Source organism: Photinus pyralis, unplaced genomic scaffold (assembly GCF_008802855.1).
Source record: "Photinus pyralis isolate 1611_PpyrPB1 unplaced genomic scaffold, Ppyr1.3 Ppyr1.4_LG9, whole genome shotgun sequence".
Classification (NCBI taxonomy): Eukaryota; Metazoa; Arthropoda; class Insecta; order Coleoptera; family Lampyridae; genus Photinus; species Photinus pyralis.
This window is the reverse complement of record NW_022170878.1, coordinates 21,433,061-21,497,833: the sequence shown is the minus strand read 5'-3', so window position 1 is coordinate 21,497,833 and position 64,773 is coordinate 21,433,061. Positions and strand designations below refer to the sequence as shown.

Here is a 64,773-nt window from a genome sequence, read left to right as displayed (position 1 = left end):
TAATTATATTCGTTCAATTTTTTTTATTAAGTCAAACTAAATACTTGTAATACAAAAGAAAGCACAATTACCCGCCAATATGAAAATTACAATTTTCAAACTTTCCCGAAAATGTAATATTTTTGTTAGAAAGGCCAGGGACGTTTATATTTTTATCCGATATGGATGGATGACGACAGTTCCAAGTGATCATCTGAATATGATGTAAGGTTAACATTATTCGAGGTTTCGCCTCCAGATGAACCACCGCGCTTGCAATAATGCTAGATATCCGATTTTTAGAAATTAGGCTATCTTCTACGTAACTCTGCGCAACCGTGTTACTCTTCCACTTGCCGTGCATTTTCAGGGTTTCAAAACTTGCTCCTGCTTCAACCAAAAGAGTGGCTGACGTTCGTTTCAAGCAGTGACCGGTAAATTGATGAGGGTTATCTAACTTTAAGTATTTGGCAATTATATTTGGGACACTTCCTATGGTGTTTTTTCCGACAGGTTGCAATGTGCAACAACCTTTCCTATATGTGAGGAAAAATCGGCGTTCTTTCGTATGCTTTGGTCTTAGTGCTAGGTATAATTGTCGAACTAACTTAAGAGCATTTATTTCTTCTTCCTCCACGATTGTAAAACCTTTAGACGTGCCTGTTTTAGTCTCTGGCACGTTTACAATTACAACAGATCCTTTATCGGTGATATCGTCAATACACATTTTGACCATTTCATCCCTTCGTAATCCACCAAAAACACCCATCACCAAAACTACTTTATGCAAAAGATAAATAACGTTAGGGGCACGTTTGATAAACTCAAAAACTTGATCTCCTGTTAAAACCTGTGATTTTTTTGGTTTATATCCCTTCGATTTGACTTTTAAAAAGTAAATTAGTTGATTATAATTTGAAATGTCAGTTTTCTTTTTAACTATGAAAGTTGATTTCAAAAGAGAGTATTTGGTCCATAGCGACGTAGGAGTGTATTTCTCAGACTAAAACAAAATGTATTATCAATAATTTTGCATATTTAGGTAGGTATATGTAAAACTTACCAGTTCCTGAAAGTACGACAATAGCACGGTCTCATTTATAGTAAATATTTTATGTTTTGATTGCCAAGCTGTAAATGTTTCGAATTCTTTTTCGTACTTCTCCTTTGATTTAAGCGGTAGCAAAGTTTCTGTTGCCTTTTGCGCATTTTCTTGAACAAATTTTGGTAGCGTATTCATCTTTATTGCAATTGGAAAGCAAACTTGACGTTTCTAAGTAAACAGTTTATTTTGTTTCATAGACTACCATATTATTGTATTGTATTTACGGAAAGAACGCGTTTGCCTCAGCGAAAGCAAGTAACTAATTTTGGATTGTTTTTTAAGAATAAAGTGAAAAATAAACAAATAAAAGTGATTCATGCAGTTTTTTCAATTTTTCAGATTTATTTCCAATAATTGCACATATTCTGGAAAATGTATCAGCAACAGTATTGTATTTGCCTGGACGATATACAATATCATAATCATAACAAGAGAGTTCTAGCCTCCATGCCCTCCATCTCATAATTTTTTCATTTTTTCATTTTTCCAGATAAATTATTATCAAACATAAACGAGACTGATGTCTGATCAGTAATAAGAAGAAAATGCCTACCCATTAAATAGTGTCTCCACTTTCTGTCAGCTTCAAAAATTGCTAGAGCCTCTTTTTCAATAGCTGGATATTTTCGTTCAGTATTACTTAATGTTCTGGAAAAGAAAGCCACTGGACGACCTGATTGAGATAGAGTTGCAGCTAATGCAATATCCGAAGCATCTGTTTCTACCGAAAACTTGGATTCACTATCAATAGAAGAAACACTAGCATTTTCAATGTCCTTCTTTAGATTTTCAAAAGATCTTTGAGCTTCTTCCGAAAGTGGAACTGAACATTGAGTCAATGGTTGGATTTTATCTGAAAATCTTGGTATGTCTGGAATAATGTGAGAACATTCCAATAGCTCTACGTAAAGAAGAGACATCTGAAGGTAATGGTAAGCTTCTAAGAGGCTTTAGGCGTTCCGGATCAGGTTTTATAGTTTTGTTGCTAATAGAATATCCCAACAAATTTATCGATCGCAATGAAAAGGAACTTTTCTCTTGATTTAAAGTGAGATTATACTTATTAGCAGCATCTAAGAAATTTTTAAGATTCCTATGATGATCTTCCTGATTTAGTCCGCATACAGTTACATCATCGAGATACGCATATGTATTTTTCAAACCTTTAACACAAATTATTTCGTCTATTACTCGCTGAAAAGCTGCTACTCCGTTAGTAACACCAAAAGGAATCTTTTGAATTGAAACAATTGACCACATGCTTCAAAAGCTGTATACTGCCTTTCAGTAACAACAATAGGAATTAAATGATAAGCACTACGAAGGTCTATAGTGCTAAATACTTCATATTTGGCTACCTTATTAACTATATCTTCTATTCGAGGAAGAGGGTAAGCATCTAATCGGGTGAAACGATTAATAGTACGCGAATAATCTATTACCATTCTATTTTTACGATTCTCATTATTAATAACGAGAACTTGAGCTCTCCGTGGTGATACACTTGGCTCTATTATATCCTCTTTGAGGAGACGTTGAACCTCCATTTCTATGAACTTGTTGTCACTATCACAATGTCGACGAGATTTTATCGATATTGGTCGGCAGTCGGGAGAAAGATCAAAAAAGAGTGATGCTGATGGTTTAACCTTAGCAGCAATCAAACCACAAATTATAAGAGGGTCTTGGTTCCCTCTGAAAGTTATTTGTACACTGGAATGGCATTTTAAAAAATCACGACCTAGAATAATACCAGCACATAGATCTGGAAGAATATTGAGATTAATATTTTTGTAGTGCCTGTCAGATATTTCCAGATCGTCCATATATTTTATGACGTTAACGTAGCAGAAACCATAGCTACTTTTCCGCGAGACGGAATAATACTTAGCTTTAACTTTTCAGCAACTCCTTGATTAATAAAGCTTAGTGTACTTCCAGTGTCGATTAAAGCAAATAATGTTACATTATTAAGCTTAGTGGGAACGGTGGCTACCTCTAAAGATGTTGGTGTAGAATAATGAACGTAGATATTAAATAAAAGCGTATTAAGAGTGAATTAAATATGTAATGTGTGAAATACATACGTTAATCAAAACTATCTGTCAATCTACATAAACATTCTAATTCTAGTAGTCGCTTACGTCACATCTCCTCTTCCCGGGTTTCCCTTTTCATCACAATCACAAGTTTAGTCTTTGTGGTGCTTTGATAGCGCGTCTAGAGCAAATTGTTGATGTAGGGTTATCCGTAGAAGAAAGTGGTCTCAACATAGTTTTATTTCGACGATATAATCCTTCCTTTGTAGCTACGGTATAGGATCTCGGAGCTACGTTCTCTACAATTGTTCCCTCTTCTTGCCTATCAGGGATGAATACTGAGGAACCAATCTCAAGAGGGACTTCTTCTTTCGATCGATGACGTTGGTCGAAGTATTCTGCCTGTTCACTACGATAGCACTTGTCCCACTCACGAAATTGTTTATGGTTCACGTTTTTTGGAATAAGTTCTTTGGTCAGGAGAGGAATCCGAGTGCGCAACTTCCTTCCCATCAGGAGTTCTGCTGGGCTGTATCCAGAAAGCCCGGGAGTGGCCCTATATTCTAGCAAGGCGAGAGTGGGATCCTTATTCTTGCAAAGAATCTTCTTGAGAGTTTGGACTGATCGCTCCGCTTCTCCATTCGACTGATGATATAAGGGGCTGCTCGTCACAATCTTGAAATCGTAATTTTTTGCAAATGTTTTCCATTCTTCGCTTGTAAATTGGGATCCAGAGTCGGAGACTACGACTTCTGGAATCCCAAAGCGGGCAAAACAACTCTTCATTTTTTTTATTAGTTCTGTCACAGACATAGTTGTGACATTGATAATATCCAAATACCTCGAATAGTAGTCCACCACAGCCAGATAAGTACATTTTTGGAATTCGAAATAATGTACAGCTATTTTTTGCCATGGGTACAAAGGAGTAGGGGAAGGGATCATCTTCTCGGTATATTGGCGTCTATGCTTGGCGCAAATGTTACAATTTTCTACCACATTACTTAATTCTTCAGTGATACCTGGCCAAAAAACAGATTGTTTAGCCCTCAGGAGTGTACGGTTTATCCCGAAATGACCGTCATGCAGTTTTTCCTTTATTTCTTCACGTAGCTCTGCTGGTATAATCATTCTTTCATTGTAGCAGACTAGACCATCAATAATTGTGATACCATTACGGAATGCGAACCATCGCTTCATCAACTCCTGTACATCTTTTTGTGATCTGGCCAACCGTTCTCAACATACTCGACTAACAGTTGACATTCACGATTCTGACTTTGGGCGTTTTTAATTTCCTCGAGTCTGGATGGAGTTGTTGGGAATCCCGAAGAAACCACCTTGATATGAGCTTCGACTTTTGCAGTGAAATCATCCTCCGAATCAGAAAGAGGTGCTCGGCTCAAAGTATCTGCTGTAAACATTTCTTTTCCTGGAATGTGCTCAATGGTGTAATCGAATTTCATTAGCCTCATCTTAAATCGTTGAATTCGTATAGGTATGCTATCCAGGTCTTTACTGCCTAATAATGGAACAAGGGGTTTATGGTCGGTTAGAATTGTGAACTTCTTCCCCATTAGAAATTTAGAGAATTTTTCCGCTGCCCAAGCGATTGCAAGAGCTTCTTTTTCTATTTGGGCATACCTTTTTTCAGCTGATTGAAGTGATCTAGATGCGCACATTACAATTCGCAGTTTATCATGTTCATTCTGTAGTAAAATTGCGCCCAGTCCGTAAGCTGATGCATCAGCCATAACAGTTGCTTTTGCTGTTACATCATACCGTGTCAAACAAATTGATTTCTTAACTAATTCAATTATTTCTGAAAGAATTTTCTGATGATCTTGGGTCCAACAAAACTTTCTATTTTTCTTTCACGAAAAGCCTCCGTTTTCCCTGCAAGGTTTGGAACGAACTTGTTGAGTTGATTTAGCATGCCATTCAGACGACGAATTCCTGATATGTCTTTTGGAGTAGGTAAATCTTCTAAGGCTCGCACACGATCAGGATCAACCCTTATTCCTTGAGAATCAATTATATTACCCAGAAATTTCACTGATGTTTGTGAAAAAGAGCATTTTTCTTTGTTTAAAACTACATTAGCATCTTTCAGTCTATTCAAAACTTGAGTTAATCGATAATCATGTTCTTCTGGCGTCTTCCCATGAATAAGTAGGTCATCCATATGACATAAGACTCCCTCTAGTCCCTCCAATAGTTTAGATATTTGAGCAGAAAAAAATTCTGGGGCTGATGTGATTCCAAAAGGTAGACGTTTAAAGAAAAATCTTCCAAATGGTGTAATAAATGTTGTTAATTTAGCAGTATCAGGTGACATTTTTATCTGCCAAAACCCAGATTGCGCATCCAATTTTGAAAATATTCTAGAGCTTCCAATCTGGCCCAAGGTTTCTTCAACATCTGGTAATATGATTTTTGGGCGTTTCACATTCTTATTCAAATCTGTATAGTCTACACATAGTCGTAAACTACCGTTTTGCTTAATGACTGGGACAATAGGTGCACACCAATCAGTAGGCTCTTCGATTTTTTCTATTACTCCCATCTTTAACATTCTTTGCAACTCTGCTGCTACTTTAGGACGGAGAGGAATTGAAATATTCCGAGGGGCTCTAACTGAATATGGTTTAGCATCATCAATTAGTTCAATTTTGTATTCTCCTGGAATGTTACCTAATCCCATAAAAAGCTGGGGATACTCTTGTACAACTTTATCTAAGGCGATTGATTGAATATTGCCTGATTCATACGATTTTCGAACTGTGATTAGGTTAAGAGATTTTATGGCTGTAATTCCGAGCAAAGGTTCACTTAAAGTAGGAATTACATATATTTTTTCTTTCACTTTCTGACCATTAAATTCTAAATCTGCCGTAAACATGCCATCCACCACCATGATATTTTGGTCGGCATTTTTTAGAGTTTTGTCTGACTTGAAAAGATTTGGAATTTGCTTTAGAATATTAGATGGTATGGCTGTAACTTCTGCCCTAGAGTCAAGTTTAGCTTTAACCTTTTGATTATTAATAAAAATGTCAACGTACCAAGCATTGGAAACTCCACCAATGGTATTCAACGCTCCAAGGTACGTTGCGTCATCCTCTTGCTCGCTGACTGAAATTTGCGAGGATTCGCGCAATTCCCCAATTTTCTTTGTGAATTTACCCACAATGGTATTTGATTTGCACATTTTTTTAAAATGGCCAACTTTTCCACACTTACAGGTATAGTCCTTAGCTGGACAAGAATTTCGTGGGTGTCTAGGACCCCCACAATTCCAGCACCCACCTTCCATAATATCAGTTGTGGACTCCTTTAGTGGAAATTTGCTAGACGAACTGGAATGGATACGATCAACTTCTGATGAAGGTTTTGATTGAATCTCCTCCAGTTCATAAGTTTGTTTTTTTATGGATTCTCTCTGTTTTGCCTTTTGTATAGCTTTCTCCAAAGTTAGGTCAGCATCCTCTTGTAGTTGTGAGGATAAAGTCTTATCTAAAATACCGACAACTATACGGTCACGAACAAGTTCATCTCTAAGATCCCGGAAAGCACAACGTTCGGCCATCAAGCTGATATCAGTGAGAAACTGTTCAAAGATCTCCCCTTTTTTCTGGTTTCGAGAATTAAATTTAGCACGCTCATAAAGTATATTCCGCTTCCCTATAAAAGCTTCGTCAAATGCGGCCTTTACAGTTTTATAGGAGTTAAGTTTTTCTTCAGGAAGTTGGGAGCGAGTCAATATATCTTCAGCATTCTCCCCCATACAATAAATTAAAGAAGTCACTTGTTTTTCTTCTGGTTCCTGATCAAGCCCCGACGCCATCCGGTATCTTTCGAATCTTTTAAACCATTTTTCCCATTTTTCTGGGCACTGGAAGTCAAATTGAGCCGGTGGTTGAAACGTGATGTGTCGACGGCCGACCGATGAATTATCTTGCAATTCACCAAATGATTCATCAATATTCTTCTTATTTTTCTTTCGACTCATGCTGCCACCATGTAGAATAATGAACGTAGATATTAAATAAAAGCGTATTAAGAGTTAAATATGTAATGTGTGAAATACATACGTTAATCAAAATTATCTGTCAATCTACATAAACATTCTAATTCTAGTAGTCGCTTACGTCACAGTTGGGATGGTGGCTTAAGTAGTTTATCGAACTGTCATCTAGAACTGATGCAACTTGATCAGAATTTTAGGTCGTATTTCTTTGACGGGCTGAAAAATGACAAACTGTCCTCTTTTTGAACATCGATTACAAATTGCATTCCTAGCTGGACAGCGATTTCGAGTATGTGAATTAAATCCACAATAAAAACATAATGTTGCTGCAATTACAGATGGTTCTGACGAGGAAACATTTTCTGATGAGTGAGAATATGTTTGAGATTGAGTTTTTGAAACTTTGTTTGCCATCGGAGTTTTGTTAGCATCAGATTGTTGTTGAGCTAATTCTAAGAAACGCGCTTGTGCATAAGCTTCATCAAGAGTAAGAGAAGCATTCTCTAATAAATAATCTCTGTCTAATATGAGGAGATTGTAAACCTCCAATAAATGAGTCTATGATATAATCGTTTCTACTTACTTCTTGCTACGGGGGTTCCTTCTGGATTTGAAGATTACCATCGGTTCCGCCCGGCAAGGCAAACCGTCTTCTTCTCAGGCTGCTCAAACGATAAAAATAAATGCTCCGGCTAACTCAAATCGGTGGGCTTTTAACTCTTTTGAAACTGCGTAACAAACCTTAAACTGCCGCCTACCAGTCTCCTGCCTCAACTCCTACTCCTCTCTTTCCTTCCCCTCGTTCTTCGTTAAAGACAGGCACATTGAAACCAAATAGATAATATATTGAAATGAGATTAGCGATACAAACAATTTACAGGGATCTAGCAGTTCTTCTCTTCTCCTTGTAAAAACACTAGCTTAACAATGTCAACTAAACTAAATAAAAAATCCTAACAGGTGAGACTAATTTACTCAAGGGGTGGCCATCCTCTACAGTTTGAAAATTGCAACAACAGGTAATCGTTTTTTAATCCAGCGTGGGCTGGGACTTATTTAAATAAACACAAAAATTTATCCTACTCTTTGGTAATCGTTCATTGGACTTTAATAAACAATCAAATCAAAAAATTTTTTTTTACTATAGCTTAATTACCAAAAAGTGGAATTTTACAGAATGTTACAAATTTAATTAGACTAACCTTTACAACATTTGTACAGCCGATCTTGTGAACTGCTCTTTCCTCTGGTACAGGGTGGATGTGATGAAACCTGGCACTTAGGTCTCTGTGACTTCCTAGGGGGTGGCTTGAATTTAACACACGGAAACAAAAATCCACGGTGCCTATCCTTCCTCGGAACGAAAGCAAAGTTTAGTGTTTGAACGGAAACTTAGTCCAGGAAATCCTTCGCGTGGCGAGTGGGAGACGGCTAGTTGCCAAAGTTTCTACCCAGCACGTGTATTTAATTTTATTTTATTAGTTTATTAGCTTGGACCGCCTGCGGGAGACGGATTTTTGAGTTAGCGGTACGGCAGAACACAAACTTTTATGATCACTATCCGACGGTAAACCGCGATGGTTCAAAGTATTATTTCACCAGCTCTTCTTGGGGCAAATATCTCTCCGAAACGCAGCGCTCCTTCGACAAATGACCGTACGGCACTAGTAGGAAATTCCACCTGGGGCGGATCCCGAAATTCTGCGCCTTGAGGACTAGGGCAGCACTTTGATTATATATCCTCGAGAAATCACAACGTATCCTAACGCGATTCACTGCATCCAAAGTAAACTGGGGTGAAGCTCAAGGGTTCGCCAAAATATCACCTGATTGGAACCTGGGTCTTCTTCGCCAAAAAATCAACGCGAAAAGAAAATAACACTTCGGAACGGGTGCAAAAAGCACGCAACTGGGAGCAACCGAAATAAGCCGGTGGCTCAAACCGCCAAGTGTACCAAAAATCGCTCAAGGTACGTGTTGACCGCTTGACGTACTAACCGCGAGTCTCTTCGAAAACGCGATCACTCAAAGTACGTGTTGACCCCTCGACGTACTAACCGCGAGTCTCCTCTAAAACGATCCCCTTCTACAGAATTGAAATGAAAAAACCACACCCAAATTACCATAAAACAAAAATGGCTCCCGCTAGAAATTCTCCCATTGGTTTAGATAAAGAAGACTTAACCCACTCTAACTTCGTCGTCAACCTCACGGAACTGCTGACCAAAACTGATCTCACGGTTTTCTGTTGATGACGTGAAAACTTCCTTATCTCTTGACGGCTCGGTGCTACATCCGCTCCTTTTCTCGGTCTAGACGGCGCCAAAGTTGATAAACGAACGACAAAAAACTCGCATTACTCATGATGACGTCAATCAGCTTTGCACTCTTCCCACGACGAAATTAAATCTGAGCGAAATTAAATCTATCGGACCATAGTCTTGAGCGAACCGAAATGCCCAAACACAAAATTTCTAACCGGAACAAATAATGAAATATACAGGGTGACCTTCACTATCATGACAAGAAATTCGAAATTTTTAATGAAATTTGGCGCGAAATAAAACCACTCGTTACATTCTGCAGTCACAGCTTTAAAATTACAGTCTTTAGCGAGAAGTTTCAAAGCCTCAAGATATTGATCAATGGATTCTCCAGATTCTTGATTACGATGACTAGGCTTGTGACGAGCATACACTTCATTAACAGGCTTGACATACAAATTCCGAAGTAAACTTATAGCATCATTGTATGTACCAACTTCGCTTATTCGTTCATACGCTGCTGGGCTAATGAAGTTAATAGAGTCTCAGCTTCTCAGATTCGTTAGGTTGCACAGATATCAAAAAATTTACGAAGGTCTTATACCAATAATAATTGCATTCATTAGCAGCAGAACTACAATCTGGGTCAATGTTCAACTTTTGAGGTTTTAATAGCCGTTCCATACTTTTGAGATTTAGTTTAATAAATTGTTGTACTAAATACCTTTATCTAGGCTTTTTAAACTAAATTGAAGATATTAAACAGTTAATATAATACCTTGAATTGGCATTATAAAACAATTGTAAAGTCAACGATATGGTTACTAATTAAATCCATGGTACAATAAGACAATTATAGTTATTTATGCATCAAGGGCATTAAGGCAATATTTATGCCGAGGTCAAGCAAGGGCTAAAGAAACTGCAAGAATGATGCATCTTGCAAAATACAAAAGGGTGGTTGGATTGTTTTGGAGAAGACAAACATCGGCCGGAAAGAAGGTGAACCCATACAAAGCTTGGTCTCCATCACGGACGAGAGCGCGCTGACGAGGTTTTGGGAAATGGAAGAAGTCCAACACCAAGAGATAACCTCCATACCGTAAACCTACAGCTGAAAGGAGAACTTGAGGAGTTGAGGGGGACAAATCTCAACCGCCCGCCTTTTACAAATGTTAAGGAAGTTTTTCTACGATTGCGACTTCGAATCCAATACCCAGAAGCTTCGACAATTGTGAAACAGGACGACTTACTAACGCGATCGCACAATCAAGAAGTGGCGAAGGTCATTCAGCATCAGTTCATCGAGTTGTTGAAACGAGGAGGGTTCAAAGTTAGAAAGTGGAAAAGCGATTTCTATCCTGTCTTAAGATCTACAAGAAAAGTGGTTCATGGATCTTGGGCCAGAAGACATAAAAAAGACACTAGGCGCCGATCCAAGATGTCTTTCGGTTCAAAGTAGATTTACCAAACAAAGATCCCAGATCGCAAGATTATATTGCCCACTACCCTACTAGCAACCAGAACTTTGAACATAATCCATTGAGTGGGACGAGAAACTTCAAACCCGGTTAATGAATAAGTAGATCTCACGCAAGTAGGGAAGATCTAATCCCAAGATGGATCTACTATGACGGGAAAGTAACCATTGAGCTTCATGTCTTCTGTGACGCCTTAGTAAGGGCCAACGGCGCCGTGAAGCAGGGTACTGTGTGCAAATGGGCAAATAAAAATATCGATGAAGAATACCCTACCGCGGTTCGAGCTCCGAGGAGCAGTCCTAGCGACCAAGCTCTTAACAGGAACGAAAACAAAAGCTCCAACCTGGGAAGCATTCAAACATTCGCATGTTCAGGCTCCGTGGATCAAGGATAGCCCCGAAAAAATACAATAATTTGGCGGGGAACAGAATTAGCGTGGCCGACAAAACCATCTAGAACCATGTTAAGTCAGAGGATAATCCAGCCGACCTGATTTCTCGAGGCACAACTTTGAATAAGCCCCGCACAAGTGAGTTGTTGTGGCACGGACCACGATAGCTCCAGGAAGCACCAAGTTGAGGGACACATCCCAGAACACAGGCCTCTCAAAATTAACCTCAATCCCTTCCTGGATGCAATGGTACTATTAAAAGTAGGGGGGTAGATAAACGAATGCAGCCTGCATGTCGACACAAGAGAAACGCCCCTTAATAAATCCTCCAAACAGTCGTTTATAAACAAGTGCTATCCACATACTTATTATTCTTATCTGGTAAACAAAATGTGATCAATTATTTTGATGTCCCTTTTACACGAAAATCAAACCTTACAAATAATCTGTAAGGATACGAAAAACACCTGATTCACTTTTATCATTTTACAATGTCTTTTAAATTTAAATAAAAGCAATAATTAGGTACATAAAAAACGAATCATCGACCGAGTCTGTCTGATAAACATAACATAGTGCGTGGTACCACGGCAGTAATCGATATTTGTTTGTTGCAATTTCTCACTACCTACATTAAAGATGCTGGAAGAGGCTGTTTCTATCCAATTATGTCGAAATATATGCTTTTTACATCAATTCTGCGTAGAAATGTTAATAATCCCAATGTTGACGTTTCATTTTGTCGTTAGCTGGGGCCGATTATTAAATTTGCAAAAACTGACAATTTGATAAGATGAATGAACCTCGATATTTTACATGATACTCATTCACCTTGTTTACATTTCTTTGGCCAGAAAAACTCTCTTTCCCCCTAAAACTGAGCAAATATTGACGTGACGGCCTAACCGATAAGCCGCGAATTGCACTAACACTGAAAAAACTTTAGCCGCTTTTCACTGCGAACGCTTCAGGGGGTGGCGTTTGATTTCGGCCAGTTCGAGACGCAAGCACCTAAGAATTAGCGTCACCCCTTTCAATTTGAGGAATGTATCTTTCGCTCGGGTTTAATATTTCTCAATGAATAGAAATGGGGGGTGCTACATCCATTTTCATCAGTTTTATGACCTTACTTCCCCAGGTCTTGTTTTTACGGCTCGCCGCTCGCGTAGCGGGAGACGTTAAAAATGATTTTGCAAATGTAAAAGTAATTCGAAAGTTTATAATCGGCCTAAAAAGTTTTGCGATGTCTGAGGATTAAATACGCGAGTTTCATACCTGAAAATATTCCTATATGACACCTACAACATATTTTTTCGCCACAAGAAACGCTTTTAATTGACGTCTCCCTAGTCTATTTAATCCCGTCACAAAAAAATCTTGGGGAAACAAAAATAAACTTTAATATACTTACTGGGTTTTATTTAGAAACACTGACTTTCCACCCAAGTGTTCTCCTTGCATTAATACTACTGTATGGGGCACGTTAACCTACCTCTGCCATAAAAAACAACACGTTAAGCACAAAAAATCAATTTATTGTCATGCAAATGAATAAAATCTAGATTGTAGTGAATTTTCTAAGCCGATATCGACTCGATGGCGAAGTCATAAATAGTGAAATCCTCGCTCGTGCTATAAATGTGTGATAAATAATAATTTACCTGATGTATAAATCAATTTACGGAAAGACCGTTTTAATTTCTGTGAATTTTAATAATTAATTGTACATAAATCGTGTAATTAAATTTACATTATAAGATGAAGAAAAAAATTTCAAGATTCAATTTTGTTTGGTAAAAGTTCGCTGCATTCTTTGTCAATTTCCGCGCTTCGTGGATCTCCCACAAGAACCTTTTCGGTATGAGATATTTTGTTGAAATGTTAGTAAAGACAAACATATCGCATATTGTAAAAATCCTATTTGCGCATGCGCACATTGCGCAATATCAATTTTATTACGTTTAGCTAGATATCTAATGATTCGCTCATGAAACGATTAGAATCTACTTTTCTTAGTAAACGAAATGTATTTTCCCTGATTCTTAGGTAACAGCGTGACTTTCCCCGGAATATATTGAGCAATATCCTTAATAAAACAGTGACTGTCGTATCCACTAAAGTTGTGGAAAAATAGGAGTATCATATCGGGTACTTAATATCACAAATTGCATGATTGGTGGGCATTCCCGCGAAAACGGCCCGAAAAGTGACAATGATCGCCAACTTGGACGTGGAAGGGCTCTCCACAGATGTGACAAAGGAGTGGATGCATTATATCCTAGCATTTGCAGATCACTTAACGGTTCCCTTTGCAGTAGATCAATGAGATATGTTTGACATTTCTTCGAGTTCCCAATTAATACATTGCTCGCCCCTCTGCAGACAGAACCTAGATAATGAATAATCAAAGGTGCAATGCAGATTATATGCAATGCTACTTAGATATTTTTTGACATTGTAACCATAACTGCGTCCAATAAAAACAAACGTCGCATATACAGGGAATTTTTATTGAATGTATAGGTGTACCTAATAAAAAATGTAAACATTTTGGGATGTCGGGAGATTTAAAATCCTCTATGTATCAAAAGTAGAAATTCTCGATCTTGGAAACCACCACATGTACGTCAGAAATTTGCAATGAGAATTCTCCGTGTCGTGCTAATTCATAGAATATTCATTTAGAACAATTTATTTTTACAATATCGGTATTGCATCAATGAGCCATTGTTCAGCCAATTTTCCTTCATTATTAACTTTGGGTTTGCGGTTCCAAAAATTAAGATTCACAGAGATCGACATAAGTAACCAGAAATGCAGATGAGGATTTTTTACTACAAACAGTCGTTATTAACAACCAAATTTAGACAAAATGAAATCCTATTCGAACTGAGAGTTCACTTAACCGGTTTCAATACAATATTTTAGGATCGATTCTAAAAATACTTTTCGTTTTCAGAATGGCACAAAGTAACATGTTTCTACTCTGCGTATTTGTGGTTGTCATTTTTTTGACGACGGTTCAAACGAAACGCTACAGACAACTACACCCGCCGAGGGAATTTCAAGAACTGGAATTAGGCGTCACGCGCGGATTTGGGAAACGTGCCTTGGGCATGCATATTCTTCAGAAGTAAGTTGCGAAGTTCACGTTTTTATGTTTTTTTTTTATTGAAAGCCATTGAGCTTTTGTAATTCTAACGTTGACATTTGCGTTTTACGCCACTTTCAACGCCTTGAAACAAAATCGATATGCTTACCTAACTCTAAATATACGTAAAGACTGTCTCCTTTAATGGAAAATAATAACAGAAACCCCTCCCCCACTCCTCATTTCTCCACCGCAACCACCACCAACACCAACAAATACGCCACGGTGTATTGGTCCGCGTGGCGTGAAACTTTTTCTAGTTCGATCGATGCTCGTGTGTGACATTCCGGAGCAGTGGTCCTAAAATCGATCGCTGTGGCACACCATGATGGGGTGGTCAGGGAAGCGATAGTTGCCACCTTCTTATTTCGCCTGCTATCCAGGAGATAATAATTGGGAGACCGTTCGGAAATGTTCTCCTCCTTCCAATGCGTTATTGGAAACGGGAGAATTTAAAAAACCGAAAGAATCCTAGAAATTTCACAATGTATGAGTATATAACGAATTTGGAGAATCTCAAGTCGAAAACACAAAAGAATACCAAATAAATCTTACAGAATTTGCAGACTATGAAAAAGCGAGGGGGAGGGCGAGAGAATTTAACTCTTGCGAAGAACGTAGTACCGGGGGGTCTGAGGATACCCCCCAGTAAACGAAAACTGCTAGTTGTCCCTTATTCTACAATCATTACTATCACGAAATGATTATTATACCCATACGAATGAAAATTTCGTATGCTGGGGAGACACCCCCTCCCCTGGTGTTACGTTTTTGCTTAAACTCTAAGCCTCGAAAGTGGCTCTAGTGATACGTTCAAAAGAGACCATCGGACCTTCTTTTATGAGGAACATTCCATACTCCGCCGGAACGTGGTGCCAAGTTCGATCGCCTTTTCTCTCAAATTTTTATGTGATTGGTAACGGTAAACACTTGGGGGAGAATACAGCACCCGGGAATCCAGGAAACGAAAACTACTAGTTGTCTCTTTTTCTACAATCATCACTATCACGAAATGCTTCGTATACCGATACCAATGAAAACATCGTAGTGTGGGGGGTATTCCGTATGTAGTACCGGGGGATCTGGGGGTTGAAGAATCTGTACATTTTTGAAAAATGGTAAAATTTGAGTGATGAGAAAATTGATGGATCTCCGTGCGGGAGTACAAGGAGAGCAAATGAAAGTATTCGAAAAACGGAATTGTTCCATTTGTAGAATTTGAAGATTTTGAAAGCTTTGGAAAACATTAATGTTCTGTAAGAGATATGAAAAATACAAAGGGAAAGCGTTCGTAAATTGACTAAATAAAAAATCCCGAGATTATTGTTGCATGTGACGAATGATTGGACGAATTTGGGTAATCTGAAGAATTCGAAAGAACGGAAAGTGAAAAAAATACAAAATTGCCCAAGAACACGAAAAGATGAAGGTGAAGAACGCAGATTCTGGAGAAGCTGAAGAATCTAAAACATCCAAAAAGAACAATTGAAGGAATTCGAAGAAAAGGAAGGACAGATTAAGATTTTCAAAAATCTCAATATTTAAAAAAATGCACAATTTAAAGAATTCAAAGAGTATACTGATTTGAAGAATTTGAAGAATCGCACAAATGGGAGAATCCAAAAAATAAAGAAATACTGAGCAATTTAGCAAATTCAAAAACTGAAAATTTTTTATTCATTTGAAGAATTTGAAGAGTTAATACGTATAAAATAATGCAAAGAAAATTAAGAAACGAAGGCAATTTGAAAAACTAAAAATGCCAAGGATCTTAAACGAATGAAAAAACAGAATAATCCGGAAAATTCGAAGAAACGTAGGAATTCAAAGGGCCAAAGAACCTGATAAATCCAAAGTCTTAAGATTTTGAAGAATATCAAGAATTCGAAGTTGTCTATAACTTTTGATTCGGAGGTCCAATCGACAAAGTACGAGACGTTTTGGAATCTACGCAGCTAAATGAATAAGAAAAAGTGTTTTCCCGAACATTTTTGGGGTAGTCCATTTTTCGTCGGAAAAATGAAATGTCTGAAAACGACAAGGAAAAACATTTTCTTATAGATTTTGGCCTGTAGAATCCATAACTTCAAACGGTTTGAAGATTGGGCTACTAGATCAAAAGTTACAGCCCCTTGAATTTTTTTCGAATTTGGTTTTTTGCCCATAACTTTTGATTGAGAGGTCTAAGCGAAAAAATACAAATCGTTTTGAATTCTACGCATCAAAATTTATAAGAAAAAGTGTTCTCCCGAAAATTTTTGGAGTGGTCGATTTTCGGCAAAAAGCAAGGCTATAACACTTGCCTATTTTTTTGGGTCGGAAAAATGATTTGTTCGAAATCAAGCGGGAAAAAACATTTTCTTATAGATTTTGGCCTGTAGAATTCATAACTTCAAACGGTTTGAAGATTGGGCTACTAGATCAAAAGTTACAGCCCCTTGAATTTTTTTCGAATTTGGTTTTTTGCCCATAAATTTTGATTGAGAGGTCTAAGCGAAAAAATACAAATCGTTTTGAATTCTACGCATCAAAATTTATAAGAAAAAGTGTTCTCCCGAAAATTTTTGGAGTGGTCGATTTTCGGCAAAAAGCAAGGCTATAACACTTGCCTATTTTTTTGGGTCGGAAAAATGATTTGTTCGAAATCAAGCGGGAAAAAACATTTTCTTATAGATTTTGGCCTGTAGAATTCATAACTTCAAACGGTTTGAAGATTGGGCTACTAGATCAAAAGTTACAGCCCCTTGAATTTTTTTCGAATTTGGTTTTTTGCCCATAACTTTTGATTGAGCGGTCTAAGCGAAAAAATACAAATCGTTTTGGATTCTACGCATCAAATTTATAAGAAAGTGTTTTCCCGAAAATCGACCAGGAAAATTTGCAAGGTTTGACCATCTTTGACCCCCTGACTAGTTTTCGAACACCAATTTTTTTTATTTTTTTTTTCGTATAAATGATTCATTGATGAATATTTACAGCAGACAAAAATCGCCACCCGACAGAGAATTGGTCGGACGAGCTCTGCGCGGCTTACAAGAGATGAACATACCAGTCGCGCGCGGTTTCGGGAAGCGAAACACCAACGTAGGCGATACCGACGCGGAATCTTTAAGACAGTAAGTTTGGCACGCGGTGCGTGTATTTAAAATGCGCTTCTTCGTTTTAGATTTCTGGAGGATTGGGCGGAATTGAAGCTGAGGTTGAAAAACGTAAACGTCTCTCAGCAAAAACTGGGTATTCCATTCGTAAATAATTAAGTAACTAGTTTCAAAAATAAGTACGTGCCAATTGTTTATAAACAATATTGTGGAGATTTTAATGTTGTACTTGTTGTAGACTAAGGCAAATAAAGTTGTTGTCAGCTGTGTGTGTGTGTGTAAATCAAACGAACAGTGCGTTAGGCAACCCATTTTACAGCAAGATTCAGGTCCACCTTATATAATATACAATAATATTCATCTAGAAGTAGACATAGGGATTTCCTATGTCTACTTTTAAATGATACAAAGTCTTCTAAAGGACGCCTAGCTTTATGCAACGAAAATCCGACTTGTGGTTCAATGGTAGAGGGTTGGGCTATAAATCCGGAGGTCGGATGTTCAAACCTCGGTTGAGGTGAATTTTTCATCTGTGGCAGAGATGGGAATTACTTTAGACCAATTAATAATTAATATCACAGCCAGATCTTTATTTGTTTCAAGAAGTTATTTTGGTTGCATAAAATTAGGCGTCATTCAGAAGAGTTTTTATCATTTAAAAGGAATGTTTTGTTTTGTTTCCTGCCAGAGTATGCAGTAGGTCAAGGTTTTTCAAGCGGAACGGGTTCGGTGGTGGAAAAAAATTCAGATCACAATAGTATTCGTTTATTACATTGGATGAAAAAAAATTCCTTTCAATTCCGTGTCACAAATTTTCTTCACTTCATCTGCAAATAAAACCAATATTACAGTTAAACATACTCTACAAACATTAATGGTAAAGTAGTTAGTATTAAGAATTAGTGTTCAATCACACAAACATGCCTCTGATCATACTGATAAGACTTACCTAAGGGTGGTTTCAAGGAAGACATGTGAACTATCAAAAAGGAGATTTAAGGGAGGTTTCAAAAATGCTTGGGAAGATTGTATAAGCAGCGCTATGATGGGGGGAGGGAGGATCAGCGAGAGAAAGACAGAGAGAGAGAGAGAGCCTGGGAGGATACCTTACGACCGTTGTAGTAGGGTAAATGGGAGGAGGGTGGAATACCCCTGTTCTAAATTTTCTGTAACTATCACATTCTTTGGTAAGTCTTTATAGCTGCACGTTTCGAAGAAGAACGTAGGAATACTTCCCCCTCGGAACGTTCAGCTATAAACAAATTAATAAATAAAAAATAAATAAAACATTCTTTCCAAAAAATGTTGAGTTAGCGCTAAGGAGTTTAAATCTCTTAGGGCAAGTGTAGAAGCGGGAGGTCTGGGGGATACGAATTAATCTTCATTGTCCTACAATGGCCATAAGATCGTAGTCGTATACTGGGGAGATACCCCCACAGACCCTTCGGTGCTACGTCGCCCTCAGACCGTTCAGCTCAGGGGCGTATAGAATACTCCCCAGCATATGAATATCTTATGACCGATGTACGAAATGAAGATTGTTTGTCTTTTTTCCCTGAGGGTTATTCGATACCCCCCCCCCCCCCCAATTCTACATTCTTGCCTAAGAGATCTAGAGTCCTTAGCGCTAACCCAATATTTTTTTGAAAGAATGTGTATAGCTGAACGTTTCGAGGGAGAATGTAGCACGGGGAGGAGCGGGGGGGTGTATGAAACACTCCATAGATGTTAACCAAGTGACAAATGGGAGGAGCCGATGTAAAAAAGAGGTGAGGGAGACGTTCTGAATGTGAGAGGGGTTTGAAGCGAACATAATGCGGGTCAAGAAAGTGCTAAATAATCGGAGAGGAAAAGTTAAAAGGCGCGATAGAGGAGTGAAGAAAATGCAAATGAAGTGCACGCGATCCTTAAGGTGGCAAGGAAGGTCAAGGAAAGGTACTTGGGGCGCAAGGAATGTATGCAAAAAGCGCAAGGGATGTTTGAAGCGGGTATCAGGTGTAAAACAGTGGGGAGCAATTTAAAAGAAGCGCAAGAAAAATTAAATAAATGATGGGAGATGTAAAGCAACTTTAAGAGTATGAAGCCGAAATTGTGGTGTTCGCATGGAGGAGGCGTTCCTTGCGTCGTGTAGGAACCATGAAGTGTAAAAGGTAGTTAAAGCGCGCGTGAAAAAGAAGTTTGGCAAAAGGCGTAAAAAAAGGGAGTAGAAAACGTAAATACGTACAGGTACAGGGAAAGCGTGACGATGACATGCCGAAAGAGAAATGTTAAGCAAACATATCGAAAGTTGGGCGAAAGTGCTAAACTAGGGGGAAGAAAGCTTAAAGGGTATGGTGTACGAGACAAAAAAGGCGTGTCAGAGATTTGAAATACGCAATACCGAAACCGTATCCCCTTCCCGCCGGTGCCCCCCCCCCGTTTTACTCGTGGTTCGGTTGCGATAACTAAGGCGTGACCTTGTTTTATGGTGCAAGGTCGCGACAGTGGATTATAATTGTAAAACAAATAAAATAAAAATCAAACTGGTACTTACATTGTGACTGATTGTAGATGATACAAGCACTGGAGCACAATAAATGCTTAACTGAAAATGGGGCGTTTTTAAACCACACGAGACACACTAAGACAAGAACCTATTTTAGGCATTAAGGGGATTTGTTTTCTCGCTTTGCGAAATCGTTACCGTTTCCGTGTGCCGTAATTCTGTTTTAGATTTTTCGCCAGCGACCGACCGCCCGCTCCCTGGAGTTTTCCGTTTTTCCGCCTGATACTAAAGAGAATAATCGTGCAACCAGAAGAAGTGTGAAATACGCGCGTCTTCATTACATAATTGGAGTCGTATTCGGTCAAGGACAGATCAATTAAACGCGCTGGGTTATTTTTCCCTACAAATAAATTCAGATGTGTCGCCGTTGGTGAACAAAAAGGGATTGAACTTGATTGTTGGAATACGTAACTCCAAAACTAGTATAAGTGCATGCACATTCACCGTTTTTTACCGTCCGAATGTTCCAATCTGCAATTTCAGGATTTATTTTCTCCGTATCATTGTAAGGAGGCCGTTGCGACCTTATTATTATGTCACCAGTGTCAGCTACGATATCATTCTGTTTACGAGCTACCATTTACCATTTAGATTTAGGGGTAGATTTGAGCGTAACGTGCAGAAAGCATGATGAAAGCGTGAGGGATATGTAAAGAAAGGGAGTAGGTTGGGGGGAAGTGTATCCTCGTTACGCCTAGTGCATTTATGAGCCCCATGTTCCCCCCCCCCCCCCCCCCCAGAAACAAGCAAAGGCACATATTGACCACACACCTTTAAAAATAAAACTTGGCAAGATGCTGTTAGACGAAGAACGTATCCAAAAAGGGGAACAGGTGGTCTGTACCTCCTGTAACCTGTCTCTCTTAGCTACGCCCCTTATTAAAGCAAGAACAGCAAACTCAAGACATACAAACCTTGCGCGACATTAATACAATTTTGTGGTCGGATACTATTTACACAATCTATGACATCCATCATATCATAAATTTCCCAAATAATCAAGCTATTGCCAACTATCTTGCCTAACAACCCTAAACGACACATCACAAGTGAGCTTATCACAAGTAAAACCGCCGGCTTACCACTAATATCGATCAAGCTGGCGTTCTTATGCTGCAAGGCGACGTAAAACTCGCGCAAATTCGACACCTTCCCGACGACCCAGTAATCGTTCATAGTCTTCACGATCGTCTCCCCGGCAAACGACAGCGACTCCTTCCTGCTGTTCATATCGGCCATGATTTGCACCAACTCCTTACCGCACGAGACGTTGCCGCTCTGCCGATTGTCCAAGTGGATCGTGCTCTTGTACGCCAAATTGAGCTTGTTAAAGTAGATGAAACGGGGCGACGTATCGGAACTACTCGGCGGAATTATGCTCCTCGTGCAGTACTCGCCGATATCGGACGCGATCGACGACAAGCGCTGGCCCATAAACGCGTCCAGCTCCTTGAAGAGCTCGACTGTTAAATCGACGCCACCTAAAACTCGAATGTTAAGCCGTACTCACACGTTCGCCATAATGTACCGTTAACAAAGAGGCAAATTGTGGCGTTAAGCGCCCTGTACACTATGAAATAGTAAACGGAGGGGTTCGCCTCGTTGTTTAAGAAGATCTTCGGCACTTTGCCGATCGTGTGCGCCGTCTTCAAGTTCGTAGGACCCGTTATGAAACGGCCGTAGTGTAGGGAGGCGAAAGGAGAGGAAGGGTTTCTGGGTATCGAACCGCCTTGGAGTTCGGTCTCGATGTTCGCCGGAAGTAAAGTGCTGATTAAGTATTGGTAAATGATTTGGGTGTCGTCCGGCTCGATACCGCTCCTACAATTGAAGAGATCTCAACTCGCGATTCTAAGACTGAAGAGATAACTTCGTGCATGCGAATGACGTCACTCCGTGACAGTGGAAGGGCACAAAACTATATAATACTCGCAAGGTGCGCGTGACGCTGTAAGTAGGGAGTCGGTTCATGCTTTCCCCAATTACTCAGTCTAGTCCCGCCTCGTTAATCGCTTATGCAGGGATTAAAGAACAATCCGCCCGCAATACCGAAGGAAAGTGGAAACGCCTCCCGTTCCACAGCTCATTTTGCGGCGAAAACGTCAATGCGTTTATAGCACTCACCGAGACGTATAAGGAATACGCCCAAGTTAGTGTCACCATCGCGCTAAGAAGCCTTCCCTTACTATTATAGTGGGAGATCTAGCTCGCACTCCACTGACCGAGGATGATCAAAATTTTAACCAACGGAGTTCCACTTTGGCATGTCTGCCACCTCAGGTCATATGACTTAAGGCGCAGATGCGGTACCAATTTTAAATGGTTCTTTTTTGAGAAAATAAGTTATACACCAAATGAACGTTGATAATACCTCTTAAAAAAATAGTTTACCTGAAACCGTCAAGAAAATCTAAATTTCAGGACTATTTTGACATTAGAAAGTTGATCTTTACCTGACTAGTACTGTAATATTTTTGCCTGACTCCCATTACAGTCCTAGTACATGCAAAATAACAATTAGATCGTTCATTGAATAAGTTATTCAATCAACGATTGGATAATATTATAATGCAGACTATGTGGATATTTTTAAATATTAATATACCTACACAAAAGATAATGGTTTTTTAATTACGAACAATTAATGGAATATGCGTGGAAGTAATTATTCCTTTAGTTTTGCACCAAAAGGTTTGTACGCCTTTTCGTACCTCTTTCTTGACTTTGTGGGGAGCGAACATTGCACTACGGCGGCCGCAGCTTCAGCTATATTATAACAACGTCTCGCGTAGGTACTCTTCTTCACTGATACCTGCTTTTGTACCTAGTTATTAAGACTGTATAGTTGAGAAGTACAAAGGATAAACTGCAAACTGCATTAAAAATGACACTGATTGTTTTCATTATTTTGAAATCTCTATGGAAACAATTAAATAAAGTGATTTTAGCATGCGTGATTAGGTATCAAAATTTCACATTTGAATAATTTAATTTGGAAAAGTTATCTACATGTTGCGGTTTCAGGTAAAATTTTATACATAATATGTCATGAAAGTGAGTCCACCTGACTTGGAGGCATTAAAGAGATACTCGGACGTTGCGCGTCCTCGTACTTTTCAATAAGCCTCCGCGTCATGTAAACGACCGCTTTCATGACTTATGTAAATAACTATAAAAAAATCGCAAACATTTGATAACTGTAAAAAACAATTCTTAGTCGGTTTTTCCTGAACTTTCTATGGACAACTAGGTAACGCCGTAACCGAGGCCGTAACGGTTGGATGAATGACGCTGATTTTTTTACAGACTAATACTTTGAAAATGCCATTATCTGTTAATCTCAAAGATTTATTTCTGTTTGCAGTGGATATTTCTACTTTACAATAACTTGGTGCCGTTTTATATTTTTCCTGTGTGTGCTTACCTTCAAACACAGCGCCATCTACTACCTTCTTATAATGAATGCAGTATAGTACCCTTTCCACCCGAGCGAGAGAAAATCTAGTACGCCTATTTGACCCTAATTCGACCTCAACACAATGACGTCATTTCCATGACTGACCGAATTACTACCCTTCAGTCTTAACTTCATAAATCGACTCACCAAATTAGGCTGTCGTTAAACAAAAACGACACATACTCAATAATGGGATAGTTGCATTCTAAAGCGTTGATAAAGCACTGCACGTTGAGAAAGTTCTGCTTATCTAACGGTAGGAAGTGTATGCCCGAAAATACGTTTAATATATCGCAGTTGCTTAGATTTAAGGTTTTCAGATACTAAAGCGAGATTATTACAATTCGATTGTGCGAAAGGTACGCTTACGGCTGTGTAGAAATGCTCGAACTTGTTCCGAAGAGCGGTTATGGAATATTCCCGCTCGGTGCTTGTGTACGTGCCCGAAAACAAACGATACATAGCATACGCCTGCTTCAAAACTGCTTTATAAATTGTATCATGCACGTCCTCTTCAATGTACTCGACTACCGTAGATTCGTTACTACCTTTGTTGATGAAGGGAAGATTAATCGTCTAAAACTTCAGTTCTATACTGTCAGCTATATACAAATAGCCACTCACAATCACCATCCAGTAATTTGGCTCTGGCTCGAAGTACAGCTGTCGTTTCTTCAGCGTATGAAGAGAGTTCAAAGGCCCGCTCGGTTTGAAATTCCTAAAATTGAAATGTTAATAACGAAAACCATTGGCTAGTTCCGCTACCCTGTAAATTTAATTATGGCCTCTACTAGACCTACGTTATTAACTTGCGTGTTTATGTCATCGGTGGGTGGATAGTAATATAGCACTTTGTTGTATTCCTACAAGACTTGAGGTGAACACGATGAATAATTAGACTTCGACAAACCTCTCCTTCTTTAGATTCATAGGAGGAACTAAAAATGAAGAAATTTTTCAATTCAATTTCAGATTTTGCCATCATTTTCGCAATTTTTCATATAAATGGTTTACATGATTTAAATTTGGAACTATGGATTAAATGAGGTTAGAAAACAATTCACCGAACTGTCATTTAAAACAAAAACATTGAGTGCATTTTTCATACTTGGGAAGTACTTTTCATATAATTCAGTTTCCGTCGAGACCGCCTGAGGCTGTCTTCAAAATCTTTAAAACCTTCTCTCAGATGCCTTCACATCATTTTCCAATCCTCAAAATTACATATCCATTTTCATAAAATAAAATAAACGTATTTATATATCTATTTATATAGGTATCTGCTATCTATGTATTTTGGCCTTATGATTTTGGCATAACTTCTAGTTTAAAAAAAACGTACTGCTGTTGTCTAATTTTACTATATTTTACTACATTTATGTAGTGCGTACATAATACATAACTTGCGACAAATATCACCGGTCACTAGAGTTTCGTGTTGCCAATTTTTACATAATAAAAATTGATTGCTGTTTACGCGCGTAATTATTACGAAAATTATAATGTGTAACGCATATAGTCCTATAAAATCAGAGCTGTCACTTTTAATAAGATTTAAATCTTTTTTATGATTTAAATACTTTTTTCGATTTAAATCATTTGATCTTAAATCTTTTTACGGAAAATGATTTTTGATTTAAGATTTAAATCTTCATGAAAACTATCTTTGATTTTGAACTTAAAAAATGATTTAAATCTTTTAAAAAGATTTAAATACTTTCGAAAAGATTTAAATCGTTTCCGAGTGATTTAAATCTTTTAGAGACGATTTAATTAATACATACTAACAAATTCTCTTGATTTATTTCAACCTGACTAAGCTAATTAACCCGGGTTTTATTTCGGTAGACGTTTATATGTATTTATTACAAAATCGAGTATACCTACTGAGATTGACGATGTCTTGGTTTTTTAAAAGTTCTTTCGCAAAAAAATAGGTACATATTTTAATTTAATAAATAATAACAATAAAATACGGTAGAAATGGTAAGTATATTGATGAATGGGTTTCGAGCAAGATCATCAGACCAATCAGTTTTATTGAATTTAAATCCTTTACAAACCTTTTGTCACAAAACGATTAAATCATCGGAAAAGATTTAAATCATTACATCATTACATTATTTAAATCTATATACGTGATTTAAATTAACAAAATTAGATTTAAACCTTTTTGAATGAATTAAATACATTGAAAGTATCTTAAATACTTTCTAAAAAGATTTAAATCACAAAAAATATTTAAATCTCAAAATGATTTATTATCTAAATACTTTCTTATTGACAAAAGTATCTTTGATTTAAATCATTTGTTAAAATGAAATGCATCTTTGATCTTTGATTTAAATCGTTTTTTAAACGATTTGTGACAGCTCTGTATAAAATAAGGGTTTTTGGTGTTATAAGTGGCATTTTGGATTCAATGAAATACCGTATAGCTTGAAAATTTGCATTTTTACTGTTTTTCATAAGTATGCACCCTGATATGTAGGCAACCCCGCATACTCGACTTTCAGAAAAAAACCGGCCATTTTTTTTATATATAGACCATGATAATCGCTATCCCTACTATCAGGAGAACATAATCGTAAGAAAGTAATTAAACTTTCGCATTGACTGTTTTGAAACATCGTTAAAGTCGATTCTTGTATTTATCGAAATGTAACCTCAAATTCTTGTTTACTTTTGCATAGATGTTATTTATTTATGTTAAAGGTTTAAATTATGAAATTGGGATTGAAATTGAACTGCCGGTGTCATTGGGATAGATTATTGTTTTGGACCTGCCGATCGGAAGGCCAGGATGAGTATTTAAACCCCGAAAAGGCGAAAAACGAGATTAAAGAAGGAGAATCTAATATAAAATTAGGTCTTAACATTGCAGTTAAATACGTTGCATTCATAGAAACGTTTCAGAGTATGATCCTCTTTGAGAACCACTGATTTCATTTTCAAATTTACCGCTCGAAACCATAAAATTCATAATTCACGAATCACGAATTCGGGTCGTCGAACATTGGCGACTAATATAAACATCAAACGCACGTGCTCCACAAAATGTAAATTTTGACTAAATGGAACCCAAAATTAATTTCAAAGGAGGCGGCTCCTTTGTAAATAAACCGCCAAAGTTCTCCCTAGACGGCTGGTGAGTTAAATCACTTTCGTCATCTCACCTAACCTCCAATTTTTCAGTACAATTTATGTGGCTTGGAAAAACACCATCGTGTCGTACAACACAAAGACTGCGAAACGTTTAAAGTCGTTCAAGGGGTTGCGCGATTCCGTGGCCGACTTCTGCGTGCACCACTTCAAAAATGTGGAGGTCGTCACGGCCTGCTCGGTACGAGGCGAGCTGATATCTTGGAAAGCCGATGTGGGACTTCGCCTTCTAAAGCAGGTACGCTGACGCCTTCGGTACATACGTAAGTAATCCCAGTTTTCTAGCGCCTTCCCAACGACGCCCAAATCGAGTCGTTTCAATTCGTCGATCAAATCAGCGACGGGACACACTGCAGGTTTCTAGTTTCGTGGTTGTCGAACAAATCCATACGCTTCGGTTTGTTTAATACGGAAAACCACGAACTTCGTAATGTTCAAGTGAAGCTTAAGGTCGGCAGTAAGTACGATGTTTCGGTCTCGAGCGATGCACATTCCCAGTCGCCCTTCATGGCGGCCACTTGCGGCAACCAGTTGTATTACACCAAGTTTCTCAATGGACGAATCTATGAGTACGTATTTTGATGCAAAATCAGGATGGCGTGATGTGACCGTTGTCAACTCAAATTGACTGTCATTTTTTAAGTTGACAGTAAGAATAGCAATGACAAAACCTTAGACCATATAGTACATGGACTGCTATTCGCCCTATGCTTTCAATACAAAATGGATGGTCACGGATAGAGGGCACTGTAGTCGTGGGTATGTGAATCTCAGGGTAAACTAAAGTCGTGTAAACACCACTAGGATCGCTTAAAGAACAGCTTTATAGTAACCGCGTAGTACGGGAAGCTTTAAATACTCTTTATTATTTGCTATACGTCCACAAATAAGAATAAGTTTGCTTTTTTTGGGATATCTAGGCGATTCATTAATTGACGTTTGTTAATTTATAGGTTGACAGTCTCAAATCGTGTCTCATCGGACAACTTCGGACAGACTCGTTTACCCTGAAACTCACATACCCAGGCGATGTCCTTGACCATATTTTAGTTACAATTAGCAGTCCATGTACTATATGGTCTAAGGACAAAACTAATAGAAACAAATGATTGCATAATGCAAGATAAGCTACAATAAATTAGAAATTTATCTTGTACGGCTTGAATGAATTGGGTTGGGTTGATAGAGGAGCCTTGACTGAAACTCCGCCCATATACAAAATAAAGGCGGCTAGTTCAGTTGATTGATTTTATATTGACTTACCTTTTTCATTGATCTTTTTTTACTGTTAATGAAAAACCACTTGATTTGGGTGAAGATTAATATAAGTATATTAATCATTCGGTCCTACAATTGTTAAAAATTTTTTGTATAGTATGTACTTAGGATTAGTATTATGGCGTCATTACTAAGTATAGCATTATGCAATCAATGGAAGAGAATACGTAGGTAGGCAGACATACAGACAGTGCTCCATTGTGGGTGGGATACCCATTACATCGACGACTTCTATTGATCAAACTACTAAAAAAAATGTTTCGGTAGTTATTTGTAACAAATTTCACTTTCAAGGTATCCCCCATTTTATTCCCGGTGACACTAAAGTTCAATGACCTCATTTGATCTTTGAGCGCTCGGGAAAATTATATTAAAAGAAACAAGGTTTTAGCAAGAGTTTCTGTATAACATTAGGTATTAAAGACTTTCTGGAAATGGTAATGGGGTGTGTGAGCTGGGTGGTGTTCCATACCCCCCCACACCCCTCTGTGCTGCATTCTTCCACAAAACGTTCAGGCCTAAGGACTCTGTCATAGTTTTTTATAAAGACGCGGAATTTTCCAAAAAATTATGATACACATGGCAAAGGCACAGGGGAAGGGGGGGGGGGGGTGTTTGAAAAAACTATCAGGAAAAAAAGAAAAATGTAATGTTCATTCCCTTACACATTTTTTTGTAAAAATAAAAGTTGTGTTAGGTATGGAATAAGTTTTTAGAAGGAAAAACCAAAGTTCAAATTCGTAACGAATAACAATGAATCCGAATTGTAGCGTTATTTGGGAATGCGGCACTTCACATAACTATTTCACCGATTTAGGAAACTCTGCCACACTTCTAATTAAAATTTTCTTGCCTCCAGTGTTTACCCATATGTTTCCGTCAAAGCTCCACACATTTTCTCTAGGGTATCTAGATATCGCTTCCTTAAGAAGCATTAACCGGGTTTTTGTTAAATCTTCAGCAATGCGAATCCCCGTGCCTTTTAGAAGTTTCTTGTTATCAAACACCAACTTACGATATCGGTAACTCGTAAACTTGACAATTATTTGACGGCTTGACCCGGAAGTAGGTTTTCCCACACGATGCATGCGATCAATGTGATCGATTTCAAGGTTTACATTAAGTTTGCTTTTGAATAAGTTTATGACAATTTCGTCTAGATTTTCATTTACGGTCTCCTTGATACCAAGAATACGCACATTATTCCTTCTGCTATATTGTTGAAGTACATCTAACTCGGCTTTCAGAGCTTTGTTTTCGCTGCTTAAAGCACCATTTTCCACTTTAAGTTGACTTATCTCGCCTTGCATTTGCGCGATGATTTGGTTTTGATTGGCAAAAGTTTTTTGTAAGTTGACTTCAACTATTTTTGCTACACTAGCTGCGATTTGTGAAATAACATCATTACTTGTAACAAAGTTTTCTAGCAACCCTTGTACATCTTGTGTTTGTGATTGCGTGAGTACCATGGTGAAGCAGTTAGTTACAAGATGATGATGCAGATTAATATCAGGATATGGTAACTATGCAATTTATAAAGACTTGAATAACTCACTGAGGCCGCAAACAGGCTGGAATTCCCAATTATCACACACTTTGTGCGCACTCCCAAAATACGTCTTTACGCTTCGACGATCATTTAAACTCTGAAGTTAGCAGATGTAAATATACGTTCATTGGTTAGCAATTTCTTAGATTTTCAAAATCATGTATTACTGGAGGATTATGATGTTGTTGGTATAACCGAGTCATGGTTAAAACCAGAAGTTAATGATCGGCTTGTGCACATAACTGGCTACTCGTTTGTGCGTTGTGATCGCCTAGCAGGAAGAGGTGGAGGTGTTGGGTTTTACATCAAGAATAGCTTGAAATACGACGTACTCCAAACAAATGATAAAATTGAACAACTTTGGATAGCCGTTAAAATTCATAATAAAGTGTACATATTTGGTGTGATTTATAGATCTCCTAATTCCTCATTTACTATCTTTTTGGATGAATTTGAATATATTCTAAGTCTTATGTTAACTGAGTATGAGTCGGTGTTTTGTTTAGGAGACTTTAATATCGACTTAAGCCAAAGTAGCACTGCTTCATATGAATTCAATTCTATTCTTGAAGGTCTAAACATATGTCAACTTATAAATGAGCCTACCCGCATTACCCAAAATTCTGCAACGATATTAGATTTAATTCTCACCAACTGCAGGGAAATAGTCGCGCAATCTGGGGTAATAAATCTGGACAAAGTAACTGACCACTTACTGACTTATTGTGTTCTTACCATAACTTTCAACAAGTCTTCTAAAATTATTACACACCGGAGTTTTAACGAATTTAACTATTTACAATTTACATATCATCTACAATCTATTCCTTGGCGAAACATTTATGACATATCCACAATTGAAGGGAAGGTAACTTTTTTTGAAGAAAATATAACTACTTTACTCGACATACATGCGCCATTCAAATCATCTCGTATTATAAAATCATTCTCTCCGTGGTTAACTGATACTATTAAACAAATGATGCATTTACGTGACTCGGCTTTGTCTAAATTTAAAAGAACTAGGTTAGATCGGAATTGGGAATTTTACAAACAGCTACGTAATGAGACCAACAGTGCGATTCGACGTGAAAAGAAGGCGTACTTTGATCACCCATACAACACAACTAATTTTAAAATTCTGTGGCAGGATATACTAAAACTAACACATTCAAAACGTGAACAAACGGAAATACCGGAAGATCTGTCAAACCCTAACGACTTTAATGAACATTTTTTAAATGCTGTACCTAATCGCAAATTTAACAATCAGTTACAACTACAGTTTTACCTAAATAATACAAAACACCCAGCAAGTTCTGTTCTTATTTTCCAACCAACTACTGAAGACGAAGTGCTTAAGGTTATTAACGCTATGAAATCTACAGCCACTGGAGTAGATGGTATTAATTTAAGAATTATCAAACTTTGTGTACCGTATCTACTTAAGTTTATAGTACACATGATCAACTTTTGCTTAAGAAATTCGCTATTTCCGGCACAATGGAAACTTGCTTATATTATCACTGTAGCTAAGAAATTATCTCCATCTAATCTAAATGATTTTCGTCCAATCAGTATTCTACCAACTTTATCGAAAATCTTAGAAAAAGTAATTGAAAAACAAATTAGAACTCATTTGTCCTTAAATAAATTAATCCCGGATGTCCAATCTGGATTCAGATCTATGCACAGTTGTTGCACTGCTCTTTTGAAAATTGTAGATGATATAATTTCCGCACTGGACCAGGGGAAAGCAACTATTCTTGTTTTGCTAGATCTCTCTAAAGCATTTGATACGTTAGATCACGCCATGCTTCTAGCTATTTTACATTACGTACGTTTCAGTCCGGGAGCCATAGCCTTGATTGACAGTTATCTTTCCAACAGGAAACAAGCAGTTAAAATCTCAGGTAAAATATCGACTTTTAAAAATGTCACCCGGGGAGTACCACAAGGGTCCATTCTTGGACCATTATTGTTTCTTATTTACACATGCACCATAGTAAATTGTCTTCAATATACCACATTACATTCTTATGCTGATGATACGCAGATCTACTATTCATTTCCAGCTGCAGATGTAGGTAACGCTTGTAAACGCATAAACGCAGACCTAGATGCTTTGCAAAACACATTTCAATCTCACTCTCTACATTTAAATTCAAGCAAATCTATTGCAATATTGTTCAGCGGCGCAAATCAGCGGGAAATGCTAATGTCTCAAATCAATATTAATATTAGGAATGAAGCGATTACTTTTAAAGATGTTGTAACTAATTTAGGTCTTAATCTTGATAATAAATTGCGTTTTAAAAACCATATTTCTATTTGTCTCCAAAAAGCCTACGGCAATCTTAAAAAGATTTACTCTATTAGACACTCTTTAAATACAAACATAAAAACTCTTCTTTGTGAATCTCTAGTCCTTTCTAAGTTGAATTACTGTGATATACTTTATAATACTTGTCTAGATACTAATGATGAACGGCGCATTCAAAAGTTGCAGAATGGTTGTATGCGATTAATTTTCGGCATAAGGAAATATGATAGAATCACGTATAAATTGAAAGATTTAAATTGGCTCAATATGAAAAATAGGAGACTGCATCATAGTCTTGTGCTTTACCATTCTATCATCCTAAATAAGACACCGGCGTACCTCCATGATAAAATAACCTATAGAACCGACGTACATAATTTAAATTTGAGATTTAGGGGTTTAGTAAGTCCGCCACTCCATCAAACAGCTTTATTTCAAAGATGCTTTAGTTACAACATCTACAAGAGTTATAACCCACTCCCTCTAAATCTCAAATCACTTTCTTTAAAACAGTTTAAGAGGAACTGCAAGATGTTCATACAACAAAAGCAAGCACAGTAGCCAGGTGATGTTGCAATTGTTATCTGTAGTTGCAATTGTTATCTGTAGTTCAAATGTGTGTTTTCTTTTTTTTTTCTCTTCGTCTTTTCTTAAGATCATCAGTAGTATAGTTACTTTCTTTTTCTTTCCGTAAGTAGGTAGTATAGTTACGTTGTTTTTTTTTTTTTTATTTTTTTTAATGGTATCATCATTTAAACTTTCAATTTTGGGTTGAGTGGAAGAGCAGGGAGTAATAATTTTTATTACAATCTGAACTCCGCCCTTTGAGTAGTGAGTAGTTGGTAATAAAAACAAACTTTTTTTTTTCGTGTAAGGTGTAGCTCAATAAAGGCATTATTATTATTATTATTATTATCATTTCATAAAATCCATTCCATTTTTTATAATGACAGTCCCCAAACATTTTCATCGACATCGATTAAAAATGCATTACAAATTTGACCAATTCGATAGGGAGAACGATTAAAAAATCAATTATGTTTGAATTGTTCATTAACATCACAGCAGAAAAGGAACATGTTTTTCATTGTTTTTAATTCATCATTGGAATAAAAAATCCTTGTTACTTCACATGAGTTAACTGTTACTCTTTTGCAGATATCACATCCAAAAGCCAAAGTACTTCACGTGCGTGGCCTGTAGTCCTGTCGAGGAATGCATAATTACAGGTGACAGCGCCGGCATGATAATATTGTGGTACGGTCTGGAAAGCAAGCAGCCGTCTCGAGCCGTTTACCATTGGCACACCCTTCCCGTGCAATGCCTCAGTTTCACCCATTACGGTTCGACCTTTTTCAGTGGCGGAGGCGAGAATGTCTTAGTTAAGTGGTACATGGACAATTCGCACGAGAAACAGTTTTTGCCCCGTCTACCCTCGACGCTTGAGCATGTCACCGTTTCCGCCGATAACCAGTTTATCGCCGTCGCCACCGCCGATAATGCGATTCAAGTTTTGGACTCGACAATGCACATCGTTAGCGTCGTTCAGCATTTGGCGTTGGGGACGAGGTTTTCCGGCGGCATCGCGTACGATCACAGGACGAAGGCGATGATTTTAAATGGAATTACGGGGCATGTACAGTTTTACTCGCCGTATGATATGAATTTGCTTTATAATGTAAGTACAACGAACCGGAAGTGAGTTGCGCATGCCCGTGACATCATGCCACGTGCTTGGTTGACATTGAGAATTGAGTTGAGACAATCTTGACTAAAAATTAGTCACGCCACGGTTATTCTCAAACCGCTTCCGGTGTGGTACATCTACTCGTAACTGACAATTCTATTTAGTTAGACATCGTAAATCAAAATAAATTGAGCCAGGAGCAAAACGTGGTAATCGAAAATACGAACGTTACAAAATTCGCCGTGAGCAGCCAGGGGTTGTGGTTGGCGACCGCGGAAGAACGACCCGACGACAAGTACAGCTTCGAGCTTCGCCTAAAATTTTGGTGCTTCAACAGTGTGAAACAGCAGTAAGTGATGCGCGTCGTGTAGAAACGGTGGGCTTTAATTCGTTTCGCGCAGATTCGAGTTGAATACGTCAATCGAGTTTCCGCACGAGGCGAGTATTACGGAAATACTTTTTCAGCCGAATGACGGTGATGCTTTGAAGTGCGTGACGATTGGCAGGGATAAGAAATTTAAAGTGTGGGAAATACTGGAGGTGGATTCTATTGGAAGTAAGTATTTAGGGGATTTAAAAAATGCCGTTCTCGCACAGGGATTGACCGAGAACCGAAAATATAAAATTTTTAAACAGTAAAATAAAACGCATACCTGACCCCGTTACAGTACCCCCTTCAAATCTTGACTTGACTCTCTCGACTTTTTTGGCAGTGGGCCAATCTATCGGAACTACTTGCAAAGGTTCACATTTTGTTCGCATGGTCTAAATCATGTGGTCATAAAGAGCTTTGCGATATTGGTTTTTTTAAGGAAGTCAGAGTTACTCCCTCTATCACATGTGACTAGTATCCGCCGAGGTCTCTTGTGAGAATCCTTTACTCCACATATACCCAGTCAAGGACAGGCCCCGATTACGATGGGACAGCATTACTTATCGCGAACGACCAGATGTCCCTACAATTTACAAAAGCGATCAAGTTTAAACAACATTGAGATACAAATTCAAATACAATGAACCAAATTTGTGCTTATCTCTTAGACTTCAATAAATTGAAATATTCACATATATAGTGTCTCGCCATTATTTCTGGTGTTTAGACCGAAATAACGTCTAATGACGTTTTCTAATTTCCTATTAGGCCTAGTCTAGGTGTCACGGGAACGCGACGCCTCACATCCAAGATGGCGTCGCAAGTAACAGAATTCAATTTTTTATAGAAGAAGAAAAGGCGTGGAACTGTGCGCGCGTCGGCTTCTACCGTAACTTTGACTGCGAAGCCGTAGCGTTTTCGTCGGACGGTTCGCTTCTGAGCGTTGGATTCGGCCCAGTACTGACGACGTGGCTGCCCGAAACCTGCGAACTGAAGTGTTCGCTCGTACATCCTAACAATCGATCGAACATCACCGCTTTGCAATTTGGCGTACACAACGAGTGCCATCTAGTGGTAACGGCCACGCGAACGGACCTCAGCGTGTGGAATCTACTTTCGCTCTGCATGGTTTGGACCGTTCCGCTGCAGGTTTCGTTGTTGATACCGAATCCGACTGACTTGCACATGGCTGTCTTCACGACGGATAGGAAATGTTAGTGAAAGCTGGCTGCGTTTGCTGATTTTCACGAATTTGTTTTAGTATTCATCTTCTATCCTGGTTCATCCAAACCGTTACACACTCAATCGGTAGAAGAAAACGTGGTAGCCGCCGTGTTTATTCCAAGTAATTCCCAAAAGTCGTTATTGAGCTGGTGCCGAACATCACAATTATTTTTCCTCACCGATAAACAAGAAATATTTTGCCTCGGAACCGACAGTGACGAAAATGAGGCATTGGATCTTTACATCGATAATGTTAGCACCAGCATGTTTAGTCATATGCAACCAATCAGTCAGTCGTCTACCGTTACCAAGTCGAAGCCGATTGTGCACCTAACCGACTTGTCGTGTAAAAATCAGCAGCTGAAAAAGGTAAAGTTAGAAACGACGACCTGTTTTGTGAAACCCCTTTTACAGATGCTCGATGGACCGGTGCACACGATGGTTCCAATTCGATTCACCTGCGAACATGTGCTAAAATCGTTTATTTTAGAACGGACTGTTTCCTCTTAATTTGTTCATGTTAATAGATCGTTATGAGATGTATGGGACTAGTTATTAAATTTCCAATCAATTTTCTGCCACCACAGTCTATGGGTTTAGTTCAATATGTACGTAAATTGCCTTTGAAAGAATTTAAATAGAACCTGTCTTGAATTGAATCACAAGTTCTCTCAAACTGTGGCACTTGAAGAAAACTCGGCGGACCGCGATTAGACTTGAGGGTGGAGGCGCCGCCTACAAGCAGAAAACATTGCATTTTTCGAGGTCCTGGGTCGTATTTTGTGCTCGATTAAACACACTAAATTACTCGACGTGTCACAACCCGTGTGCCTAATTCGAATTAAAACATTCACTTTCATTACGACAAATTAAAATCTCTTATAATATCTAAACTTTGTTCTGCAAGAACTTTCCAACCACAAAGACTGACTGTCTTTCACAAAAAAATCCCCGTTTAACGTCTCCCTCACCTATTTAACAACTCTTCCCTTTTTGTAAACTTTGCTTATTCATAACAAAAGAACGGCCGACTCCCCCTCTCGTCCAACCTGAACATGCGCCTTTGAATAAACGGGACACCTGCTCATTTCCAAGTTATTTATAGCTCTTACGGAGAGGTAACGATCTGCTTATCGCAAGACCGGATTTAAATGAGATAAAACACTTCACGAATTGTTAGAATATAAAATATATGTGGAAAGTTCCACTAGGTACTGGTAAATACGTACACAAAACTTGTAAGATATCCTAAATTGTATCAACGCCATGTATATTAATCTTAAATTAAAGTTACCCACACCAAGTGCCAACCACCGAGGCGCAGTGATTGCGCTCACCGATGCTACTCAGGAGGTTGCGGGTTTGAATCCCGCTCACGAATGCTGGAGCAGAACTTCCCTCTTAGCACCCTAACAACATTCCCATCCCTAAATTTACCTATCTTACATTCCTGCTCTTCGGCGTCTCTGCAATCGATGTCGGAGGAAGGAAACACGATGACCTTTACCCAGTGGCACGGACACCACACACGTCTCAGAGACACAGGGAGTAGCAAAAAGACAGATGGCTCAAAACTATCACATGGAACGTTCAAAGATAGTGGGAGATGTCTCACCGGCACAGATAAATTAAGTATGAGAGTGAGGTTAGGCTAGAGTGCTCATTAGGTTAAGTGAGAAATCTTGTATCAGGAGAATATAATGTGTGAGGAGATTGAAGGTTAGGATAAAATATTAGTTAGGTTAGGGTTGAGTGCTAGTTAGGTTAGATCAGAAATCTTGTATCAGGAGAATATAATGTGCGAGGAGATTGAAGATTGGGGTAAAATATAGTGAGGTTATTAGGGCAAATTAGTTTGTCCAAATTTTAGACGCAAACGAATTTGACCTAATCTAACTATCCCTCTAACCTAACCTCGCTAATATTTTATCCTAACCTTCAATCTCCTCGCACATTATATTCCCCTGATACAAGATTTCTGACCTAACCTAACCTCACTAATATTTTATTCTAACCTTCAATCTCCTCACAAATTATATTCTTCTGATACAAGATTTCTGAGCCAACCGAACCTCACTAATATTTTATTGTAACCTTTGACTATGAAAGAAAGGGGACTGATAAAATCCTATCAAGGACAATGCTGCTCGTTGAAGCCTGGGGCGGCCATATTTTCAGAGCCAAAGTTTAATTTTTCATTTTCGTATTCATGCGAGCCTTATGTCTCGTAATTATTATCGACAGTATTGTGCCAAATTGAGGCGTGTCTCAATTCTTGACCATTATGGGAAGTACAAGAGGGTGCAGAGGACCTCACATACTTCGTAAATTCTTGAACACTTACAATCTTCCAAGATTGTCTATTTACGTTACTACCATAACGTACGCATGCGTTTTGAATTCTGCACGAGTCTGAATTCTCATTGGTTAATATCTTTTTGTACTACCAATCCCAGGTGATTTTTAAATTCCCCACCATTCAAATCTGTAGTTTGTGAATGGTTCGTCAGACATGAAATCCGAACAATTTTAAAGCAAGAACGAAAAGCCCATACAAAATAATATGTGGAAATGATAGGCTTTCCAAATTAAGCTCATTTAGTTTTATTTTTGTGGAATGGCGGCATTTTTTGAATCATTTTAAAAAAAGGGGAAATGGAAGGATATGACAGCCGAAACAGGCAACTACCAACAAGTTTCTATATACAAAAAATATCACTAATTCTTTTAACCAAATTTAATGTAAAAACAATTAACACTTCTGAAAAAATTTGAATCCTATAATTTGGTAACAAAATTATGAAATATGCAAATTTGCCAACGAATTACGTATAAAAAAAACATCAATGGTGTCGAGATTACAATCTTTTAACTAACGGCTACGATCTAAACTAAATTCAACACTTAAATGCTAAGGTCTAATCCATAGTTTGGCATTTTTAATGACTTTCGATTGCACATTGCTGCTCCTCTGTGTGCTCTTTCAAGTTTTGCTTCTCGATTTCCGCTTTGAAATTATCGATATCTTCTTGACTGGAATACAAATTTAGTCATGACAATTGCAAACTGTATTGAGCTCACCTAATTTGAACAAACAAAATACCATTAATGACATTGAGCATATCTAACACAGATCCCATAGAAGGCGGTTGTATCTGAATCGGAGGTATCGAAGCTCCATTTTTACCAGTGTAAATCTCGTTCATTTTCTTTTGTAAAACCACCGCCTGCTGCGTTAAGTGTTTCAAGCACTCTGACGATTCTTTGGTTTTTTCGTGATTGTCTCCCAACTAAAATTCCGACTAAGTGTCCGTTCCAAAGCTGCTACATCTTACCTGTCGTTTGTAGATTGTGTATGCTTCCTTCTCATTGTTGAGAGCCTCCCTGAATTTACCCATGCAACTGAGCGTCCTCGCTACCAAATGGTAGCTGACGGCCACCTTAAGCGATTTGACACCGTAGTATTTGATATTTAAAGCTAGAGCTTTTTCGAGGAACCGTAGTGATAGGTCGTACTCGCCGACGGCGTGAAGGATTAAACTTATATTGCTCTGAAATGACGAGTTCATTAAGTTGACAACCACAGAAAAAAGCTCTTTGCCAAAAAAAAATCAGGATAGACGTTGAGATAGAGGACATGTGCGGTTTACTTTCTGGGGAGTAAGTGCAACCTACAAATTTAGATTCGTCATGAGGTAGGAGAAATGTTTGGTATTATACTTCGTAAATTTATGACTTATGACGTCACAAAGATGGCCGCCGGGCGAAAATCGTAGTTAAGCATTCTAAAGTCTGGTTTCATGTATAAGGAGTAAAAGTATCATAAAAATTTTAATGGAGTATAAAGCCAGGATCAATGTTTGAGATGATATTTCTTAAATTTAAATGAAAATTGAGTTAACGGTTGACTATACTGTGATGGAACCGAATTAGCCCGCTAAAATTCGATTTAAATATTCCCGAATACGATCCTGGCGCGACGAAAAAGGTCAAGATTGCGCTTTGTTTCGTTTTCGTGGAACACGTGTTTTTTTCTTCTTTGCTCTACATTGAAATGGGCCATAATTTACAATAAAAGTGTCAAATATTACGCTATGCGAGGAAACTTAATGACCCGTATCGACCCGGCTCGAAGCACGTTCAATTTTCGTCTAGGATTTGTTTAAAAAAAAAAGGGGGAGAATGCGGCAGAAGTATTCGTGCTTTTGTTGAGACCAGAAGTAAATCTTTACGTTGCGAATAGTGCGTGCAGCTTCGACAATTACAAAGGTGATGTACTCGTTTTTTTTATCTCTACGTCTATTGCATCCCTCTAATAATATGATCGTGTTCGATTATTTGCCAATTTAATGTTATTCCCGTACCGCATGATTATCGGCATTTATAGCACATTCTAGATACAAATTGCACTTTGAATTATACTGGTCCTACTGTGAATTACTGACTGATTTACGTGTTTTATTTATATTTAGATACTGTATGTTCCCTTAGGGACTATATTCAATACAAGTATGCAGAACTACATTTTAATTTATAATTGAGTTTATTGCAGCGCATTTCGCTATTGTTTGCATGAATACGTTACTGTGTATTTACAGGGTGCCTCATCTGGGGGCGAGTAACGTACGTTAGGTGGTTGATTGTTACATATTGCACTTGGCATTGTGAATTAATTACTTGATACCAATGTTTACCACGACATGTTCCTTTGTATTGTTGTAATGTGCTGGTACTAAAAGTTATGCTCCTACTATTTCTTTGAACCAGGTGATTATGATTATTAATATTTGGCAGGGTGACTTGTTTTGAATATGTACTGTGCTATATTTGATGTCGATATATAATCTCGATTAGACGTAGCAGAGGCTGGCTAAAGTTCAGAACTGACATACGCAGAGATTATGTTTCATGTATTGTTTTTTTGTGTCTTTGAAAAAAAGAGGCATTCTGACAATATTTTTAATCAATCCGATTAGTCGATCCCTGACATGTAGTGACCGAATGTTGGTTTTGTGTCAGTCTTTGTTATGCCAGTGCAAATATGTCAACGCCTACATAAATTGTGTATATTTTGTTTATAATTATGTATGCGTGCGAGTTTGCCGTTGGTTACTCTGTTATTTATGTTATGTCATGATTTGTCTTTTGATCGGTTATTGTCAGTACTCATGGTAGAGAGCCTGGAGTTCGGTAATTTATAACCCGGCATTTTAAGACTAGTGGGTTGGACTGGCCCTAGAGATGTGTGAATGAATGAGTTGGGGTCCCGCTTAGTCGTACATGAGGGCGCTGGCTAGGCCCGGCCTCACTTGCGCAGGGATTCGCTAAAAGCGTGTTCTCGTTGTGACCTTATGGTTGTGTTAAAGAATTATCCTTCCTATGTGAAAGGCTCTTCTGAGAGGCCAACTCCTAGCGATTTCATACAATGTTGACATGTCATGACCAGAGCAACTAAAGACTACTCGGTGTGGGATTTGGACTGGCCATCCAATATCCAAACCTATTATATGAATTTATGGTAATGTTTTAATGATTGTTTTTGTTATGTGTGTGTAATATTTATTCCTTAGGAATTCCAGTGGAGCCTGGGGTTCGACATTGTATTGATGTACTTGACAACATGCATTTATGCCATTACAGACAACTAATTTTACTATAAAGTTCAATATTAATTTGTTGGCTGGGTTTTTTCTTGGTCAGTTCTTTTTTTCCCAGCCTATTTTTATATTTGTACTCGGTGAACTACCATTTTCTAAATTTAATCTTGCAATGCGAACTATTTGGATTAAATCTCCGTTTTTAAAGCATGTACTTGTTTTATTTGTATTCCTTACTTGATCCTCACTCCGACAGGCAACACATATTCCGTAGCGACTCTTAAAAACACAACGTAGTAAATGGTCCTATTATTTGGTTATTCATGTTGGGTAGCTTTAACTAGACGATCACGTGCCATGGGGTTCAGTTAGTTTGGGAGGGAAAGTTTTGAATTTTAAATCTTGAGTTGCGCTGTCCCTCGGGGCTGGCCTGGGTTCATCACAATACCTTCGATTTTTACAAAATATCATCTTGAATAATAATCTTGGCATTATGCTGCACCGATATTTGTATGGCACTCTTAATCCTTACAAATCAAACCAGACTTTGGAATGATAAACTACAATTTTAGCCCGGCGGCCATCTTTGTGACGTCATAACTAAGCTACCGAATTTTACGAAGTATCATACCAAACATTTCTCCTACCTTCATGACGAATGGAAACCAAATCGTCCATTTTTGACCACATGGCTCAACGCCTAAGTAGCAAACAAAGACAAAAGAATACTCACATCAAGTAAGGCCACTTCGGGATGACTTTCCCCGCAAACAATTAACGCTAAGTATCGCGCGCGATATAACAATTTTAAAGCTGTACTGACCTGGCTGTTGGCAAAACAGTACAAAGCTAAGTGAGCCTGAAACAGAAAACTATACCGAGTGCGAATCATGTTGGCGACTTACGTATTCTGTAATTGTATAAGGATGATCGATGCCATTAACTCGTTCCGACATTAATACTGCCTTCTGCTGATACGCCATCGCCTCGGTATGCTCGCCCATAATGTAATTTAGCCGCGCGATCATGCGCAGACACTGCGCGATCTCGGGATGCATGGCGCCGTAGACGTTATTAAGTAAATTGAGGGCTTCGCTAATCAGCTCGTAGCCGTCCTTCAGGTACCCCTGCTGAATTTTATTTTGGCCCGTCGTGTAGAAATTGTAGGCGTCCGTCGCTCTCGGGTTGATGTGCCGCACGACGGGGAATATGTTTAAGATGTCCTCCTCGTAAAATATCACCTTGGCTTTCGAATCGAAATTGTAATCGCGCAGTAAAATTTGTAAACCGGTTTTAAGGCAGAAGGAGCGAAGCAGCGAGACCTTTTGAAGGGAGTACTTCTCGATGGCCGATTCGATGTCGCCCGCCAGCAGGTCATAATCGAAATACGATTTTAGTTCCGTTTTGATTTGAGACCATAGGGTTTTTGGTGTTAGATTCGTCCATTCGTTACTGTCGACGTAAGAAAATTGATTGGTGCGCCCTCGACGTTTATTGCGTTTTCGATTGTTTTTCGACTAAAAATGCCCACAGTTTTAGGTTCAGTTGTGAGTAGCTAAAGTGGCAGTCCAAATTTTACAAAGGTACATAAAAAGCAAAGGTCATATGCGAGAGGATACACAAATTTCCACCGTGAATCGGACACCCGCACATACAACCTAAAATGTGTACTGTAACGGGTGGCCGCTTTGCAGTTTTACAATCACTTTTTTCGAATTTAGATTTCGTTCAACATAGGGAAATTTACACACATACCGCTTCAGAGTAAACGTGAACGAAAGTATGGAAGTGAGCTAATTAATCATGAATTTTAAGACTGGTCCAAGATTTTTATAACAGGGGATCAAGCAATTAGTTACAGTTATAATTTTTGAACGTTATCACCAGAGTAGGACGGCAGGCTGGAAAATCTGGTGTTCTTTCCACAAATTTGGGAATTTTATATAAGGTAAGTAACACGTTTGTGCTTCCGTTCCCGCTTTGGGAAATCGCTACCGCGTCGTTGACCAAGAGGAAGGATCGACAACCTCCTGGTGGCGCTTGAGATTCCGTACCGTTCCACCAAGTTTAGCGCACTGCTCCGTCGACTACTGAAGTTGATTCATTTTTTAAATAAAATTCAATTAATCCATTTTACAAGTGTTCTTATTCCAGTTCAATCAAACCAGAGTATCACTTCCGCAACGTAAAAGGTGCCGCTCCCTTTAGAAATATGGAAACAGAGCGTTTCAATCGTACAGTGCACTCTCTGACCTGCGTATTGCGAATCCGAGTAAACCGGCTTTAAGTTCACGAGAGAAACACTCGAGTTTGTGATTACGCAAAACAATAAAATGCCAATGTTTCCCTGTGTTGATATTAATTTCGCCCAATTTATTAACTATGTCTTGTTACAGGTGAAATGCACCGAATGTCTTTAAATTCCCTGCCATATGTCGTTGCGTACAAATTTGATTTGTCGCACAAACACGTCACTCAACTTTAAAGAACTTGCTTTTAACCAGCCATTAAGTACTGTTAGCGATCCGAAAAAAAATCTTTGTTTATCAGATTATTAACTTGCGATTCGCGTTTAAAAGCAGTTCACAAACTCGAAAATGTTCCTTTTAGAAAATTTTATCACTAGTAACTAAACGACCTTGCTACGAATCAGGATGCTAAAGTTTTTATTTGCCACGGAATTGACTGTAATTCGTCTATTTCCACATGTATATGATGCAATTTGTGACGAACCTGAATTTGTTTAAATGTTCATCCACGATGTATTCGACATTTCGGAATACTCGCTGCTTAATATATATTTTCCCGAAATTCTTTACTACTATCCGTATGAAACTACCCCAATAAAATGCATGTTCTGATTCTCGAATTTTGCACGAAAACTTCACACACGCGAATTAAAATCTTTCGTACATAAGATGGTACTTACCTGCTTTTGTTAACTTGGCTGGGAATTCAATTTCACTTTAAAATGGTATGCGATAGTTGGCAAAATTCAATTTTCAACGATAGAAACATTCGCGCGTCTTCGAATTTAATTTTCAACGCACCCAAATAATTACGTGTCGACTGTTCCAAAAGCCTCATCTCATACACCGACAACCCCCGCACAGTCCGGTCTCTTTTCGCTTATCTCGCACCGCACGCTTCTAACGAAAACGTACACGTTGTTATCGTTCGACATACTTTCGTTCGCATTCGCTAGGAAGCGGTACATGTGCAAATTTTCCTATACTGATCAGAATACGAATTCGAAAAAACCGTTACCCGCTACCAAATATCAAACCAGCGTTTTTGTATGTACTACTGAAGTATGAAGTAGCACAAGGAACCAAAAACTGGTGCACCTCTAAACAGCGGGCAGGAGAATTGATACACAAGTGAGTACCTCTCTCGCCGTGATCATTTTTGGCGACCTTGACGCGTGTGCAAAATTTGAACTACACGATCTATTCGCGAGCACTCACCTCCTCCGTACCTTGAAGTGGATTATTAATAACGCCGGAGTACAAGAAACAATTCAAAAAGTGCGCCACTGCGACCGAAACATTCATCAGCTCGGTACCCTGCAGGTAGACAGTAAAGATGTGTTTAAGCCCGCGCAAGATGAGCTCCCCGGCGGCGATACTGTGCAAGTACTCCAACTGCTTCACCTTCCCTAGAAGATTGCAAACCTTTCCCAAATACCGTATATTGATGCCGCGATTGTGCATCGCCTCGGATAACGTGAAGCCGTCCATCGGCGCCGTAGTGTGATCCAGGCAATCGCGAATCTGAAAAAAATTAAAATAACCGTGGTCTTTCTAGGGGTGCAACTTACGAAGGTAGGAATTTGAACCGTTAGCAAGAAGTCGGCCGCGTCTTTGATTAGCTGCCGCTGTTTGGATAAGGCGGGATCTAAGTTTTCGCAATGGCGAATACCCGGAGAATAAACGTCCGGATTGAAACGAATGTCGAATTCCGTTTCTTTCAACGAGCCGACGGCGAGCGCTGCTGTTTTTACTATACTTTTGGTGCTCTCCTCAACTAAGGGGTAGAACAAGAATCAGCGGATACAAAGTAAACCAAGACTGGGTCAGTTTTCTCATTAGACCAATGAAAACTTCTGAACTCAGTGTGAAAGAACCCAGATATTTTAGACATTTTGGTATCAAACGCCGTTTTTTTTAATTATTTTCGCGTGTGTCGCGAATGTCCTTTCACTTTCACCTTGACCTAAGTACTTTCTAAAGTCACCGCAACGTGACTAGCAGTCCCGGCGGACTTCGTATCGCCTTTGCAAAATCCCGTTCTACTATATCAGAAACCTTCGCTGGCGTTACGTCCAACCATTCCGCAAAGTATCATCGCAATCATATGAACGGTTTAGCCAGGCATAAGAGACATACATTATTTACATAGATATATATATATAGTCGACCAACGAACTTTACGACATCCGGCAAAAATTTTGACGATATGACATCATCCACCCTTTCCGATACAGTTATCAGTTTGCGGCCATGAGAGTATATTTTTTGAATTGCAATATGAGGCTATTGCGCCCTTAAAAAATAAACCATACACATTTTTTAAAAAATTCTCTCCCTATCTCTTTGCACTCCAGTGTATACTGTATATAAATTTTTATTCCGTGTATCTTGTGAGATCATTAAAAATTTTACATACCTTATAACATCCTTGCAACGTTGCCATGATTACTGGCTAGTAAATACGGATGGTAGGTTCAAACCAAAGGTAAATGTGTCAAGGGCGTTAAAAGTGTTATCGCACGGTTTACTATGGAAGACAGAGATCAAATAGCAATGTTTTATAGTAAAATAGATTATAGGTACTTTTTCTATGCTTTGTTTTTAACAAAACGGCCGGTTTCATAAACAATGACATAGAGTAAAATTTACTCTATGCCAATGATTAAAAATATTGAAATGTTAGCCACCCCTCGATTATAAGTCTAGGTGTTGGTGATTATATATGTCTGTCTAATCATAGTTTATGAAGTCGGATATTAATCTATTAACTTTTCATCGTTTGCCTTTGCTCCCATAGGGTACGCAGTAATTAATGTCGAAATTTTTAGGAATTTCATCTAACATGCTAGTTTCACACTAAACTAATAGTAACAGCTAACTTATGGTTGCGGAGTGGTACAAAGATCTAAAAATGGATGCTTGTACCAGTATTTAGAACAAATAAATGAGGGACAAACAACCAAAAATATGCAAAAGACCAAATTTCGTTTAAATTTAATCGGGTGCAACCTTTTGAATTAAATAATGGTACAGAATAGGATTTTGTGAATTTTATCGGGGGTCGCTTCATAGTTGCAAGTGACAAAAAATCGAATAGCGAATGTTTAGTTTAATATAATTCCTATCGAAATGGTACAAATAATATTAGAAAAGTCAGGGTACAATTGAGTTTGTCTGTACCACTATTTAGAACAAATAGGAGGGGGTCAATAACCAGAAATATTAAAAAACGACATTTCGTTTAAGGTTAATCGGATGCAACCTTTTAAGTTAAATAAAGGTGGGAAATAGATTTTTGTGAATTTTAATTTTAACGGGGGTCTCTTCCTAGTTGCAGAGTGATACAAAAACCTAATAGTGGATGTTTACTGGAAAAATTCCTTTTAAAATGGTACAAGTAATATTAGAAAAGTCAGGGTTCAAATAATTTGTCTATACCAGTATTTAGAACCAATCAGAGGGGGTGAATAACCAGAATATTCAAAAACGAAATTTCGTTTAAGGTTAATCGGATGCAACCTTTTAAGTTAAATAAAGGTGCAAAATAGATTTTTGTGAATTTTAATTTTAACGGGAGTCTTCCTAGTTGCAGAGTGATACAAAAACCTAATAGTGGATGTTTACTGGAAAAATTCCTTTTAAAATGGTACAAGTAATATTAGAAAAGTCAGGGTTCAAATAATTTGTCTATACCAGTATTTAGAACCAATCAGAGGGGGTCAATAACCAGAAATATTCAAAAACGAAATTTCGTTTAAGGTTAATCGGATGCAACCTTTTAAGTTAAATAAAGGTGCAAAATAGATTTTTGTGAATTTTAATTTTAACGGGAGTCTTCCTAGTTGCAGAGTGATACAAAAACCTAGTAGTGGAAGTTTATTTTAAAAATTCCTTTTAAAATGGTACAAATTATATTAGAAAAGTTCGGGTTCAATTGATTTGTCTGTACCAGTATTTAGAACAAATAGGGGGGGGTCAATAACCAGAAATATTCAAAAACGAAATTTTGTTTAAGGTTAATCGGATGCAACCTTTTAAGTTAAATAAAGGTGCAAAATAGATTTTTGTGAATTTTAATTTTAACGGGGTCTCTTCCTAGTTGCAGAGTGATACAAAAACCTAATAGTGGATGTTTACTGGAAAAATTCCTTTTAAAATGGTACAAGTAATATTAGAAAAGTCAGGGTTCAAATAATCTTGTCTATACCAGTATTTAGAACCAATCAGAGGGGGTCAATAACCAGAAATATTCAAAAACGAAATTTCATTGAAGGTTAATCGGATGCAACCTTTTAAGTTAAATAAAGGTGCAAAATGGGTTTTTATGAATTTTAATATTATTGGGGGTCCCGTCATAGCTGCAGTGTGATACAAAAACCTAGTAGTGGAAGTTTATTTTAAAAATTCCTTTTAAAATGGTACAAATTATATTAGAAAAGTTCGGGTTCAATTGAATTTGTCTGTACCAGTATTTAGAACAAATAGGAGGGGGTCAATAACCAGAAATATTCAAAAACGAAATTTTGTTTAAGGTTAATCGGATGCAACCTTTTATGTTAAATAAAGGTGCAAAATAGATTTTTGTGAATTTTAATTTTAACGGGGGTCTCTTCATAGTTGCAGAGTGATACAAAAACCTAATAGTGGATGTTTACTGGAAAAATTCCTTTTAAAATGGTACAAGTAATATTAGAAAAGTCAGGGTTCAAATAATTTTGTCTGTAGCATTATTTAGAACAAATAAGTGGTTCAATAACCAGAAATATTCAAAAACGAAATTTCGTGTATGGTTAATACGATGCAACATTTTGGCTAAAAATGGTGCAAATAGGTTTCAATTTTAATTATTTTTAATTTTTAATTCAAAGGAGATTTTCAAAATATAGTACTAATTCTATTGAGATGGCTACAATTCAATTTATTGACTCTCTCTTTATCTCTGAATCAATATATATATATATATATATAACAAATAGGGGATCGCCTGAATATCAACAACGTATAACATTCAAAAGTGAAATTTGGATTAGAACAGCGAGTGGAACCTAACTTAATTTCTTCCCATTTAGAAGTATTAATTGACTATAAAATAGATGATGTTAAAGAGTTCGCAGAGTATAAACTTTTAATTATACACCAAACGTTAATGTAATTCTTCTTCCGTTTATTTTGCTAAATAGGTGCAAAAGCAGATATCGTGGAGTTTATTTATAGAAAGCGCGATTGCCAAATTTCGGATGTAGTTAGGGGCTATGAGTAGAATCGTACATTTTTTCAATTATACGCTGGATGTCATTCAGTCGCAGTTATGACATTGCGTTTGTATATTCAATATACACACCAAAGCTCCTGCGCGCGCTCTTCACAGCAAAGCGCGGAACTAAAATATACTTATTAATTTTACAACCATATCTTTTCGACATCTTCCTGAAATTGCTTCCCCCTCACCCTTAGGGGCTCTAGAGTGAAATAACACGGGAAAACGTTTCGACATCCGAAATCGGATGTCGAAACGTCAACGGATGTCAAAGAGATAGGGAACTTTTTACGTTTGGATGTCGAAAGGTGCGGTGGATATGTCTATAAATACATAGATACAGCCATACCCCAACATAGTTCAAAAGGACGTACCATCTATTACCATCACTTTCGGCACATTAATTACGTATAGCGCTATCCTTTATAGGGTACGTTCCACTTAACGCCCACAACGATCACGACCGCGACCGCGGTTTTGTCGTTCCACTAGCTTAGAGGCGTTGTGGGCGAACCCTTAAGTGGAACGCTTTTGGGTACGGTGTGACGTCACGCGTGAGTGAACAGTTTTCCAACATGGACGCCGTTGAGGAGATCGTAATGCGTAAAGGATAGAAAGTGGGGTGGATTATGAATTCAAAAGTCACATTAAGTTAGTAAAATTTTTTTTATTTTTCAGTACCAATTATTGACACATACTTCTTCGCTTTACACAAGATATGGCTTCTTGTTAATAAAATATTGAAGACGACTTTTGAATTTCTATCATAAATGTTGCGGCCATACTTAATACGATGATAATGAACACTTCTCCCCAGAATTTCTTTTGGGAATGCAGCTTTGAAAACAATTTCTCTTCTTCATTCAAAACAAACATGCATTTTCATTAATCGTTGCATTACCATTTATACGAGTCTCATTCGCATTCCCTGGTAAAGCACTTTGCAGCAAACTAGTGGCAAATCTAAGATCTGCAATAAAGAAAATGGTGTTAGAGCAGAATTTTCCTTAACAAATAACTTTAACATTCACGAATCAGCATATATACTTACCCGTTTGTGCATGTAGAACATCCATAGTGATGTCCACCACAAGGTTACGTACTGAAACACGTAATTATATTTTCTCCATAGCGAAAACGAAAAATTTGTAACGCATGCGTGTTCAAACAATTAGTGTCTGACAGTTAAATGTCTCTAGAAATGTCTCCTGTCAAGAATGTAAGGTTATAAAATTAGAACTCCCACGCTGACCCAGGTACGATAGGCGAGCGCCGTGGGCTCGTTGCGGTCGCTAGTAATGACGTCATATCTGACGTCGCGATTGCGACCATAACGACTGTGGTCGTTATGTGGAACGGCAGCCGGGCGTCGTGGTCGTTGCGGGCGTTAAGTGGAACGTACCCATAGAGGTACCCTGAGCATGGAAGACAAGATTCGCATTATTTATTATAACTGTCAATCAAATTGTTAGCACAAATCACACAGAAAATTATCAGATTTGAGACTTTACAACATAAATAAACCGCCTTTTTATTTATTTAAATCGCATAGCAGCAAGAAATGTTACATTTAAAATGGAAGATGTTACTTAGAAAACTGGCAAATGAAGAATTTGAAAAAATTACAGCTGACAACTGGAAGAAAGTGTGTGAAGATGTGGAAAGTGATTAATTTAAAAGAGAAGTTATATTGGTTGATGTTTCTGAACTTTATAATAAGTGTTAATAATGACAGTGATGATAAGGATTTGTCAATTTCATCTGACGATGATTCGGATTGTGAACTTTTACAAACGTAATGAATGTTCACTAAATGAGAATTATCATCAATTGGATATCATTGTTAAGATTTTGTATTTATTTTAAATAAATGTACACGTGTAGCTTACTACAATTAGCACTATAATTTCAAAAAGAAACCCCACCGATTGGACTATGCCGAAAGGTAGGCAAGACGCGTAGCGACCAAAATTTGATATTGCACGCACACAACAGTCTATAAATCTCGCTTTCCTAAGAATATTGCACGCATCCTTCTTTGTGATCATGATACAAACGCACTGCATCATATAGGCCAAAATGATAATTGGAAACGAATTCACTTCCTGTCGCAACTTAATCTCCGTTACCATTACGCCTAAAACCATGCAATTAAAATTAAAATGTTGAACATAAACTTTACTTACTTACGGTTTTTTTGATATTCTGCAAGCCAGCAATGAATTCACTGCAGCACATCATGCCAAACAAGGTAAACATAGTCCCAAATTTGAATGGCGTAGCTCTATGTAATAAAACTATTTCAGGAATAACAATTATGGACGCGTCTATCATTATGGCAAGCACTAATGTTATTCGTATTCAATTGATAACGCAATAATTACATAATATTTAGTGAAAAAACCGCCCATCATGTTTAGGGCGAATATTTTTAGTTAGATTTGATTTCGCGGGATCGTGAAATGTGTCAACTGTCACATGACTTATGGGACGCGCTAAGTTTGTTTTAAGCGTCCGATTCGCGTACGACATAGTGGTTAATGCAATAAAAAGAGATAGAACATGTTTCTTCTTGGTTAGAAAGTAATGGAGAGATGTACAAATTTCTTAGATATGTTTTTTAAAAACCGAGGTACGTTTGTTAAGGATGGCTGTATCTAGGTATTTATATATCTATGATTATTTATAAAGTCACTAAATATAGAAAGTACCGCAATCCATTAGGCTCGTGTGTTAGAGAGAGAACGCATGATTTTTGCCCAAAAATGGCGGAAATTACCAGATTCTAGTAACTTTAATGTTACGGATTGTTCCACCTGTTTTTTTATATCTAGTGACTTTAATTATTTATTAGTAATGGCGCCATCTACTAGCTACATTGCGATTTAAAATGACGGAAAAGAGAAGATTATTTTTATACAAACCTTGTCCTGACAACAAATACAGTGTATTGTGAGTGCCTTGGTCATTCTGGGCGTTGCACGAATAAGCGAGGCCTTTTTGAAAGGTTATTTCAAATAGTCGTCCACTATCAAAGAGCCATTCTATAATTGTGATTACAAGAAGTCCAATTCACTTATATAAGTAAACAAGAAATTGAAAAGTAAAGAAAAATCAGAAGCGACATCGGTTTGTGAAGAAGACTGTGCATCTGCGAAAGAAAATTGGAGACAGGGCCGGATTTTAAAATTACTAATTTGTTTTAATCGATCGCGTCGTGTGCGTGGTACATTGTTTGCAGGCCCTGGGTGCCATTCTTTCTTTTCAGCATTATTAACAATTGAGATTCAGAAGTTTTCTTCTAAGGGAAAATCGGTAGAATTAGAAACTGTTACAGAAAGCGATTGATACAATGCCCCCCAAGACTTACGTTCCAACTTGCCGCCGTCCGTTATGCTTTCAACGATCTTCTTCGCCTCCTCCGTCTCAATTTGATTATCCTTTTTCTCTTCGGAACTCTCCTTATTGTTCACGGCCTCGTTTTTGCGCAAATTCAGCTGTTGCAAGTGGAAGGCGGCGTACTTAATGAACATCATGTAACGAGAATCGACAAAGCTGTCGATGAGCTCCTGCCTGAGGCAACACAACTTGTGCTTGTGCTCTATCGGAAAGCCCAACATCATTACCTCTTTGCTCAACTCCTCGTCCACTAAAACAGACCCGTTACGTAAAGGAATGCGTTAAATTGGGAACAAACATTTCAGGAAGTTGACATCAGGAGGGAACGTTCGTAGCAGGTCGAGAATGTAATGGCGTCCATCGTTACCAATGATACCCTTGCATTCGACACTGGAACACAATTCGATCGATTCGTCCTTCTCATTTAGTACGTGATGCGGAAGAATCTTAAGCTGCTGCCCTGCTTTATTTAACTACAATGATAAAACTCACCACGAGCAAACCAACCGTATCACCTTTACCAATTCCAAGTACTTCGGGTGCGTCAAAACCGTTTTCCCGAAATCAATCGACCCGTAAACAACTGACTGCTCTTGTTCGCGTTCGAGAATGCCGGGAATAATCGATTGGGCGGTAACGCGGTACCCGCGGTAGTCGATGACGACAGTTCCCAACGTGTACAGGCCGGGTAAGTCGACGGCGCTATACACGCGAACGCCCTGTAGGTCGTTGCGGGGCGCCACGAACGCGGCGGCGTCACCGCCCAGCTCTTTGTAGTGATCGCGAACGTCGAAACCAAAAGAGAAGAAGATATTGTTCCATATGAACATCTGCATTTTCGCCTCCTCTCCCGGATTGATCGCCATCACGTTACCGTCAATCACAGCCATCGCCCCCCGAGTTGCGGCGGCAACGAAGTCGCCGTGAACTTTAAAAATCGCCCTCTCGCGAAGCAGACGTTCCGGCAACGTTTTTCTCGGCAACTCTCTGGTAGTCTGCAGTTCCTCGTTCCAGTCTCTCGTCTGTCCGGGAATGTGCTCTTCGTAGCCCAACTTCGAGGAGAAAGCTGAAATCGTAGACCTAGACAATTTGAAATGGAAGTAACGAGGCGAACTTACTGTCTTCGGCGCGAATCGCGTCGATCGTGTGTTCCATCACGGGGGCGGTCCATACGTATATTTGATACGGGGTGGCGACGCGCTCGAAGGGGTGTCTTTGGCTACGTTTCTTTTGTAAGGTCGTAAAATTACGTTTGAATAGCGGCGATATTTGGTTTAGTAGTTCGATTAACGAATGACACAAGTGACTTGGTGAGGCCGCTTTTGGATTAAAGTCCTGATCTGTTGATCTAAAATAATTATTTAATAGCTACTCAGATAATTACATAAACAAAAATTTAAAGAAATTCGCCCCGCGACAGTGCCTAGTCTGAAAAAGTGTTGTCTGTGAGGTGGAGTTCGGTGTATCTCCCTTGAGAAGACAACAGAGAAGTGAGTTGCAGAAAATTTAGTGGAAGTGCAGGAAGAGTTAAAATGTCAATCCACCATTCAAAACAGGGTATTTGTTTATTTAATTTTGTGGCAGAGGTACTGGAAGACTTCTAATTAAACTGACGTCCAGCTACGCATTAGACTAATGTGTAATTGTTTGAAAATCAACGCGGTTTCAGCTCTATAACAGCCTCCCATCAAAATTCAAAACTCTTGGGCAATTATATTTTTAAAAAAAATTATTCACACATTTAATAGATTCATAAAATAGTAAAATATAATTTTTAATCTATCATATTTTTTATTTCATTTATTTTTTCTTGTTTACAGCTATCTTTTGTTGGTTTCCCAACACCTCTCTAAATAATTCTTTTTTTAAAGCGAATTTAAGACCAGTGACCGGACTGGTTTCTTACATTTGGTAGTATGTTAGATATGTTGATAATATATGTACATGTCTACACATCGAATATCTAAATAATATAAAAGGATGAAGCCGCCAACAAGAGGTTGAGTGGAAGAGCAGCTTTTAACTCCGCCTCTAGTGCACAGAATTATATTTTTGTTCCTTTTTTTTTCTTAAAAAGTACTAAAGGCATTATTATTATTATTATAACTTCTTTAATTCGATCCCGAACCAAACTCTATAATCTGTAGTCTTTATGGCGTTTTAATTTCTTTTTCTTTTGAGCGTCTATCATACAAAAAATTGACAACTCACTACTTGACGTCCACACAGTCTGATAACTAAAAAAAATTAATTTTCTTAAAATTATGCTACTCGTCGTCCTCGCACAGTATTCGCAAGGGAAGGGGAAGGTTTACTCAAACACAAACTACTAACTGCAGCAGCTTCTAATGGCCAATTGAATGTCTGGTCTTCACGCCACAAGAATACTAATGTAAAATTGCAAGAAGGTTGATCATTAGTTTTAGATTGCAAAAAAATTAAAAAAAGAGCAGCATTCCTTGCTAATGGAGCACTACCAGACAATCACATTTCAATCACAAATAAATAAAATTGTAAAATACGAAAAAACAGCGGAATGATAAAAAAACATTCCGCCGAAAAAAAAATCAAAAGATGAGAGGGGCAAAAATCCCACCCATCCCAATGATCCCATTAAAAAAAAACGACAACAGCCGGACACAATGCTCCCATTAAAAAAATAGAGACAAAGATCCCACTTAATCCCGTTTCAAAATAAAAATTTAAAAAAAATACAAAAAAGCAGGGGACAATGATCCCAACCATCCCAATGGTACCATCTTAAAAATTCTAAGAGCAGGAGACAATGATCCCGTTAAAAAAAAATACGAAAAGAGCAAAGGACTATGATCGCATTGGAAAAAACCAAAGGAGCGGGCGACAAAGATCCCACCCCTGTCAATTAATCCTGTTTCAATATTTAACAAAAAACAAAAAAGCAGGGGACAATGATCCCATCCATCCCAATGATACCATCTTAAAGAAATTCTAAATGAGAAAGAGACAATGATCCCGTAAAAAAAATACCAACAAAGGTCTATCATCCCATTGGAAAAAACCAGAGGAGCAGGCGACAAAGATCTCACCCATCTCAATTAATCCTGTTTCAATATTTAAAAAAAACTAAGAAACAGGAGACAACGATCCCATCCATCCCAATGATACCATCTTAAAACAAGTACAAATTGTGCACAACCCTTGTGCAGGTAAAGCGCATTTTTTTAAACACCCCTACGAAATTTCTTCCATAAATAAGAAAGTTGGCACTGCACATCCTACACAAAACCAAATTTGGAAAATGGCGCTACATTTGCTTTTATTCCAAGTGGCTATGTATCAAATTTCATTTAAATCTCCATAAATAAGAAAGTTGGCACTGCGCATGCGCAAAACGAAAATTTTGAAACTGGCATTAAATTTGGTTTTATTCCAACTGGCTATGTATCAAATTTTATTTAAATGCCTCCATAAATAAGAAAGTTGGCACTGCGCATGCGCAAAACGAAATTTTTTGAAACTGGCGTTAAATTTGGTTTTATTCCAAGTGACTATGTATCAAATTTTATTTAAATGCGCAATGGTTATATTTCTTCCAAACGTTCCAATCGCCCTTTGTAGGTACTTTCCTTTGACAATTTACTCTTAAGATAGAAGGAATTATAACCGATCACGAAAAGGGAAGGCTATGGTTAGTATAAATTAATTCCTTTCGATGAGACCTTTCATTAGAACACCATGAAGAGTAGAACATGTGTTTACCCCCCTCCCCCCATTTTCTAAAGTTTAACTTGGCACCACTAAAGGCATGCGTATGCAAAATCTGAGACCAATTGATTGTTGTATGTAAAAGTTATGCACGTATTACTTTCAAAAACAGCATCTCAGGAAATAAATCGTGGGGGGCCCCCCTTTTAGACAGCGAAATTTGATGGCCGTCTGGCACACCTTCAAGGTATAGGCTGCCTACTGCACAAAATTTCCAGGACTCTAGGACCATTCCCGTAGAAGTAGTTCAAAACGGTAGACGTGGGTCCGGACGAACGGACGGACAAAACGCAAACAATAGCACATTCTTTTTAATTCTTAAAAAATGCGCTACAAGCTACAATCTACAACTTCTAAAAGAGCAGGAGACAATGATCCCGTTACAAAAATACCAAAAGAGCAAAGGACTATGAACCCATTGGAAAAAACCAAAGGAGCAGGCGACAAAGATCCCACCCATCTCAATTAATCCTGTTTCAATATTAAAAAAAAACAAAAGAGGAAAGGACAAAGATCCCATTAAAAAATACCAAAAGAGCAAGGGACAATGATCCCATTAAAAAACCAAAAGAGTAGGGGACAAAGAACTCACCCATCCCACTAATCCCATCTAAAAAAATACCAAAGAGGACAACAATCCCTTTAAAAAAACAAAAGAGCAGAGGACAAAGATCCCACCCCTCCCAAATAATCCCATTTCAAAAACACCAAAAGCGCAGGGAGAAATGATCCCACCCATCCCATAATTCAGTTTCAAAATACAAATTTAAAAACCAAAAAGAAAAAGACAAAAATCCGATCCATCCCCGCATGATCACATTTAAAAAATATATACCGAAAGAACAGGGAACAATGATCCCATTTAAGAAAACCAAAAGAGCAAACGACAAAGATCCCACTCCTCCCAAATAATCCCATTTCAATATTTAAAAAACCAAAAGAGCAGGAGACAATGATCCCACCTATCCTATCCCAATTCATCCCGTTTCAATATAAAAAAAAAGAAGCCAATGATTCCATTAAAAAAAACAAAAGAGCAGGGGACAATGATCTCATTAAAAAAACAATAGAGCAAGGAACAAATATCCCATCCATCCCAATGGGCAATGACCCCATCTAAAATATACCAAAAGAGCAGAAGACAATGATCCCATTCATAAAACCAAAGATTCCACCCATCCCAAGGATTACATTTAAAAATATACCAAAAGAACAAGGGACAATTAAAAAAAAACAAAAGAAAAGAGGACAATTTTTTGGGTGGTAGAAAATATGAATCTTAATTTCGGGATTATTAAACTAATTATTTTAGGAGTGAGTGCACTTCCCAGCTTCACCATTTAAACTGACCTCAATTTCAGTACTCTCCCACATGTAGTTAGATTAAAGATAAGCAGTTTTGGTCCCAGAATTAGAAAAGGTACACATCATTAGCATATAACTGTCACTTCATTGTCTATTGTTCCAAAGAGAGGAAATTCATAAAACGAATGCAATTGGTGTACCTACTGATTAATATAGAAACCTCTTGAGCACGCCGATATGTGATAATGTTTATCCTCGAGCGTTACAACATAAAGATACATAAGATCGCCGTGTATTTTCCTGTGACCGGGCGGAGGGTTCCACGCCGAGGTCGTTAGCACCTAAAAGCACACGTACTTCACAAACTCCAACACGAATTTCATACCTTAACGCACTGCGGGACCTTGCAGTCCTTTAGCTGGGGCTGTAGCGCCGAAAGCGGCCGATCCTTGCCGTTGGGCATAATAAATTCGGGTGGCGTACAGTCGACACTCTCCGGTCGTAGCTTCTTCTTTTCTACAAATCAACTCTGTCATTCAAGCTTTTGTAACGGGCGATCAAAAATGAGTTGCTGTCGAGTCGCCTTTGGAAGTTTAAGTTAAATACGATTTCCCATGTAAAAGTTCCAAAGGTGACTCGACAGCAACTCATTTTTGATCGCATAGTACATGCACTCTGTGTATTTAACACAGCCAACTGAGACGATACTAAGATTCTATTGTTTAAATTATTTGTGTTGCACACTCCATGACCCCCCACATTCAAAAGCAAAGGGAGGTTCTCAAACTCACCTAATATATCACCTTGTGTCACCGCGTTCAGGAATGAGAGTGAGCTGCACTCGACTCCGTTGTACGCGTCGGCCGGATCTAGAGACTTTAACAGGTCTCGAATGTGCCTCACGTGTATACGCGCCTCTCGCATCGTGTACGGCTCCTCGACGACCTTGATCACGGAGCCCTCCTTTAAACCTTCAATGTTTTTTAATTCGGCGAAATTATCCAGCGAGTTACCGTCGAGCTGCAGCGAGAAGCAGGTACGATGGCACGTGTCCTCCCTGTCCATCAGCAGCTGGTGAATTTCTTGCACCAGTTCGATGCTAGAAACCTGCGGATTCTCGATAGTATAGTGTCCCGACAATTCGTAGAATTGGCCTTACCTGTATTTCGAACATGTCCGTGCCTGGGCTGACGATTTTAACCGAAAATCCCACGTCTTGTATGAAAACCACTTCATCTTTCTTTGCATCCGATTCGCTCGAATTTTCTGCTGAGAAAAAATTAACGTTAAGCGAGAGTCACGTGGATTCAAAGGGAGGGCAGGAAGATGCTCAAGAAGTGCTTAAAAATAGTCCCTCAAATGACAGAAGGTAGGTAAACAAGGGATTTCATTGCATGGGGCCGTTTCTCTAATTAAAGAACGCAATGGACGAGTAGCAATTCAATTAACGGGCTAATTTAAAGAATTAAATAAAATCAAAGGCGATTGCGACATCGATGCATTGACAAATCAAATCAGCGAACAGCCATTACGTAACGCATAAAAGCGGTAAATGAAAATTGAAGAAGTTTCGCAAGAATCTCGGAGAAACTTACCGGTAATTAGGCCGTTTTCCTTCGATTTGCACGTATTTTCGTCCGAATTGTCTTGGGCACAATTACTCTCCGTTTCCTCAACCTTTGTACCCAAAGCCATTGCACGTTAATTACTGGGTCGGAAGCGCTTGAATTACTACTTGCAGGGGAAATGCGAGTACTTAACAACGGAAAATGCCGGTTTTTCACTAATTTTGCTATTAGAAAACCAAACCGAAAATTATGGGGTTTAGTGCACGTGCTATGCAAGGTCTTCCCCCTCTTAAGAAAACAAAAACCGGGATGCGTACGCGACTACGCGTATTAAAACTCGATAACGTAGGCCGCCTTCATTCATGTTGCGAAGTGGCGCCATCTGCATTTTAAATTTTAAACCGGCCCAATTTCAAATTTGGAAATTGAAAGCGTTCAATTAAAATGAACTGTTGAAGAGGTTTGTCAGTTTACTTGTGCAATGGAGGTAGAAATTCCAAGGGTAGGCTTGGCCCCGATGAAAACCTCACCACTGTCTCAACGAAATTGTAAATGTCACCTTGCATGAAGGCGATGGATGAAGGCAAGCAAGCTAAAAGAGGCAGCGGAAAAGCTACAGCTACAATATTAAATAGCGACCGGCAACTAAAAGGGGTAAAGATAGTCCACGACCACTAAGGACAAGAAAAAAACGAGAGAGACATAAAATACCTGGGATTGATAACAGGTTCAAAATTACCGATGGGGGGATATGTAAGAGAGGCGAGACAACCATCAGAGGGCACTGGCATTAACTTTGCAGATGTGTTGCATATTGACTCCCTCGGTACTGCCATAGTGTTTAGGTACTGCGCAAACGCAAGCGCGCTAAAATTTGAATTTGCTTTAACGCAAAGCGTTATCACTGTGAATTCCAGTTACATTATAGCCCCAACTTGAAAGCAACCGTCATGATCCTTTACAGCATAATATGGAATAAACAACAAGAATTGTAACGTTATTATTTATTATAATCAAAACCGTTCTACCATCATGGTGTACGGAAAATAAATTAATATATTCTACCAGATAAGTCACTATAAACCAAGCTATAAACTATTGTGCTCCATTTTTTCCTATCTCGAGTTAACTTCTTAAGGCGCAGGTAGACTAGCAAGTTACTTGCGGCAATCTCGCGGGAGAAACTTCCACATGTATTTACACTGGGAGCATTAAGTGTCGCGATAAACTGTCGGGCAAGTTGGGTGAGCCTGTGGGAATTCTTTATATTTAACACTCCCAACGCTAAATAACGATTTAAAACTGCTAATAAATTAACTTGACAACTTTCATTCTAATGGATTTTTTCCCCTATTATTTCGTCGTCCTGGAAACAAGGATCATTAGTAGCGGACTACCTGGTCGCCACAATACTCTCCCCCAGACGATGCCGAGGGAAACGAATTACTCGACCAAACCGGGCCAAGACGCCAAAATAAAAGCCGGTTTGATTCTGTCCACCGAGACAGCTTTTGTCTTCCCTTTCACTAACAGATTGAACATCTTGGGGCCACGTTTAACAACCTCATATGGCCCAAAGGTAAGGCGGTTGCAGTGAACGACGCACATGATCATCTCGAATAAATGCATGCGTACATTCGTCCAATCCCTTGATAAAAAAAGGTCGTTGCCTAGAATGGTCTGCCGCTGCAACAGGTCGAATCTCGTTCATCATACTAGTAAGCTCGTCGCTGAACTGCGTAGCTACCACGTTTGACGGAGTTTGTTTATCTAAAAACTCTCCGGGCAAACGCAAAGTTGTACCGAAAACCATTTCGGCTGACGAGGCTCCGAGGTCTTCCTTGAAAGTGCTTCTCAATCCGAGAAGAACCAAGGGAAGTCGATGAGACCAGTCCGTTGTTTCGAAGCACATAAGAGCTGCCTTCATCTGTCGATGGAAACGCTCGACAAGGCCATTTGCCTGAGGATGATAGGCAGTTGTCTTAATATGATCTACCCCCAGACGAATACTCAACTCCCTGAACAGAGTGCTTTCAAATTGGCGACCACGGTCCGTGGTCACTCGATGTGGAACTCCAAAGTTTGAAATCCAGCTCGTGATGAATATACGTGCCACAGTTTCAGCTCGAATATCCGCAATAGGAACTGCAATCGGCCATCGAGTAAAGCGATCGACGGCTGTAAAAATATACTGCATTCCATCCGACGGCGGTAGCGGTCCTACAATATCAATATGTACATGTTGAAAACGCTCAGATGGAAGGTCAAATTTGTCTAAGATTGCTCTGTTGTGTTTGTGCACTTTAGCTTGCTGGCATGGTATACAATGCTTAACAAAGTTGGCTATATCCTTCCGCATAGAAGGCCAGAAGAATCGCTGACGGATCAATTTCTGCGTACCTCGAATTCCGGGATGGCTGATGCCGTGCATTTTATTGAAGCATGATTTTCGTAACGAATTTGTTACGAAAGGCCGCATTTTGCCAGTGGACACTTCACAGATCAATTCAAGGCTCGAGTCGAAGTGTTTCAATCGAAGCAGTTTGAAACTGGTGTTCTCGACAGAGAGCAATTGTTGTAATTCAAGATCCACTATTTGATCGGCGGCGAGCGCGGAAAAGTCGAATGATGGTGATGATATTGTAGCGATACGTGAAAGTAAGTCAGCGACCAAGTTGTCTTTTCCCGAGATATGTCTGAAGTCCGTTGTTCTCTCGGAGATCTGCGCCACCCGACGCCGTCTCGTCGGATCGGTGTGATGACTCGTCTTTCCAAACGCACCAAGTAGTGGTTTGTGGTCAGTAAGGACAGTGAATTGTTGGCCCTCCAAATAATGATCGAAATGACGGATAGCCCTCCAAATTGCCAATAGTTCCTTGTCGTAAGTGTCATATCGATATTCGGATGGTTCATGCTTTTTTGAGTAAAACGCAAGAGGTTCGATGACGCCGTCAACTACCTGGTGTAGAACAGCTCCAATTGCAGCATCGCTTGCATCCGTTTCAAGAACAAGGTGTGCATTTTCCTTCGGGTGTGCTAACATTGTTGACTCGGCGAGGAGTCTTTTCGACTCTTCGAACGCCGCACGGGTGAGTTGCGTCCAAAGAATTTTTGTTTTATCATTTTTTACGTTGCCAACGATGAGGTTGTTAAGCGCTTCTTGGCAGTGAGCTGCACCAGGAATAAAACGCCTGTAGAAGTTGATTGCGCCAAGAAAACGGCGGAGTTCCTTCACAACAGTGGGCAATGGGATATTGTTGATCGCTTGGACCTTATCCGGAAGGGGTTTGATTCCACTGCCGGTGACGATGTGGCCCAAAAATTGAACAGATGATTGTCCAAAACGGCACTTTGCCAGATTACTCCTCAACCCTGCCGATTGGAGACGCATTAACACCAATGGCAAATGTTCGAGATGCTCTTCGAGCGATGACGACGCCACTAAGATATCATCAATATAAGCGAACGAAAAATTGAGATCCGCCAACAGTCCATTTATCATACGTTGGAACGTCTGGCTTGCAATGCAATGCGTAACCCAAATGTCATAACTGGGAATTCATATAACCCAAATGGGGTTACGATTGCGGTTTTTGGAATATCCTCAGGGTTTATAGGTATTTGATTGTAAGCACGCTCCAGATCCAACGTCGTAAAGTGTTTTTTTCCGCGAAGCATCCATTGCACGTCGTGAAGATGGGGAATAGGATACGCATCTGGAATCGTTGCCGCGTTCAACCTGCGGTAATCACCACAGGGTCGCCAATTACCATCCTTTTTTCGTACGAGATGTAATGGTGAGGCCCACGGTGAATTAGACGGGCGACAAATGCCCCGTTTAACCATAGATGCAAATTCTTTTTTCGCAGCATCTAATTTCTGGCCACTCAATCGACGCGGCTTGCAGCTGATAGGCGGGCCCGTAGGTTTCGATATGATGGATAACCAGTAGTAACCATTGGAGGCTTGATCGAGTCGTCAAACTTCTTTGGTTCGGTAAGTTCGATGAATTCGTCTACGATGGTAGCGAACGGATGTTCTAAATGCAGTGATGATAAGCCGATTCTCGTTTGATCCTTTCCAGTTCTACAAACGCAGATACCTGTTACTCGATCAATAATTTTGCCTTCCGAAATACTGACGTCGAGTTTAAAATTGTCGAGGAAATCGGCGCCAAGGATTGGTGTGGATGTGTTGGCAATAGTAAAACGCCAGGTGAATGTACGGTCAAATCCAAGCGAGATCGTAAAATCTCGAGTGCCGTATGTCCCAATTATTGTGTTGTTAACTGCAAGTAATTGCCCAGATTGGCTAGTCGGATCACCGTTCGATGAAGGAAACAGTGACAAATCCGCCCCAGTGTCCACAAGAAACGACTTGTGTGTTTGTGGATCGTAAACGAACAGACGTTTCGATGAAAAGCAGGTGATGGTTGGGGGTGTAGTTTCCTGCACCCCCACTACTCGTTTTTTGTAACTTTTGGATAAGTGCAGTTTTCGCGGCCGTTTTTCGCCAGATCGCCGAATCTCCAATGATAAAAGCAATAGCCGTCATAATTATTTGACTCACCGTTTCGAGGACTCACTGGAGTCGCGTCACGGCTTCGTGTCCGAGACTCTCTACGTTTTTGATAGTATCCACTTCGGCCTTGATCGGTGTTACGACCACCACTTGTCACTAACCTTTCGATCATGTCAAACAGTTTATCAATTTTGTTGGCTTGTTGGTCTAAGCGTGTACTGAGGGAACGGTCTGCTGATCGTGAGCGGGAGCGTCCTAAGCGTGTACTGAGGGAACGGTCTGCTGATCGCGAGCGGGAGCGTCCAGGTTCTGATTTTCCTCCAATAGCACTGATGCGTGGCTTATGGTCTGCAGCTCCGTAATGTCGTGTGCCTTCCATAATTTTATCTGCTCCGTTAACTAGCTCGTTGATTGATTTTCCATCCTCGAAAGCCAACAAAGGAATTCGCAGCTGCTCGGGAAGGCGTTCAAGCCATAGTTTTTTTGCAAAATCTTCCGGGAAGCTAAGGTGCTAATTGTTTCATACGACTCCAGAGCCAACTAGGCTTCTCGTCTCCTAGGGATAGACCCCTCAACACTTGTTCGTATTTTTCCAGTTGACTATCAGTGAACTCTTTCAACAGGGCGGCTTTCAATGATGGCCACTTCTTTTCATTCGGTGGGTTTTCAATGACGTGCGGAATTCGGATGATGACTTGCTCGTTGAGTGCCGAAAGCGCGCTATAATATTTTTGCTCGTCATCTACAACGCCGCATATACGAAATTCTGCTTCAACAGTTTGAAGCCACAATGCTGGGTTGGAGGTCCAGATTGGCTGAATTCGTGGTCGCTTACTTGTCGATTCTATGTGACTAATTTGCGTTTCCTCTTTCGATGAATTGGGTGCCTGTTGTCGGGCGGAAAACGCCGTATTCTCCAGTTGTGTTAACGCTGACGAAGCTAGTGAGGTATTCGTCGTCATCTGAGGAATTAACTTTGGAAACGAGACAGAATTATCGACGTCCTGTCGTGTAGTGCCAACTGAATTTGCAATCTCTGCATCTTTTTCATGAACTAAATCTGTTTCGCAACTCTTGAATTGACGTAGACGATTTTGTAGATTATCGATGGTTCTTTCTCTAATACGCAAAGCCAGTTCGAAGCGTGTTTCCAAATCCTGCATAGCTTGTTGCATTTGCTCCAATTGGACGTTGATATCGGCAGTCGGTGATGTCGATTGTGGAATCGTTTCAGTAATCACTGGCATAGTTGTCAGCATTGCCTCATCATCGTGTGTAACGTCGTTTTCGGGTATTGTGACGTCGGCGTTGTCGTATTCCACACTTCTAAGGGATTCCATCAAATTTGTTCGGAAATAGGAACGGAGGAGGGAGAGATTATGTTACCACTTCTCAATTCCATGTAACAAATCGTAAAATTTACAGTGATGTAGCAATATTAATCAAACGTCGGTGTCACCAATGTGGGAATTCTTTATATTTAACACCCCCAACGCTAAATAACAATTTAAAACTGCTAATAAACTTTTTTGCGCGATCGGTCATTTCTGACTATTTACCATGGGTGTTTCCATGACCGTACGTAGAATTTACCAGTTGCTATGATTACGACGACGCCAAAATTACTTACCGATCTAAAAACAGAACAGCAAAAATACTTACCGACGCCTTTTTAAAAATCAACAGTCTTACATTACATTTAATCTTTAATTATTGTTAGGTACATTAAACGTACAATTTGTGCTGTTGTTTCCTATAACAAGACGCTCATAAAGTCATAAAGGAAGTGCAAAGCTAGTAAACTACATCAGACACATGCACATTTTTATGAAATTATTAATTTCAATTTTGACATTTAAACTGGTTACCTAGTGATGTACCCCATACCACTTCGATCATTTCGATTTATTCTGCTCGTTAATTTCTTAGTGCATATTTATATTGGTTGCATAATTTAATTTCGATCGCGCAAAAAATGTTATAAGCACGTCGAACGT

The 64,773-nt window shown here is 38.8% G+C and overlaps 5 protein-coding genes across 7 annotated transcripts; 2 read left to right on the top strand and 3 right to left on the bottom strand.

Moving 5' to 3' along the window:
• Positions 1-4,322: 4,322 nt before the first annotated feature.
• On the bottom strand, positions 4,323-7,135 carry LOC116180084. The gene is made up of 3 exons (XM_031499915.1): positions 6,189-7,135; positions 5,818-6,134; positions 4,323-4,645 (listed from the first exon to the last, which is right to left on the bottom strand). The coding sequence occupies exons 1-3, from the start codon at positions 7,133-7,135 to the stop codon at positions 4,323-4,325; spliced, it is 1,587 nt and encodes a 528-aa protein (XP_031355775.1).
• Positions 7,136-14,253: 7,118 nt separating this feature from the next.
• Positions 14,254-17,805, top strand: LOC116179963. Its single transcript, XM_031499784.1, has 3 exons — positions 14,254-14,422; positions 17,419-17,556; positions 17,607-17,805. The coding sequence occupies exons 1-3, from the start codon at positions 14,265-14,267 to the stop codon at positions 17,695-17,697; spliced, it is 387 nt and encodes a 128-aa protein (XP_031355644.1). The 5' UTR covers positions 14,254-14,264; the 3' UTR covers positions 17,698-17,805.
• A 466-nt stretch (positions 17,806-18,271) lies between these two features.
• LOC116180938 (vacuolar fusion protein CCZ1 homolog) lies at positions 18,272-24,616 on the bottom strand. 2 transcript variants are annotated; one of them, XM_031501124.1, is made up of 9 exons: positions 24,448-24,616; positions 24,303-24,400; positions 24,162-24,255; positions 23,907-24,113; positions 23,685-23,860; positions 21,612-21,901; positions 21,166-21,564; positions 20,998-21,114; positions 18,272-18,365 (listed from the first exon to the last, which is right to left on the bottom strand). In XM_031501124.1, exons 1-9 carry the CDS (start codon positions 24,520-24,522, stop codon positions 18,307-18,309), a joined length of 1,515 nt encoding a protein of 504 aa, XP_031356984.1. In that variant the 5' UTR covers positions 24,523-24,616; the 3' UTR covers positions 18,272-18,306. The 2 variants fall into 2 exon arrangements, with proteins under 2 accessions (XP_031356984.1, XP_031356985.1); XM_031501125.1 differs by lacking the exon at positions 20,998-21,114 and having other exon boundaries at positions 18,288-18,365; positions 24,448-24,615.
• A 1,908-nt stretch (positions 24,617-26,524) lies between these two features.
• On the top strand, positions 26,525-35,676 carry LOC116180541 (WD repeat-containing protein 75). Its single transcript, XM_031500584.1, has 9 exons — positions 26,525-26,685; positions 26,733-26,937; positions 26,985-27,268; positions 33,008-33,527; positions 33,701-33,885; positions 33,938-34,092; positions 34,757-35,122; positions 35,171-35,502; positions 35,548-35,676. The coding sequence occupies exons 1-9, from the start codon at positions 26,612-26,614 to the stop codon at positions 35,641-35,643; spliced, it is 2,217 nt and encodes a 738-aa protein (XP_031356444.1). The 5' UTR covers positions 26,525-26,611; the 3' UTR covers positions 35,644-35,676.
• Positions 35,677-38,052: 2,376 nt separating this feature from the next.
• LOC116180224 (clustered mitochondria protein homolog) lies at positions 38,053-58,581 on the bottom strand. 2 transcript variants are annotated; one of them, XM_031500111.1, is made up of 16 exons: positions 58,283-58,581; positions 57,847-57,956; positions 57,479-57,794; positions 57,073-57,203; positions 56,892-57,028; positions 52,757-52,986; positions 52,160-52,704; positions 51,937-52,111; positions 51,610-51,888; positions 44,551-44,756; positions 44,198-44,503; positions 41,636-42,247; positions 41,464-41,589; positions 38,469-38,684; positions 38,215-38,423; positions 38,053-38,166 (listed from the first exon to the last, which is right to left on the bottom strand). In XM_031500111.1, exons 1-16 carry the CDS (start codon positions 58,380-58,382, stop codon positions 38,073-38,075), a joined length of 3,792 nt encoding a protein of 1,263 aa, XP_031355971.1. In that variant the 5' UTR covers positions 58,383-58,581; the 3' UTR covers positions 38,053-38,072. The 2 variants fall into 2 exon arrangements, with proteins under 2 accessions (XP_031355971.1, XP_031355972.1); XM_031500112.1 differs by having other exon boundaries at positions 57,847-57,953.
• Positions 58,582-64,773: the final 6,192 nt, after the last annotated feature.

What these genes read in the sequence shown, in the direction of transcription:
- LOC116180084 (XM_031499915.1), bottom strand. Translation starts at nt 7,135, where the DNA reads ATGAGTCGAAAGAAAAATAAGAAGAATATTGATGAATCATTTGGTGAA. An exon ending in GGTGGAGTTTCCAATGCTTG is followed by an intron (nt 6,135 to 6,188) that starts GTACGTTGACAT and finishes ACTTGACTCTAG; the next exon opens with GGCAGAAGTTACAGCCATAC. An exon ending in CCAGCTTTTTATGGGATTAG is followed by an intron (nt 4,646 to 5,817) that starts GTAACATTCCAG and finishes TTCCATTATTAG; the next exon opens with GCAGTAAAGACCTGGATAGC.
- LOC116179963 (XM_031499784.1), top strand. Translation starts at nt 14,265, where the DNA reads ATGTTTCTACTCTGCGTATTTGTGGTTGTCATTTTTTTGACGACGGTT. An exon ending in GGCATGCATATTCTTCAGAA is followed by an intron (nt 14,423 to 17,418) that starts GTAAGTTGCGAA and finishes GAATATTTACAG; the next exon opens with CAGACAAAAATCGCCACCCG. An exon ending in GACGCGGAATCTTTAAGACA is followed by an intron (nt 17,557 to 17,606) that starts GTAAGTTTGGCA and finishes TCTTCGTTTTAG; the next exon opens with ATTTCTGGAGGATTGGGCGG.
- LOC116180938 (XM_031501124.1), bottom strand. Translation starts at nt 24,522, where the DNA reads ATGATGGCAAAATCTGAAATTGAATTGAAAAATTTCTTCATTTTTAGT. An exon ending in ATGAATCTAAAGAAGGAGAG is followed by an intron (nt 24,401 to 24,447) that starts GTTTGTCGAAGT and finishes CAAGTCTTGTAG; the next exon opens with GAATACAACAAAGTGCTATA. An exon ending in TCGAGCATTTCTACACAGCC is followed by an intron (nt 23,861 to 23,906) that starts GTAAGCGTACCT and finishes ATCTCGCTTTAG; the next exon opens with TATCTGAAAACCTTAAATCT.
- LOC116180541 (XM_031500584.1), top strand. Translation starts at nt 26,612, where the DNA reads ATGGAACCCAAAATTAATTTCAAAGGAGGCGGCTCCTTTGTAAATAAA. An exon ending in GACTTCGCCTTCTAAAGCAG is followed by an intron (nt 26,938 to 26,984) that starts GTACGCTGACGC and finishes CCAGTTTTCTAG; the next exon opens with CGCCTTCCCAACGACGCCCA. An exon ending in ATATGAATTTGCTTTATAAT is followed by an intron (nt 33,528 to 33,700) that starts GTAAGTACAACG and finishes AATTCTATTTAG; the next exon opens with TTAGACATCGTAAATCAAAA.
- LOC116180224 (XM_031500111.1), bottom strand. Translation starts at nt 58,382, where the DNA reads ATGGCTTTGGGTACAAAGGTTGAGGAAACGGAGAGTAATTGTGCCCAA. An exon ending in TGATGTCAACTTCCTGAAAT is followed by an intron (nt 51,889 to 51,936) that starts GTTTGTTCCCAA and finishes GGTCTGTTTTAG; the next exon opens with TGGACGAGGAGTTGAGCAAA. An exon ending in ACACAATCTACAAACGACAG is followed by an intron (nt 38,424 to 38,468) that starts GTAAGATGTAGC and finishes TCGGAATTTTAG; the next exon opens with TTGGGAGACAATCACGAAAA.